At 40.4% G+C, this 72,089-nt stretch overlaps 1 long non-coding RNA gene across 1 annotated transcript; it reads right to left on the bottom strand.

The window, feature by feature from the left end:
* Positions 1-23,624: 23,624 nt before the first annotated feature.
* Positions 23,625-28,534, bottom strand: LOC134518573 (uncharacterized). The gene is made up of 3 exons (XR_010071997.1): positions 28,435-28,534; positions 26,336-26,480; positions 23,625-23,697 (listed from the first exon to the last, which is right to left on the bottom strand). It is a non-coding gene; the product is annotated as an uncharacterized LOC134518573 (long non-coding RNA).
* Between the last annotated feature and the right edge of the window lie 43,555 nt (positions 28,535-72,089).

Genomic DNA, 72,089 nt, shown 5'->3' with positions numbered 1-72,089 from the left:
TTTCCCATCTCTAGGTTGCCAGAAAGATGGCCTATGTGTTTCGGAGTTGCTCACAACAGTCGTGCAGAATAAAAAGAACATTCTTAGCCCTTGCTGTGTAAAGGGTGTACAAACCTCCACAACCCTTCCCGGTGCTCCCGAGTAATGGCAGGAAATAAAGATGATTTTTCTAGGGATGCAGATACTCGCACATCATGTTTAGTGTATATCAGGAGACAGTCTTTTTTTAAAAAAAAAAAAAATAAGTCAAGCAAAAGGTATGACCCATTTCCCCCATTTCCAAATTAAATTTGGAAAAAATGGCACAGAGCGGACACAGAGCTACAAAGTTTTCCCAGACCCATCGATACTACAAAGAAACTGGAAAGGATGACATTCCTCCCCCTTCTCCGATTGCCTATAATCTCTGACCTTCATAGCACAGAGTTTTTGTACAGAATAAAGCTAAATCAAAGGAGTTAAGAAATAAACTCTCTTGGAGACAGCACCGATGCCTTGAGCACTACCCTTCCTGAAACAGATTTTACTCCACTGTAAATCCACAACTTTTCTGCTTGCTTGAAAAGCCAGAGAGCTGGCAGAAACAGCTTGATATTTACTAACATAAACCAGTTTATTAGGAATATAAAGAATTTGTATTGGTTCTGGGCCCCAGTTATTGTACAGTAATATCAGACTGCTAAATCTAATCCATAGTTCACACCCGAGAAGCGTAAGGCAAGATGTCTTGTTCTAGCCAAGCATGAATAAAGCCACTGGGGAAAAATACCCAAGCCAACAGGACGTCAAATCATTTTCCCAATTGCCTATACACACACACACGACACAAAAGGGGAGAAAAAAATTGCCTTGGATTGGCGATATTATTACTTATATTAATTTAAGCTATTGAACAACACATCTAGTGTCAAAAGCATGAAATGCGGTGTTTACTTCTCTCAGGATTTCACAGGAGGTTATACTGGAAAAGTTACTTGCAAAACATGGCAAGTTTTCATTTAGACAACTTCAGTTCAGATAACTACATCAAGAAAGTCCTATGCACAGCGAAATGGACAGCAACACACATTAATAAAAAATCTGGGCAAAATTATTCACGGTACATAAGAAGAACTCAGAGTTTGTAAGCGACAAAGGGAATGGCAAACACCCGTTCAGCACCGCAGGTGCAAAACAACCTTACATTTCCAGGAAAAAAGTAAAATATAATAAAAAATTTAAAAAAAACCCCAACATTATCTTCATTTATGACCCACATTATACCTACCTCTGTGGGTACGTAAAAGAGGACATATTAAATCCAAACCAGACAGCATACCAAGCCCACGCCATAATGCAAACAACACAGTCAGGGTGAAGTGGCCACCTAAAAAGCCATAGCCAAAATGCCTCCCTGGCAGGCCTGGGTTAGCTCAGCAGGTGAAAGCAATACCACTCCCAGGTGGTGGTAGTGGCGGTGATGCCTTCCCAGTGCCTGAATAAACGATGACAGGTAAAAAAAACCTGGTGTAAACAATAAAGAGATGGGGGATCAGAAAAACACTGTGTTTCAGAAATTTTTTGTTAATCGTATTTCACAATAAGGCCAGATATTGTTCACCTGCATCAAAGAATCCAATCCAGGCTAAATCTTGGATTCAGGATTTTTATCTGTTTTAATTAACTGTTTGCATTACTTTCTGTTTACTGGGTATACTACATTGAGAGCTGAATTATTTTTTTTTTAAAGAAAGGAAGCATCAGCTCTTGGAGATGGACAGTTCCTGCAACGATTTCATACTCATGGTCAACACGAAGGTCAGCAAGCTGGGAACCACCAACCAACCCATTCCTTTGCAGCTGTTCACAGTGGTCCCATGCTTGATGGAAGCAAAGGAAGGAGTAGCTGTGTGTTCCTCAAAGGCAGAGATGAGTAATTCCCTTCCCATGGCCTTCAGCTCACCACAGGGAAACAGAGGGCGGTTTGTTTCCTTCAGAAGATATAGAAAACTGGGAGTGAGAAGTCCTTCAGCAATGACCCAGAGAGCACAGGGGGCTTCCAGGCGAACTGCAGAGCCCTCCTAAAACCACCTTCAACTGAAACAACTTTTCATGTGGAACCAGGAAGTTTATATCATGCTAAAAAGTCACAATTTCTTCAGATAGACAGAGCTGTGGAGCACAAGCAGAAGGGCAATTTGGGGATATGATGAGACCTTCTGACCTGGCAGGTCGGTGGGTATGAGTGTGCGCATCAGAGATGGGGTCCAACATGAGTTTGGCCTGTGAGCCATGAAGATAAACGTCCTGAGTCAGATGCCACTAAATAAAAGTGGGACTCCACTGATTTCAGTGGACGTTGGGCTGCAAAATACGGCGCTTTGTGTCCAGACACGGTTTTGGCAGAGTCCGGAAAGGCTTCAGGGTCTGCACCACAGGCACCTCCTCCGGCTCCCCGTACGGAGCTGCAGCATCCGACAAGGCCATCTGTCCTGCAATGCATTTGGGAACAAACTTATACTTCAGGAGGGTATCTGTGAGCATTTTAATTCTGTTAAGATGAAATAATGATAAACAAGGATAATAGTAACAAAAAATTCCCCCTCCCAAAAGAGTCCTAGAAATCCTAATTTACTAGACTAGTAGCTAGTTTTGCTAAATAGAAATACAGTAATTTAATAATCTTAGCATAGCAGTTTTCAGTAAAGAAAATTAACTAATTCATTATCGCTTATAATTTGCTGAGGCATAGCTGCCATATTTGTAAAATCAGCAGGTTCAGAAAAAAGCAAGTTTTTAATGAATGTTCTTTTTTTTCCTTCCTAGATACATAAATGATACAATTACTTAGCTCCCTCTAGTGCCAATTTCTAAAATAAATTTCCCGCTAATGACTGTATTCACCAATGTAATCATAGGAGCAAATTAAAAATTCACTTGGCAATAATTAACTAGTGAACTCTCAAAGGATTTAGTAAATTGCCACGAACTAAAGCAGAATTCAACTAGTGTCACAATTACAAAGAAAGGTCAAATGTAGGCTTTTTGCAATAACAAAAATATGACATGAATGCTCAGACATTGTGTAGTTTGAACAATCGAGGCACACATGCCAGTAAAGAATAGCAGTCGGGGAGCGGTGATAGCAAATGCAGCAGCTCTATCATTCCTCTGACATTTGCAATGCCATTATTAAAGTTGCGTTCATTTTTATTTTTTTTTCATTTGCAGTCTTCATTTCTAAGGCTCAGTAATTTCAAAAGATACTCCAGGCTGAAGTAGGACACAAACCTAAAAATATACTCTTTTTTTTTTTTTAATCTTAAACAGTAAAAAAACTCTCTATTTTTATTCTGTGTTTTAAAAACGGGCACCAAAGAGTATCATATACAGTTGCCGTGTTCTTATATTCGTCCCTTGGCATCTTCTTTAGATGCTGAGCTAGATCAAACTTTGGAATAACCCCATATAAATGCTCTAAAATAATTAATAATAATAGACACTAGCAGTAATAACAACACACAGACATGCAGTACGTCCAGAGGAATGCTTGTGCTCACCCAGATGTTGGAGGAAAGAGGTACCACAGGGGCAGGAAGGGTTCTTGTCTTGTATGACTGGTATGGCTCCTAGGAGTTACACTGTAAATTAAAATAACCACAAACACAGCCACAGGAAACAGCTTATTTCTACAAATATTTGGGCGTTTCTTATAACTGTGGCATGGTTGTTCTACGCTACATTTCCAGATTTCTCTCCTTTGCTATCTCCACCCAACGCACTTCAAGACAAAATAAATGTGTGTGCAGAACATACATTGTAATTTTTACTTCGAGTTTTAATACAGCAGCCATTCTGCAAATACGGGTTTGTAAAGTAGTCCATGCTTAACTTGGAAGAGATGTCGTAGCCTACCAGAAAACACATGTGGATACTACAGTAAAAGTTCTCATTTAATACATAATGAGATAAAACTGAGGACGGAGGTGGGCTGAGCTTTCATCAGCACGAGTTCGCCGTGCCCCGTTGCTCAGAGTCACCAGATTAAACATCAGTCTGGGTCAGGCAGTTGATTTACGGTACAGAATCATCTAAAAAGCAAGTGATTTCCAAGAAAATTCATCTCTTTCTTCTGAGTTACAAAGAATATAAATCCAACAGCTCTTTACAAGGCCTGCGAGTCACCATACGCGGCGTCGCTGCAAGAAAAGGGTTTCCATTATAAATATGGTATTTCTCTTAGTTCCTATTTTTCTTAATCCCTCCTTGGATTTGCTTATTAAACGCCTGCTCCATGTACTACAGCAACGATGGCAGAACTGATAGAGCTGTGATAGCCCACATAAACGATCCAGGGAGCTGAGTTTCCTTGGGAGGCTCTGAAATGCATTAAAGGCACAAAAATGGGCTCCTGGGTGTCCCCACCACCCCTGCCAGCAGCTGTGGGAAGGTCAGCCTCAGCTCAGCAACACTGAGATCCCAGCAAAATGGTCATCTTTGGCGAAAACCATCTAGTTAAAACCTTTCCCACCCAGCACCTCCTACCACACTGTCCTGTACCTTTTTCCAAGCTGTTCCAGCTGCATTTCTCTGCTTTTTGGGGCAGAGTAGCCCATGTGAAAGTAGTTGTGACTGTTTATGAAAGGACAACTAGCTTCTTGCAAACATCAGCCCTGGGGTGTTCTGTAGAAATTGAACTAAGTGTATTTTATTTTTTTTAAAGAACTAAGCTCTTGTAAAGCATGTGAAGGAAAGTCCACCACCTCCCGGAGGTCTGATCCAGACTTCAGTCACCCTTTCCGCAGGAAAGCCAAGCCTTAATTCCAGGCTGAGGTGGCCTAACTTCAACTTCCAAATATTACTGTCTGCAAAGTCAAAAAACGAGCAAAACCTCCAAAGAGCAGCCTGTATCTTTCAATTCCAAAGCAGCTCAGAAGGCGTTCAGGTCACCTCCGAACCGTCACCGACATGAAGGCTGACCTCCTTAAACCTCACATCGTAAGGCTCATTTTCAAACAAAACTGTGCGTATTTGTAGTCATCCTGTGAACTCTTGTCAGCAAGTTCATGTTCCTCCTTGAAGTGCGGAGACTGGAAATAAAAGAGCAGCCCTGAAGCCCTCTCACCCGAGCTCGCTGTCCCCGGGTGATAGTCCCCTTTTGTAATTCGGGGATTGCATTAAGCTTCTGGTGAGGGCTCATGTGAACCAGCTGGCTGGAGAGGTCCCCAGGAGGGCTGAAGGTCCCGGTGTCACCGAGCCAGGGCAATGCCCCAGCTTGCCTGCTCTGCTCTCAGACATGTTTGCTTGTTGTTCTTGGCTTTACTGAAAAAATGTTTGAAACGCTGCGTCCAAGGTATCTTACAAAATAACCGCAGCAGCTCATAGAGTTCCTCACGTGGTTCCTTTAAGACTCTTGAATAGAAGTCACCTGGTAATACGGCAATATATTCAGTTTAAACAGATGGTGTCTCGTAGACAGGAAACTTTCACATTTCATCCATATCCTTCTTTTTTTTTTTTTTTTTCCCTTTTCCCATTCCTTTTAATGAAACGGGTAATAGCAATTGATTTTAATATTCCACTCACACAACCTATCCCACAAAATGTCAGTAGTTCTATCCAACACTGTACAACAGCATCTCCACCTCCTCTGTTATTACCTCTTCAATGCGAGGAGACCTAAATAGGGAGACACCTAAATTACCTATAGTCTACATTGAATTTTTTCCAGCTTGACCATAAGCATCCCATATTGTTTCCTTTCCTTAAAAAAAAAAAAAAAGAGAGGCTTAAATAAATATTACTGTAGTTGAAGAACTTACCTTTATTATCTGTAGAGCAAAAAAAGAATCTGAAACACTCATATAGAGACAGACAATAAAAGTTACAGGTGTGTTATGGTCCCTCAACACTAAAATACATTGCTTACTTTCTGCAAAGGACTAATGAAAATACCCTCATTAATCATGTTATATGCAAAATTACATAAAATGAAGTGAGGAGCACATTTATTAGTTGTGTACTTACACAGCCAATGTATTTTAAAAGCAATGTTATCATTTGGAAATTTTTAAGATGTGTTAAAATAGAATAGAATAGAATAGAATAGAATAGAATAGAATAGAATAGAATAGAATAGAATAGAATAGAATAGAATAGAATAGAATAGAATAGATCAGATCTATATCTAGAACATATCAAAGAATATTGCTTTCCTGTAAAATTTTTGTCTTATCCAAAAAAATCCTTTAAAACTAAAAAAAAAAAAAAAAAATTTCATTTTTATCTACTTTTGCGTTAGAGGTTTTCAATTTTGGTAAACAATATTTTAATTACAATTGAAATTTTCTACTCAGAATGATTAAAACCAAACAATTTTCACTGAGATTTTTCTAACCTGTTCAGGTTTTTTGGCAAATTCTTCTGAATACAACTGCATTTGTCCAACTTTCATCAATAAAAATGGAACCGTTTAACTCTGGGTACTCAGTTTTGAAGGCCGCATGCTTTTATGCAGACTTTGAACATCTTCTTGCATATGGGTGCAACAGGGCTAAATAGTTTTTATAATGAGAGTTACAAAAATATTTTGCTGATAGCTTTTTTTAAAATTATTTAAAACTCATACTATGTCCATTACTTTTGTCTTCCTTCTTTTTTTTTTAAACTTTTTATTAACCTTCTTTTATTTTTTCTTTTTTCATACTCTTCATCCCTGTTCAGCTCTAGCCTACACTTTGTTATTCACTACTCAAAATCATTCAAGATTTTCTTTTATTATTTTAATTTTGTTGTGTATTTACATTTGCTTATGTCTTTAGGGTTTTTATCCATGCCTTCCCATTCACTTCTCAATTATTATTTTTTTCTTTCATATTTTTGCCTTTTGTCATATATGCTGATGCTCAGGTTAAGTTCAATTTGTCTCTTGCCGTCTCCTTGGGGAAGAAAGCCGGGCTGAAGTGAAGGCAGCATTGATGTTAGGAGGAAAGGCGTTAGTCATAATTCAGGCAACATCAGAAGTTTCAGTTGTATGGCAGTGGTTCAAGATTGTTTTTTCCAGCGTGGTTATTGCAGGCACTATCGTAGTACATGAAAAAAAAAAGTCACATATAGGCTCTGTGGCTTCATTAAACCTCTCCACTAGCTTTTGGAATAGATGATCATTGTAGGTCCCTTCCAACTGAAAAAAAATATTCTGTTATATTCTATTTTGAAGACAAAATTTCCAAAATTCTCCCAAGCGACAGCAGTTGAGCGATCAGGTTCGTTTCCCTATAAGCCTATGTTCACCTCCTCATTTTTTCCTAAGCAAACTATATCGGCTTTAAATGACAAATTTATTTCCCACGCATATACTCAGAATGGTCTGAAAATGTTTCATTTATATTTTCTTTGTAATCTAAAATGCAGAACAGCCTGTAGGTGCTACTGACTCTATTCACATATTTCAAGGGCTCCTTTCTCTGGACCATGTTTCCTTTTGCAAAAAAAAAAAACAAAAAAAACAAAAAACAAAACCCAAACAAATCCAGTGGCATTTGGTAATAAAATAGTGATAAAGCCTACACGCCAGTATCACAGTAGTGTTCTCCATGAGCCGAACTGATGAACTGTTGAACATAATTTTATTAAATAGAAAGGTGCATTATAGATAAATTGTACAGCAGTAATTTCTAAAACGCATGATACTTTTTCCAATGCTGCCACAGCACCTGCTGCTAAGTATAAAGATGATTAGCCACAAACTAACCCACTACAGAATGATTATCAGTATATATTTGTGCGATGAAGAACTAATGGGAATTATGCAGATTGCATTTCCTTTCCTGCTGAAGGCAACCAACCTTCACCATCAATAGCAAAATGAAAACAGAACTCAGCTGTGGAAGAACAACGCAGGTTTTATGTTATTTCCAAATATGTATTGTTGATTATTTCAAGACTTTAAGACACATGTTTCTTTTTCACGTGATTATATGACAAGCAGCCCGGTATCATTTTTGAAGGCGTACAAAATTCCCCGTGCATTTTAATGGCTTTAACTACGTAATAACTCGACTGCCGTGTGTAGAAACCGGTAAACACACATCAAAGCGGCTTTTAAGAATTATAACGTAATCAGTAGGTAGTGCAAATCAGTAGCGATTGGCTTCCTTAATCTGATTAGAAGTGCTGCTTTAAATGCCCTGCCCGCAGTCAGGGGGTGAAAGGCGGTTCCCGGTCCCGCTCCTCTTGCTGATGCCCCGTCCCTGTGTCGGGACGGGCTTCCCGGGGGGACCCTCCGCCTGCCACCGTCCCCGCAGACCTAAATTCAAGGCCAGGCAGGGTCTCCCGCCAGAGTCACCGACACAAAGGGGCTCCCGGGGCTGCCCGGTCCCAGGAGTCTCTCTCGTTCATGTAAATAAAGAGCTGTTGATTTAATAGACCTCTGTCTGTACTTTGTGCAACGTGAATCCATCACCTTTGAAAACAACGGTTAGGAGCGCTATAAAATTAGTCGTTGGTAATCTGCGGGCAGAAAGAAAAACAGGACTACTCAGCAGAGTGTTTGGATTTATTTTTTTTAGGGCAGCTTCTTCAGGCACGGGGAAGCGGCCGCAGGATTTAATTTGCTGTGCTTTGATTTCTTGTTTCTTTAAACTTTTGCCAAAGGTGATGGGAATGCCAGATGCACATTTTTTGGTATACTTTAAAATCCAAATAAATACAAATACTGTATGCTTGGGTCTGGCGTTTCCTCCCCCCAGCCCCCGCCGTGGAAAAAGCACTCAGTAGAAACGTAGATATTTCTAGTCTGTCATAAGAGCAGCCACAATGAGGATTCAGTAAATCTTTCTTAAAGAATCACTTACAGAGGGGTTGCAAGATGAAAAAGCATTCTTATGTACATGACGAGATGTGTAATCAGTGGTTTTCTTTTGTACTCTAATAGATGCTTCACAAAATGCGTTTACTCGAGTAGCGGTATTTAATGTTTCAGACTGGAAAAACAAATAGGTATGAGCAAAACCAAACCGAGTGAAATTCTCAGATGATCAGCTTCGTTGCACAGGTCCCTCTATGGTTCACTTGAATCAACTAAACACTCAAAATAACTTCTGTCCTTCTAAAACACTTCGTGCCAGCAGTCTGAAGTTTTACACTCGTTGTATGGGAAAAATGGGATTATTTAAATACGGCCTCAATGAAAACTTACCGGGATACCTTTAAATGGAGTTTTGGAAAGCAGAGTATTTAAAACCGGCAGAGAATAATTTACTGTATTATAGTCAGTGCATCGGTTCGTTATATCCACGTGTAGAATTTAAGTTACTTTAATACACGGAATATTTTTCAGCATACCTTGAAGTATCCAAGAGTTTAGATCACTAGAAATTTCTTTGCACATGCTGAAAATATGGGCTGCTTACTGGAAAGGAAATCAAATGTGTATTTGATTAATTGATGTAGTCACATATTAAAAACTTTTGCTTCTTATCCCATTAAAAGTAACACTAATGAGCAATGGCTGTGACCTTCAAGCGGAAAGCCACATGTGCTTCAACCCCTCAATATTTACCACCCAAATTTAATCTTTATAATGGACACCTTAAAAGGAATCTGATAGAAAATACTAAGAGCTGCTCCAAAACTAAAACACTTAAGGAAGATTTTGATTAATGCCTTGTGATTAATCAATTGATTAATATAGTTTTCAATACAGATGTTAGGACACTGTCTACTTTAATCAACCATCCTGAAAACGGTGAAGACAAATGATCTATTTTTTTGTCGATTGAAAAAAGAAAGCCTATTTTAGCAGTTATGTAAATTATAAGACAAGCCTTCCTTACGATGCCCAGATTTTCCCTTTTATAAAAACCTTACACACTGGAACTGTTAATTAGGTAAGTGTCATCCTTTTGGGCAGGAACTTGGTATAAAGTCACACATTCAGCCAAACGACTGCACTTTTTTAAAGAAATTGTTTTAGAATTGCACTATAATCCATATTTAAAGTCCCTCTCCCTGATATTTTTTTTATTCTGAGACTGTTTCTAATTTGTGATTATGCTTTCTACCATACTAAAACTGAAATCTTTATTCCAGTCAAAAATAATCACCCCGTAATTACTGTGACAAACTGCCCAAGCTGTATCATTGTGGCCATTTCGACTAATGATATTGTATTAGAATGCCTAGCAATAGACTTCAAATGGAAAATATAATTATGTGCATTAGTTTGTCTAAGCATTTATAAGATCACATATCCATCAGTTATCAGGTCTCATAAAAAAAGCCATATATCACTGTCACTGCTAGTTTTGTTATTGGAAATGTGGGCCGTTATGAACTCGGCTTAAGACGTGTGTCTTAAATTTCACTTATTTTGTTGTCCAGTAAATCCGTGTAAGCTGAACTCCTATAAAACGAGCAGAATTTTCAGCTGATGGCACGGGAACAAATTATTTGACAGTCTCACCAAACATAAACTAAATATTTAAGGTACTATTTAAAGCTGGAGGCCTTTATCTTGAAGATACGTTTAACTTTACATGCTGGACGACTCACTGTGCACGAAGTTAAGTGGTTCCATACATCTTCGCTGAACGGAATCTATATGTTCTCCTGTTTTGCAAAGCCAAGGCAACATCCGAGCAACCTCTCTGCATCCCGAGCAAACTGAGCATCCCACCCAGCTTCATCTTGTCAAAATTGCAGTTCTGCAATAGCAGCTGCCATGATTTCTCTCCCGCTCTTTCTCTGCGTGCTTTGCTTCTCTTTGGAAAAACTAACCGCAATATTTTGCGTTTCAAAAGTAAATGCTGCTTTGATTTGTGATCCTCGATATCCAAAAGCTCTGATGGAAGAGCTACCAAAACCCCCAAATGAAATTAGTAAGGTCAAAACAGAAGAAGAAAGGCGTGCCCGTCTGTTGGCTTGCTTTGTCTTTTGACCGAGGCCAGAGGAGAAGCAATCCCTTTGCTATCAGGAGTTATCCCAGTGATAGCAATGGCACCTGAAAATGCCCGGCGATGTTGTAGGTCAAGGAGGAGACATCTCCCAACACCTGATGTCATATTGTCGCACAACAAGGATAAGTTATTACATCACCTGTTACTGCGTAACAGTGATGAGTTACTCCCAGAAAATACAACTAACATTTTTCTTCTGCTTTTTGGGTCATCTGAGATGCATATCTGTGGTTTCAACACCACACTTAAATAATCTCGCTCGCTGTATTTTGGTGCCAGTATAAATTTAAGCCATCCAAACAAGATTGTATATTTGAACTGACAAAGAATAAATTATTTGCATCTGGCATAACTGATGGTTGTGTCAAAGCCCCGGCATATAATTCTTAATCTTATAGATGCCTGTTTACTTGTGCATAAGATAGCTGTGCTGAGCCTCTTCCCAGAACAATTATCAAGTTATCGCTAGGGGCGAGCCTGCAACTTCCAGGGGAAGCTGCGTATAAATGCAGCCATCCCGGAGCAGGCTGAAAGGGATATTTTGAATTAGAGAGTCACTAGTCCTGCTTTTTCCTCCGAGTAAAATGGGAATGGGAGCGTGCCGGGCGGGCACAGAGCTGCAGGTACGTCTTTTGCTTCCATGTGCCCCCCGGCACGAGTACCCCCAAATATCACGTAATCAGAGGAGAAATGTTACTCACGCTCCTCCATGACTGAAAAGGTTGTGTGATAATCTAGCCTCTGTAATACAATATATTTTTTAAATGAAAACTGCCTTTCAATGGGCTAGGATTTCATTTTATGGTTGGTTTTAATTAATATTGATTTTACATGTTTAGAAAGAAAATCCACCAATTCAGACCTGAGAAATGTCTAAGATATGTTGTTTTTCTGGGAGAATTTTCATTGATTTTTATTAATGCTGTAGTTTGCGATGGCTGGGTTCTATCTGCTGTTTTGTGTTTTATATTGGGATGCTAAAATAATCTATTGTATTTGATATTCAAATATGTACCAGAAGATATGTGAACTACAAATTCTTAAAGGAATCTTCCTAGGATCTACCTGGTTTACCCCACTAAAGGGCCAGGGCCCTATTCCGAAAGATCAATAGGCTATGAAATTTCTGCCTCTTTATTAGCAGAATTAATTTTAGAGTGGCAATATGCATCCTAGAAAATTTGTTTCATATTAAGAAGTCCAGATGTTTTTGGTCTCTCTGTCTGACATTCCCACCATCAGAATAAATTGTATTTCCAGACTAATGTAATAGATAAGAGATATGAATAAATCTCATACAGTTCAGTTGATAAAATTAACATGCTGATGATATTTTAATGTTTCCATATAATCAAGGGGGCATGGATCATGCCTCCACCAGTTCCAATGTAATTCTGTTCTTTAATCTTTTCTCAAGAAAAAAAAAAATAGAGCATTAGGGAGGATTATACAGTAAACAGTATGTGCTCCAGTCTTAAAGCAAGTTGTTTGCGATACGGTTGAATGGCTTTGCCCAAAGGTATTGCAGCAAAGCAACTAATATACTGGAGACTTGGGGTCAGAACCAGCATTCCTGCGGTGCAAGTGTGTCACTTACACATTGTAGCTTCTGGTGGAGAAGATCCACTGATCTGGAGAATAGTATTAACATATCAGAACCACTCATCATCCACATGACCTTATACAGAGGACATAAAATCAGACTTGTCTTACGCATAGGAAATCTAACTGACGTTAAACCTAAGGCAGTCAGAATTTGGCCCAAAATGCGTATGTGGGTTTGCTGGAGAAGGGCACTGGTATAAGGCAACTTGAAATAAAATGACATTTGATGACCAAAGACAAACTAAAGACAAAGACATCAAAGGAGATGAAGAGAAAAAAAAAAAAAAAAAGGGCAAGAAAAGGAAAGTCTAAGTATTGAAACTAAAAAGTATCCCTGTTCAGCAGAAATTATTGGTATGTAATGGAATTTATCAAGCAGAAGACTCAAATGTAGTTGAAGGGGTTTAAAGACCCAATTTCCACTAAGTGTTGATGCTGCTTGGGTATCTGACTGGCTCACGCGGCTTTAGACGCCACGCTTTATTCTTTAATGTGAGAAACATCAGAATGCATCCCCTTCAAATATTTGCAAGGGAAACATTAATCAGCTCCAGGACTAAATGGTACACTTTGAGACTGATAATGATTAATCTGCATCACTTTCTCCCCCCCGTGTTTTTTTTAAAGTACAGAAGAAACCATTGTTTTTTCAAGCTACAATGACGTGTGAATACCATTATACTGTGTTGATGGAAAAGGAGCAGGTGATCGTGTACTACAGTGAAGATCAATATAACGAGTGTAATATTCAGAAGGGGACAACCTTAAATTTGCATGTTGAACCATTGTCTTGCCTTCTAAAGGCATTTTTATGCCAAATCCTAATATATCTTTGAATTTTCTCATGAAAAGAACATTGCCATCCTGTTTACCACCACTTTTATGAAGAATCTTAACATTCCTTTCAAACTGACAATTAGCTGGTGACATTTTGAGAACTAAAAATTCACAGGCAAATAATCCGAAGAGACGCAATGAAGGTGAAATGAAGGAAGAACAGCCGCCAACTGTGCACAAACCCTGTGTCGGGCGATGCTGACGGGAGAGAGAAGCAGTCTCAAACAGCCAGAGGTTCCTCTGGAAACTAATCTTAAAGTCTTATCCAGAATCAACACGTTCCCCGGGGAACTTGCAGAACATGAATATGCAACATGCAAAAAAGGAAACACGCACTGAGACTACAAACACAGCAAAGAAAACTCTGTTAGGAGAAAAGGAACCCATCAGAAGTGTAGCTCGGTGAATGAAAGCAAAACTCCCTTCGTGGTAGTTGCATCAGCATCTCTTTAGCCCTTTTCCCAACATAGCCGTATAATTCTCCATGGGAATGTCTCCTTACCAGGCAGTTTCTACATAGTCGGGTGGCAAGGTCAATGGACGGTAGCTCTGGGCCCCTGAGATGCTCTTAGCAGTCCTTAGTCTCTCGAGAGCTGGAACTGTGGTTCTGGTTCCTGCTTTGGTCATGAGGATTTTGCCTTTATTTAGAGGTCAGGAGCAGCTAACACAGCTCATCTGCTTTCTTCTTAGGAAAACGGCTCTGTAGCAGCTTCCCTCTAATACCATCCAGCATTTCTCATGCAAAATCCTCAGTGTGTGGCCCTCTACCATGACACATAGAAGAGGTGAACTTTAGGCAGAAACAGATCTCCTTCAGCCAAAACATTACTGCAGGATAGAAGCCCCGTTTCACCTAACTCCATTTCAACCAAGCAATCAGTTTTGACATGGGATTGATTTATAAAGCTGACAACCGCATTTACCTGGAGGAATCATGGACTGAATTTCACGCAGGTCGGTTCTTTCTGTTGCCACGAGCTCCACCTCTGCCAGGAGACCACCAAAGGATGTTCCTCCTAGAAGACGTGTGGCCTTTCCTATGTAAGGAATACCAAGTGTCACAGACTTTATATGATGAAAAAACTATCAGTCTATTCCCTGTTACAGCAAATCATCTTTGAACAAGAGGCAATATTGTCTTTACCTAAATACACACAAACACATACATAAGAAAAAGAAAGTATCTCACACTGGGAATAACTACCTAGAGGTTTTTCACTATTAATGGCAAAATAACTGGCACCTTGGTTTGAAACCTACCACAGAAAAAAGCAGTGATTAGCGTGTAACAAACAAACAGAAAAATCTTTTCTGTATACATAAGTAATTTTTTTGTAGCAGGGTGCACTAATAAGAATCATTAGTAGATTCCTCTAGGAGGGGAACTTAAATTAAATACTTTGCTATATGAAAAGGAATAAGCTCTGAGTGAAATACCTTTTTCTATTACCTTGAAAAGACCAACACCATATGCTAGAGAAACAAAGGAATAAGAGATATAGAAACATCCTGCTACTTTTTTAATTCACCAGCTTATGAAGATCAACAATCACAATATATTCATATAACCTCTCTGCTGTGAGCACCTGTACACAACTTCCTTTGGCATAGCTAAAAATAGTGATATTATACGAGGAAGTTATTGTAATTGTTAGCATTGCTAAAAACTATTTTAGCAAAACAACAAAAAAGAGACCGTTCCAACTGAAAAATACGGAAACTTCTTATTCCAAAGAAATCCCTGTAGCTCCACGAATGCCCGGGGAGTTTAGCAAAAACCATCTCTGGAGGAAGGGAAAGGCAGATCTGGCAGGGAAATGGTAACGCTGAAGAGACACAGCTCAGTTCTGGCCACTGTGAGACAATCCACGTAGCAATTGTTGAAACCATCTCAAAATATTTCCCCCACCAGGAAAATAACAACGCTGAAAGTGTTTCTGGGCGTGTAGCAGGATGAGAAAGAGGACGGACAGGTTTGGAGCAAGGTTTATATTCTGCAAATTCCTAAAAATGATTTCCATTTTTCTACTGCTGACCAGTGCGCTTGCACTTTCATCCTCTCATCTACCATTTCTTGACCTTGGCGAGATGGGCCAGAATTGCGCCGTCTCCATCCGAGCGCGGGTCTCCTGTGCGCGGCGCTTTGGGACCGTGCCCGCAAGCGCTACCAAAGGCGCACGCCTAAGGTGCTGCAGAAACAGAAAGCTCAACCTTTTGCCTCCTAAGTCATCTCTTTCAAAGTGATCTAAGAACGCTACCCTCTTTGAGCAGCGCAGCACATTTTCGACTCTACAGAACCACTCTGAGCTGTCAGCAAATTTCCAACAGATTGATGACTTTGAAGACCTCCAGTGTAGAGGGTAATGTTAAGGATCTGCAGTTACTCAGCTAAAGTTGAGATGAGGGATGCCTTCTTTCCAGTCTTGGTTATTGAATTTGAAAACCCTCATAGGTTTTGCTGTCAGAGTTGTTGCTTAAAACAGACTATTATAGGAATGAGTTAAAAAGGAATGATTGGAAAAAGTTTAAAGGAAAACGAAGATGTATCTTTATCTTTTTCAGGTTAACGCAGTGACAAAAAAAATAGAGTTTCACAGTAAAGTAAAAAAGTAATCATAGCGTTAGATTCTTGTCCTTAGTATCACTTTTTTTTACAGCCAAAAACTCCTTATGTAGAAGTAAGCTCAGGGCCAACACATTTTATTGTGTAACAGTTTACCATAAGCAGAAGCTCACCGTGACCTGAAATGCAATTTACACATTGTATTTCCCTGATTTTATTCTATTTCACAATGAGTAGCCTTCAACACCAGACAAAACCAATAAAGATAGAAAGCAGACTGTAAAAAAATGCCAAGTCAAAGAAACGTTAGAAACCAGAGCCATAAGAATATTTAAAGATTTTCTAACTTGTTACATTTGAAAGGTAAAGAACTATAGCTCTATCACTGTAATTCTTCCTCATTTGCTGCATAAAACCATTTATATTACTGGACTAAGATATTATACTAACCATCTGCCTTCCCAATCCCTCAGATTCCTTCACTTACCCACCTACAACTCCAGGAACTAATCGCCCTGTAAATCTGGCCTTCATTGCTCAAGGTATCTTGTAATCAGCACTCTGTACAACGTCTGCTAGAGTTTAATGAGTATAAAATGGCAAAAATGTGAATTGGAACATATACGAAATACTGGAATAGTTACCAAATGTAATGCTTATGTGGTGAAGCTGACTGTACATCTGGAAGTTTGGGAGAAATGTAATTCCAAGAAATAATGTAGTACTGAGTACGTATCTCTCTAGAGAGCGATTACATTGCACTAGAAAACTACATATTTGTTAAACATAAATAACAACTACATTTGTTATTAAGCATCAAGAAGGAAGCCAAAATAGCCTAGTATAGCTGGAATGGAAAGCTTCACACTAAAAGGAGTAGTTTGAAAACTGCTTCTCCTATTGAAATTTTATCTGTCACCTAAAATTAAGGGTTGTCCTATCATTCCAACATCGCTGACTGGGAGGTCCACAGGAAAAGCAGGACTTCGTGAATCATCTTGAGAATTAAGCACTTAAATTTCTCCTCCAGGGGCATTTACCTTTGCAAAAGAAAGCTGCCTTTCTTTTCTTCCAACCTTTTGGAGATATTTTATTTCTTCACCCCTAATCAAGCTTCCAGTACCTTTTTATGAAATCAACAGCAGGATTTTGGATAGTTCCAGAAGGGGCATTAATTATCTGCAAAATATTCTGCAAAATATCTGCAAAAAATTATCTGCAAAATGGGCTCATAAATTCAGGAAGCGATATATTGCTCTTTCCCTCTCCAGTCCTACCTGGAGGACGATCCACCCTTGCCTACAGACGGTGGTCAGGCCGATGGCTGATGTGGGCAATGCCCACCACATACCCAAGACATTTTTTGTAGAGTTTGAACTTCTTCAGTGAAACACTGGTGCACAACTTTACTTATAAAACAAGGCAAAGCTGCTCACAAGGCTTTTTTCCACTGGTCTTCATATGACAACGCAATATTTAATGAATCAATCAATGTAAAGTCTCTAGGCAGGAGGGTTCTAAACTTACTGTCGTAAGAAGGCATTTAATTTTGATTTACTGAAGTAGTTATTGTCTACTAATAGGATAACATTATGAAAGCTGAGTACGTGTATGTCAGTTATACGTTAATTAGTTAGTATAGTAAGAGATACTAAATAGCACTAGAAGCTGCCTACACATCCCTTGAAAAAGTTTAATTGCAAGGAAATAAGTTCAGGAGCACATTCTCCTTTATGGGTAACCATTCATCTGAAAAACAAATTGTCCTGATAAGGTCCTTAGACAAAAAATTATTTCTGGAATTCACACAAATAGTAGATATATGATAAAACTGTACACAGAACAAATGTCAAGTGATGTTTTTGTGTTTTTTTTGTCAGGTATGTACAGGAGAGTTGGAAATTAGCTCTTTTAAGAAATAGCTAATTTAGCTATTAGCTGTGATTTACGAACAGTTTGGTTGTAAAGCTGGATATCCCATGAGAAAGCAGGATCACATCAGGAATTTCTAATTCCCAATAACTCGTAGTGGCCTCTATATATTTTCACTTGCTGTTTAAACGTTTCTCTAAAATATTCATTGGATGCAGGACAGATGGAAACCTCAACATTATCAGTATTTAATGTGCCTTCTGCTCTAGCCGGCCACCCCGCACTGATCCTGCGGCAGGGAAGCAGCCTGAGACTCATGGGTTTATTCCCAGGGGTAAGTCCACTTGCTCGCTGTCACCACATGCGCTTGCCTGGCTTTGCCCGCCCCTCTGGTTTATGTTCCCTCTCCAGCATGGGCTAAAATTAACTTTCTTAATTTGGTAATAGTTTTGCAAATGGCCCTTGGAAAACTGACTTATGCATAAACATTATTTCTTAGAAGGTAATCACATATTTGCACTGAGGCATCATGTTTAAAGTATCTGCTGTAGCTGAATGTTAATCCCAAGGACTAATTTCAATGATTTTCCTGGTGATACACTAGTGCAACCAGCTAACGACTCTGTGAAAGGGCAGCCGTCCTGCCCGGTCAGCGTCAGTCCTCTTTCGACATCTCCTCACCGGCTAGCCCATCATTCAGTGAGACAGTCAGCACCTCCCAATGCACGCACGTCCTGGAGAACGTAAAAACATGCAATAGTCTGTGTCGTATGGTGACAAATACAGTTCAAAGTACCATTATCACTTGTTCTCATGGTGATAATTAATCCCATCATCATTATCATAATGAGAAACCACGTTCAGAAAATGCTGATTGAAAAACTCCAATATAAAAAATACAAGTCATTCACTGCCCTATCAACCTGATTCTTACATTTGCTGTTGATTAGCACACAGTCTTCCAAATAATTTTTATACCCCAATCCAAACTTTTCTAGTGTTCTTATGTTTCACTTCATGATTTTTTAAAATGTTCCATTCAAGCATGAAGAGCTAAGATTGCACTTTTGTTCATTAATTTATGATGGATCTTTAATCAGAATCTTTTCCTGATATCTCTCCTCTCCCAGAGTTGTGGCGACAAAGAAAGAGAGAGAAAGAAATTGAGAGAGATATAAATAAGAAAGGAGGAGAGGGAGAGGAGAAGGTAAACAAACGCATTAAAAGTACAGAAAATAATAGAAAAGCATAGGAAAAAAAAAGAAAAAATGAGCTTCACACTATGAATTGCCATAACTATAAAGAGGATGTGGTTTTTGGAAGTGAATCGGTGCAATGCCATGGACTGGCCCCTTGTTTCCAGCTCTGCCCCTTCCCACCAGGCAGGAGTTCAGAGCCACAGCTGCCAAGCATCCCTTGAAAATGTCTGCAAAGGCAATTAAAAACACTTCAGCCCTTTACTGCACTTTTGAAATGCAATGCAGACTCCCATTTCAACTTTTCCTACATCTTTCTATATTAACAGTCTGAACCTAATAAATAATCCATGCCTATCACACATAGACTACTCTTCAGCAGGGCTGATAAGGCAAATCTGAACTACATTAGATAAGCATTACATTTTTATAGGCCTCACATTTTTCTCCAGTTTTAGGCTCATAATTAGCCTGTGTAAACATAAAATGAGGTGTCTGGAATCACAGGATATTACGCGCCACTGGGAATATGACCCTGTTTATATTTGTCCATATGTACACACAAAAATCAATATAATACTATACAGTGCTCCTTTAAAAAATCTTGTACATGAAGAATGTTTCCAAAATATGTGCAGCATCTAGAATATACCTATATTCTATACCAATATACCTATACAGAATGACCTGATACTGGTTGAAATTAAAGGGTTGCACACTAAACAGAGGCAGATCAGTCGATCAGAGTTGCTTCTTCTAGCATTTTATCTGTTCTGAATATATGAATTTACTCACAGCTTGGCTGTATACATATGCACAATCATTACATGACAAATTAAAAAGGGGCACATAATAAGCTTAAGTCATCATAAATCATATAATAAACATGTGAATGAGAAAATTTAATAAACGATATGTTTCCACAACAACTTCATCCCCTTCCATTAAATCCATATCCCCCTAGGACTTGTTCTAATAGTCTCAATTCCTAAGTACACATCATCCATTAAAAGAAAAGAAAAAAAAAAAAATAAAGCACAACTCACCCTGCCAGGATATGTTTCTTCTTTTCACTTTTTGGTCTGGCATTTTCTCTTCTGTGGCCAGAATTCAGCCTCCAACCCGTGGCTATTGTGGACGGAAAATGGTTCCCTGCTCCAGGAAAACTTTCTTCTTTGTAAAAATGTTTCTAATCTGCACCAGCAAGAAACCAAGCGAACGGATGAATGGGATAGTCACAAGGAAAGATCTCCTTGTAGACTGGTATGATGCCTTCCTGAGGCCAACAGCTTGGACTCCTGTAACCTATATGAATGCCTTATGCACTGAATTTTTGTCCAGCGAAACAGGTTGAGAGTTTCCTTTGGCATGAGCAGAAACCCCAGCATAAGCCCAACAAGCTTCTCCTATAATAACTGACACATACATCGCAGAAAGAAGTTTCTTTCTCTGCCAACGGTTTTGTTGCAGCAAGCTCTACCTTTACTAGAAAGAAACCTTTTCCTAGCTTACAGTTTTCTTGTGCATGTTTCCCAGTAAATTTTCCTTCAGAAAGAAAATTAATGTTTCTTTAATATAGAGAACACACTGGGATTTAGACCATCTTCTCCACAGCACTCCAATGTGACTTTGGACAAATCGCTTTTAATCCCACGTTGCCTAGGTGTCAGAACTGATCTTATTTAACAGTTTTGATAATTAATTTGACAGAGAATACTAGTATACCAATTACTTTTTTTTTCATGACATGAATTTGGAAGGCATTGCCAACCCAAAGGAATATCAGACTATAGGTAAATTAAATGATCTGGGAACTGCAACGACAGAAGTAAGATAACATTTAGTAACACAAAACTGCAAGTTCAGGAATTTCGGGGTGAATAGTCAGTATTTTTGCTTACAGCTTGAACTTATCACTTGGAAATGGAAGAGGAAGGCAAAGATTTCACAATATGCTGACTATAAAGCCACCAATACGATGCACCCATCAACAGCCAATGGTATGTACATCTTAGGACAGGGAAAGAGTAATGTCAGTAGAAACAGGAAAATATTCATGCTGTTGTACGAGCCCATCCTACACCATCTTGGGATGACCTAGGGCTTCAGATTGTTCACAGACAGGAGGAAAATTCAGCAAAATACGGAAAAGGGATATTCAGGCAAAAGTCCAACTTCTCTTAAGTGATGAGAATGATAAAAAGTCATTTATTTAGCCCAGTAAAGTGAACAAAGGCTGGGGTTAAAATTATTTTAAATCACTAGATGACAATGTTGGCGCTAATATGAACAGGCATTCACTGGCTACAGATAAATTCTGACTATTAGACGAATATGTCTAAATGTCCTCTTCAGACAGGGGAGAGGTTCTCCCATAGCAGGCAAACAAATGACCTGACTTTAAATTAGAGTTTGGTCACTTTATGAACCCAGTTTCATCATATGCTTGCTTGGGAAAGCTGAGGACTGAATTTGATAGCCCATGCTGTCACTTCAAAGATGTTGAGTATTTCCAGTTTATTCGACGACTCTGGGGCCGAAAGCCTGACATCCTTAGAGTCACCTGAAAATCCTAGGCAGAAACAAACGAGGTGACTGCAGGAGTTAAGTGTATCGGTTTTATTAGCACTTGTTTGAATTGGATCTGTCACCCAGGAGAGACATCTACATTCCATATGTACCCTCATAAAGTGCCACTATAGCACTTCACATCTCCATCAACATAGATACATCACATCTATTACATACGTGCACCTATATACAACATAGGTATGCACGTGCTCACTATACAAGAATGGACTTTGAAATGATGTATGTTTGAGATTCAGAAAGTTAACACATTAAACCATAAACGTGTGCAAAAGAAGTTGTTTCTCTATTTCCACTAGTTCTAAACACAAGTTGCAGCGTCCCTCCATTTTGCTACTCAGCCAGAGAAACCAGGATGCTGAACTAATATTTCTTATACTAAAACCTTCCATCTTTTGCAGCTAACTCATCTGATTTCCGTGATCATAAAGAACTGTATAATATTAAATTATAACAACAGCAATCAAAGGCATGGGGAGCGAGAGGATTCTCGATTGCAGCCCATGCATCACTCAATATCACCACAGAAGAAGAGATTGAAAAGCGCATCAATTCACATAACTTCCTCCCCGTGCCCATTGTCTGTTTCAGTTCCTAATGATGCTGAAGTGTCTCCATGATTAAAATTTAAAGGTTTCCCAGTAACCAAGTAATTTGCCCAAAACTCCTTATCTAGCACTCACCATGAAGACTCTGATTTTAATATACCATTAATCAAGCTCCAGCCAAGTTTACTACTGATACTTTCAATTACAGAGGAACTAACTTCATTCTTCTCAGTGTGTCAGTGAGAGACCACTTCCTTGATTAGCCATAGACCCTAAAAACAGATGGATAACAGGGCCGGGTTCGATGCACTTTGCTGAAGGAACTATTTGTTGCGAATTGCAAATCAGTAAACAGAATTGGATCTCTCTGCTGCGGGATATACTCCAGCCAAATTTTTAGCCGTACGTACCCTATTATAATAAAAAAACATTAACTGATTTCCAGTTTTACAGTGTAATAATAATATGCGATTTGATTAAATGCAAATTAATGCAATGGTGAATCTGACGGGCAAGTTCTAAATATCAGCATATTTCACAACACAAACATTTACACAAATGCGCATGATGCGTGCTTAATTTAAGCATATGAATAGATCCACAATCTTCAATAGGACATCTCAGGCTCTAAGTGATGCACGTGCATAAGTGATTGCAGGATCAGTTATCAGAAAATGATCCCCGGTACAATTTATAAGAATTCCAACAGATTGCAAATAGCTATGATTTGTCACACAACATCTGGTCTCTTCTCTCCGCAATCAAATGGACAAATGGAAATAACAATACAGACTGTGAAATCGCAGCTTGTAAAAAACAATTAGAGGGAAAGGGACCCATACCTTACCCTGCCAGAGTGATGGAATTTGCACAGGACTGTCTGGCTCAACTAACAAAGTCAGCATTTGTTTGAGCTTGAGTGCGATTTCCACAAAACAAGGATTTAATTCTGAAGTTACTCCTCCAGCTCCAGCCAAAACTTCAGGAAAGCCTCCGGCAAACCAGGATTGGAGGTCCCGTTTGTGCCCCAGTGAGCCCCCAGAGCTTTACCTGTTCTGCAGGACCGACCTGCTGCGTGGCAGCAGCAACAGCGCACCCTCATCGTGTCGAGACGGTGAGGAGGAGAAGTGGCTACACAGAATTGTGGGGTTTTACTTAAATATATCAGTCAGATCATTCCAATGCATTTGGTTCTGAATGCAACAGGGCATTAGGTAACGATTTTAATTGTTTTCTTTAACCAGGGAACGTTACAGCACTTCCAGTTACATTGCAAAATTGCAAGAACCATCTCAACAGTGAAATCAAAGGGACTGGTAAAAATTAACTTGTCTGCGATGCCATGGTCATATCATAAAAGCCACCTGAGAGCAACATTTCGGAATTTCCATCACAAAGCTCAGATTTATGCAATACAATTTAAACCAAAAGGATACATAAAATTTCTGAGAAAAAAAACGAGTACATACAACAACAACAGAGATCGATTTTCATTCACAGCATTATTCAAAGTCTCCGGATGGTGCTGTTTCCTTGATTACGTGGCTTATCTGACTGAAAAAAAACAGTTTGATATTTAAGAAAAGGGCAACGATACAATGCTTTGAAACATCTGAGTTTAGTGTCATTCAAACCTAGCCTTCACGTATCAGTTGGCATTCTCAACCTTAGTTAAATAAAAGTTTTAGTTCATATGCAAGTTGCACCTGAAGACAAACCCCAGTATCTCTGTAGGCCAAGGCTGCAGTGTACACGTGGAAGCCTTTTTTACTAAGAGGAGAGACATGTGGGTGAGACAACAGCCCTCCTTTAGAACGATGTCCAAAGAAACTAAAGATTTTGGTGGTTTTTCAGAGGATGAGCAAATCCGCTCCTTTGGAGTGCCTGACCTCACCACGGACCTCCTCTCAACAGAAACCCATCGTGGCTTTGCAAGAAGTGAAGACAAGACAACATTTGGGCAAGAATCTTAACTTTTCTGGTATTCAACCAAAACAAAGTTCCCAAATTTCTACTGCTTACTCTTCTTTTAGATTTTTTTTTACCTCCAACAATAACCAACAGTGTAAAGTGGAACAGATAAGGCACACACACACACAAAAAAAATTCACTATGATTTTTCCTCAAGTTGTGCTTTATCCCAAACATAGTCATACCTTTTTGTAAGATTTACAATGTTAACCAATTCTTTTCTGTCAACTAGCAATTTTTTGGCAGATCCCTTTTGCATGATTCATGAAGGACCAGTAAAAGGCTAATTGTTCAAATTAATTTGCGTAAATGACTAAGCAAGAGATAACAAAATTACATCTGCACTTGTTTGGCAAAGATTCAATAGCAGCGGCCCTGTACTGCCAGCTGCTTCCAGACAACACTCTTGCAGAAATTAAAAGCTACAAATATTAATTAATACACTTTTTTGGTACGTTAATTTGCACTGAAAGGTTCCGGAGTACAAAACTGCTGAGAAGATGAACCATGATAATTAGAATTAATGGGATGGATGCATGTTTTTTGCAGCTGAAGTTTTAAAAACCCATGAATGGAACTGGGAACTTGGAACTGACATTCTCATAAATCTCTATGATAATGCCGCTATTAGTATTAGAAGGATTAAGTACTGTGGCTCCAGCGTTATCCATCACATGACACGTTGTATCCCATCTGTCACTGCAGCAGCTAAGACATGATAGCTGTCCTTGAGGAAGCCGTATGAAAAGCTTTGGGAATTCAAGGAATTGTGGTGCTGAGTGTCGGGCTACAAAATGAATAGCTCAAACCTCTGACTCTCACACAGAAATAATGGCCGGTGCTCTGTACTTGTCAGCTTAGTGCTTTAACAAATACTCCGACTGTGGTATCTGTATTTAAGTTAAGTTAAGCAGTCTGAATTATAGATAAATCAGGCAGGGAAAAAGAACAGTCAAATGTCACAGATTTTTATCTTTAACTCATTTCTGTCTTTGTAGGTTGGATGTCTCTGGAACTGCTTTTACTGATGTTCACCCCATTAATTTTGCATATTTTAGGGCAGCGAGCACCACTGGAGCACTACTCAGTGCGTTGAAATAACAATGAATTTCTACATGAAGTCACTAATGAGGCCATTTACCTACTTCACAAGTTTATCTGCACGTTATCATGACGCAGATCCCCTTCTACACGGAAATGCTGGCGTGAGAAAAACGAAATTTTAGATGCGTTCTATCTTGAAACTTTGCCTGTCAAATTAACTTTAAATTTTGTCTCACAGCTTTCCAGACTTTTGAAAAATCATTGCATTTCTACATGATACAAACACTGGACGGGGACACAGATGCGGCGAGTCTATGCTACCTATTTTACAAATTGATTTTTCATTGCTGAGAAAAGTCTTAGAAAAGGAACTTCCAAGATGTCAAAGGTAAGAAATTCTTAAATAGCACTGTTATTTCTATTTTTCATGATACCTGTGTACACGTGTAATGTAATTGGTGTGAAAGGCTGAAGCAAAAGGCAGGTCTAAGAAGGACCAGGTGGCGGAGGCAGTGGAGACTGTCTCGGGAAGGGGCAGCTTCCTCACCCTGTTCACGCAAAAAGCCCCACCAGGGTGTTCAAAGCTGGCTGAAGCAGGCAAACCCCCCCCAAAAAACAAGCCTGCACTAAGAAATATATGTGCTAGAGAGTAGGCTGCCAGGGTCCACCCAGACCGTATTCCCCCTGCATTGTTTGGTAGAAAAAAAACCCAAAATTTATGCTTTCACAATTTCTCAGACTCCCAGAATTTACCTCCTGAGGCTGACCATGAAACCCTCTGTCCTTTACAGGACAATCACAGCTGAATTCAAGCCATTCCGCTAGAGATTTTGCAGAATAACATTTTATTTTTTTTTCTAGTGAAGTTTGTAAAAAAAATGCCCGCAGAGGTAGATGATCAGCAACGTAATTTTCTCCCCAATTTCTAGCATACCATTTTCACAGGCTACCCATGTTATTATTCCTTTACTCTGAACTATTGGATCATTTTCCTCTTCTACGATAAGTCTGCTTCTACTCAGTTTTTATTCATCTGCATGAGCTTAAAAAATAAATAAAAAAAATAAATGTTATGTCCTATCTCTGATGACATCATTGAGCAAAATAAAAAATTATTCTTGACCCTGATCCTCAGCATCTGGGTTGTTAATATTGTGCAGTCAGACTGCTCACCATCTCACAGCCCACAAAGTCGACGCAAATCTTTCCATCTCCGGGCACGGGATCAAACGGAGAGCACGGCAGCGAGGGCTGGTCCTGAGCGCTCCTTTCTTGCTCCCCAAACACAAGTTTTTAGTGCCCCATCCCGCAGAAAAGCCTGAAAATCTCAAGGTATATGCGTCTTTTAGAGCTTAGCTGTGTAATAATAATAAAAATATATTATAATTTATTAATTATTGTGAATTATAGAGTATGTAAATACTTTTTTCCTCACCGATGCTGTTTGATTTACAGTCCAAAGTATTCACCCGTGTGGGTAGCAACCACCGAACCTCAGAAATTAATATCTTTCTGCACTCTGAAGAGGGAAGTGTTTACCCCTACACAGAGATGTGAGACAAAAGGTCTCTGTCGGCACACAGCTGCCACATGGAGTCAACTATTCAAAGGGGTTTCGAGTCAAGTAATATCAGTGATTAAAGAGAAAACCGAATAAGCTCGTGAACCGCAACACAACAGATAACAGAAGAAAACAGGAGCGTGGCTAAAACAGAGCACAACACAAAATCACTTCCTAACCAGATAAATTGTTAAATATAAAAGAAAACGCGTGGAAAAAAAAAAAAATCGACAATATTTTGCATTTCTGTAGCATCTTCCACCCAGAAAGTCCAAAGCACTTTATTGATGCTTCTGTGGGTTACGATCTCTAAAATCCCAGACTGGAAAAAAAAAGCGCAAAGGGGATAAACAACTTGACCAGAGCAGAGGAAAACCCGGCTACAAAGGGAGGCAGTGTCCCGGGGGGGCTCCCATGCTGCCCGGGATGCTGGTCTCAGCACCGGTCCAGAACCCTCACCCACCGGGTGAGGAACGATCTGGGCACAGGGGTTTTTTCTTCACATTACAGCATGTGCAATCGGAGAGACCGCCCAAGATCACCCTGGGCAATAAGTAGTTTGGTGCCCAGGGGATTTGTCTGAAATATAATTATCACCTCTATGCTGCCTCGGTACAGCCAAGAGTAATTGTGGTGACCATTTGATACCCGTTCTTCTAACGTGGGTTTTGCTCCCTTTCTCTCTGGCTTTAATCAACATACTGGACCTGATGAAACTTCACAAAATAGGCATTTGTCTTTGGCCAAAGTTTTGGCTTTTTTCATGATGCTGTTTCGTCTGACTTGCATCTGCGTCATAAAATAAATTCCTGGCAATTTCTGACGCTAAAGTTCATACCGAGAGCAACTTGAAGATCAGGAGCTTAATTATTAATTAAATGAACTTCCTTTAGGCTGTAGTAATAGACCAGCATTACTAAAAAGAGTACTTAGATTTGCATTTATGGGCCTTTACTGAAAGCATTCTCTTCCCTTGAGACAGTCCTTTCCTTTTCCGTCTCATCAGTCTTACGTCCCAGTACAGGGCATCAAAATTGTCACTATCAGTCTTAGTCTGCTTGATGCAGAAACTGGAAGTTTGTTGAAATGTCAGAGATGGTACCAATCTGTACATTTGCTACAGCAAAACAGAAAGGCAATGTGGATCTTGTGATTCTGTGATCTTACATATGAGACTCTCCGCGACTCAGATAGTCCCCATTTTCTTCCAATAGCATCCTCTACTCTGAACTTCTCAGGAAGACTTAAGGAATACTAGACATTTCCAGAGATCTAACGGCAGACGGTAGGCAGCTGTCACCCAAAACTAGGGGAATTTGTGCCACAGGGCAGGTAGGAAATAGGTTACGGTGGTCACTGAAAACAGTATCCCAAACTATGCTCGTTCACATCCAGGGCCCACAAATGCTACTGGGATTCTGTGCAGGTGGATGAACCAATTTTGTGGAAGAGGTTGATGGCTGATTGGTCTCTTCTTGTCTTGACTTCCAGAACACAAGCACTAAGAATAGGCCATTTTTTTAAAATGCAAAAGCAGATGTAAAAAATATCCCTATTGAGGTCACTGTGGGTCTAGAATTTTTACTTTATACAGTTTAACGTCAGGAAAAATATTCTAACACACAAATTGAAAACTCCAGACCACCCATGGCTATCTGTCATAAAAAGGTTTACCCAGCGTTAGGGTTGTCTCCCCAGCATCGGCACTTACCAGACAGCGACTGCGTAACTCCTCAGTAATGCCTTGATTTTGGATCTCGGTACTTCCAGCTCGTAACTCTTGCAGACTGGCAAGAAAAAAACATCTATTTCTGAAACCCTCAAGGTGGTCTTCTGTGGGATACTCTGCAACACCTTTCTGCATGGGCTGGTTGCCGAGGAGAGGAGAGGAGAGGAATAAGGCACGTCAAAATTAGAATATCCTTGGCATCAATCTCATTTCATAGCAGTCTCTTGACAACTTTCAGCTCCTGGTGGCAAAGGGATGGTGCTAACTCAAGATTGAATTCAGATACTGAGAATTCAGATAAGGACAATAGGAAGCACCTTGGAAGAGCCCATTGATACTCTTCCGATGGAAGGCCTTAGTTGTGCTTTACCCTCAAATGAACAGGTTGGCCTCCATGAGAGCACTAATGGAGCACGTACAGGTTGGTTTGAGGACAAGTGCCCCACCGACATGGCAGGGAACCCTCCCAAGGCTTGTTTTCTTTACTCACATTCTTTTATTTTCCCCTTTGGAAGTCCAATGAACTAAAATATACTAACCTGCAAACACACACCATAGCCATGTTTCCCCCCATTCCTGTCATGCAGTAATGCCTGTTTTCTGCTGGTTTACCAAGGTTTTATGGGGAATCTCGGTGACTCTATAACATGCCCTGTTTGTTATCACTGTTCCTGAGCCACAGACTATAAATAGGAGCTGGTGGTACCTGCAGCTTATAGCACACTGTTACACAAAGCATTTGCAAATATTCATATAAAGTCTGGTTTGGCATCCAAGCGAAGGCTTAAGGATGGAATTTTCAGAGTGATAAGGGATAGTATGTCTTTCACCACTTTTTAGTGCAAACATTTCTGTATCTAATACATTATTCCTGATTTCCTCACCAATTATTCAAAAACCAACCCTACAACATCACCTAGCAATAAACGAGAGTTCAGGGTTAACACAGTTAACCAGCGCTACACCCATCAGTACTTGCATCCCTTCCATAACCACCATTTGCATGGGCATTTCTTTTTGTTTTATTTTCTTTTCCGCATTTCCCCCTGAACGTCCCTGCTGCGCTTTGCCTATTTTGGTTGCTACTGTCATGAAAACAGGAGCAAAAAAGTACCAGGCCAGCAGCTGTAGGAAACGAAGTCCTCTGTTTCTACGCAGAACAGATGTAACGTGTATATCAGAAGGGCTGCCTTGATCCGAGCAGCTTACACCGTATCAGCCCTGTTCTGCAGGACCATGCCAGAGGGTGGCGAGGAAGAAATGATTTATATTTGTGCATCAGACATCCTAATTCCCTCATGCACAGTTTCAATAGAAAGAGACACCAAGAGCTTTAGAAATGTGTGGCTAATTATACATCTCATCAAACGCTCAACACTTCTACTCACGACGAGCACAAAGCACTTGTCTACTCCGCCACCTATCCCCTTCCTGGGTTGTCCTTTTTAATGGTCTCTTATGTAAAGAGAGTTGGCCGCTTAAATATTTGAAGTCTGCCAGTTTAAAAGATTTAAAGTATTTTTAAAATGCAGAATAGATTTATTTTTTTTTTTAGTGCTCTTATCATTCAAGAAAACCTTCGCTGATACTTTTTTTTTTAATTAAAAAAATCCCTTTGGGCTATGAATGCCAAGTTTTAGCCCAGAGGGAATTTTTATTGCAGATATAAACCCCTGGAAATCAGAGTATGTATACATATACTACAGAGCCTGATAAACCCTTGACTGTGACACTGCTACTGAGGGCTGCTATAATATCTGATGACAAAACTGACAGATTACTTCTGATGAGAATGTGGAACCCTTTTTGTTTTTAACTTGACCCTGAAGACATGTCATAACATTTGTAATATCTGCAATAAAGTGTCAACTATACTGCTGTAAGACTGCTGGAGCTTGGAGTTAAGCATTCAGTTTAGTGCTCCTACAGCTTTCAATTTAAAATAAAAAAAGACTCTTAATTTCCTTTTGGACAGTCCAAACCTAGTATAACTGCACTAATTTGTCTTGGCAAATACGAAGCGGTAGTGGGGAACACGACTACTGGAAAAGAAATCTAGAGCAATAGACAAAACAGAATAAAATAAACCTATCAATCGTCTCTACATAAATTCAAGATTTACAGTTCAGTAGAAATAATCTTAAGAAGGGATTGCAATAACGCGAGTGTCAACGACCACCTCAGTAGCAGGGCTAACTTGATTTCAGTTGGCGGCGAACTGAAATTTTACTCTAACCTCCAAGCTACGCGAGGTTCATGAAGTATTTTAAGACTCTTTCAAGAGGGATAAAAACGTCAATAATGTCTCCCATTCCCTGTAGTCAGATGCGCTGCTTTGGAGCCCAGTCATTCAATTAGGGAAATGGATCCTTCTGGGCCGGTCTCCCCGGCCCCGTATCTCCCACGCATCGCTGTGTCCTGCTGTTGAACCGCATTAGTCATGACGACCATAAAAAGCCTAATCTTGCCATTGATATAACGTCTACTCTTCGACTCGCAGATGGTATTTCTAAAGATGCTCCGCGCAGACTGGAACAGAGAAGCCCCACTTCTCTGATAAACTTGTCCCAAAATTAATAGCTTGATATAAAAGTAAGCACCAGGCACAAGTCCGTGAAAGACAATATTTTGCTGCCACTAACAAGGGCCGATTTCTTTGTCTAAGTGTACAATATAGTAAAACTAAGCTTTATTTCCCAAGAGATGAAATACTTCATTTATTTGTGTAACTTCCTCAGACTTTATATTCTTGTGCGTTTCAGGACTTCAGTAGTTGCCTTCTTGTAATATTTCAGCTTTTAAGCTGTTTTCTTGCCTCACTGAACTCACATAAGATACATCTGAAAGCTTTAGTACAAATTTACTTCGAATAAAGTCTTCAATTCATTTTCATGGCACCAAAAAGACAGCTTTAATAACTGCAATGACAAATAAACTGGAAATCATTCCAGGCCTTTTCACTTAACTGACAAGTAGAACGCTCTCATAATGAGCCGCAGGTTTTACGTTTTCTCTTTGACCATAATAGCTTCATTTAAGAGCGTCAGACCCTGACACTTCATCATTTATCTACATTATTTCTCATCTTCTTTCAAATAAATTATGGAATACTAGACTGAGCACATAAAAACAAAGTGACTTGTTATCTGTAAACAGCAAGATAAATTGTCCAGAAGTTCCTCATTTAGTTCCTTTTAAATTTAAGGGCAAGTTATTGGTTGTACCTTTTTTTTTCTATCCCAATTTTTTGCATTTTTTTACAGCCATCTTATTCTGTTGCCAGTGGCCTTTGTGCAGCCATCCAAAGCCTGATGATAGTGCAGAAGGCAGAAAATAATTCCATTATCCCAAGGTTGGACAGGGTAGTACAGAAAAGAAAAAATATTGAAAAAATCAAATAAACAACTTACATGGATATTTCTCTCCATCTGTAAAATTCCTCGTCCATAATACATCTTGTCATACTAGCAAATGTGACACATCCAAAGTAATGAACAGTGGATCTGTAACTGTCCTCGCCTTTAGAAAGATAGCTCCGATATTTACCATCAGCAAAGCCCCCCTTCCCTGCTGAAACACATTAATTCTTGTCTTAGAGCAGCGTCGAACGCTTGGAGTTCACATTTATTTTATTTTAAAATCGTACTGTCTGAAACACAATTAGCAACACTGCATTTACATTTTAATTATTAGTGACAGATGAAATTAAGAGAGGTTCAGTTTAATAATATCGCGCGTTTCCACCACACCTCGCCCTGTGACAGATCACTGAGCACATCTACCCGACGTCCCGGGGTGCGGAGACCCCCCGGCCCCCGAGCCAAGTCCTGAACCAAAATCTGCAAAGCCACACCAGTGGCCTTAAACAGCCACCAGCACATTTACTCCTGCCGAGAGAGGGATTCTCTGGGAGACTGGTTGGACTATTCCTGACCGGTTAGACACAGCATGTCCATAGTAGGATTTCGATGGCTAAATCCAATACCCTACATTTCGACTACAGAATTTAAGCCCTATATTATATCTCAAGACAAAATGAAAAACAGAAAAGCCAAAACTAGGTAGGAAGCCTTTTCAGAATTGTCCTTCTTTTTACTTTGAAGGATTTCTTTCAAAAGTACAACAGAACTATGATGAGACTTTGCCAATGGATTCCCTGTGTATTCCTCAGCCCAAGAGAGACTCTGTCTCTCACCACCACCGCTGAGAAAACAAAGAGCTGAAATGAGCCTCAAAAACTCAAATCACTGGGAAGGACACTTCAGCCAAGCAACCGGCTTGGTTTGAACTTTGAGTTTTGGTGGCAATTTTAGACGGAGTCTTCTTTGACCAGGGCGCTGCACCACCATCCAGGTTGAGACACGGGGACGTTTCCTGGTGCAGAGGAAACAGTCCCAAGCTTTGCATGGTGCTCAGGTTTGGTAGCAAACCAGAGAGTGGAAACACAAGTTTTATTAACAGGCTGGTGAGCAATTTGTGCATGAGTTGCTTCGCAACCATAGCGCACAAAGGCACCTACACATCACTGCCGCTCTCACCTTGGACCCACGGAAGCCCAGCGTTCCTCATGCCCAACTCCATAGACATAACCAGCTTTGCAGAAGAAAACGGTATGGGCAGAGAAGGACTTCTCATAGGATTCCTCAGCACGTTTAAATCCAGACCTTGACCAGTTTGATTTTCCAGGTAATTTGTCTTTCAAGCTCTTCCCTCCCCTCTCTTCTCCGAGCTCCGAGTGCTGGCACTGTGGGCACACAGCCATCTTGCAATTCAATCACGTTATCTGTGCAGTGCAGGCAACAATCAAATAAAGACAAAAATAAGAGTTTAAGCTGAGGTTCCCATCAGTTGCAATTCCATATACATAACATTTTAATTATATCTCATCTCCAGTGTAATAGTTAGAGATGCCATTTGATACAGCTTTTTTTTTTTATTTGAAAAATTAAATCTAACTAAATTAGCAAAAATAAAGTAGTAAAAGTTAATTGGGAATTATCTACTCCAAAATAACTTACTGGTAAATGCTTTGTGTGGTTATAAAAGGCTGATAAATATAATTGTATTTATGTAATGAGTATCATGTTTAATTTACTGTACGTGGTTGTTACACACCATTTTATGCAGGCCTCCTAAGTGAGCTTCATATTATTGCTTGTATCGCTTTTAAAAAAAAATCACAATCAGATGCAGCATATAGGGAATGTCCAACAGATTTTTGAACAAGGTAGCGATTAGCAATTTGTCCAGAGAAATACGCAGGATGATCTGCATCTGCGCGACCTAAAAATAAGAGCATTTAGTAACACTCTCTGCCCTGATGGTTCATGCCTAAGTGGCTTGACACAACGCGCCGCAGTCTGGCATACGTAGTCCATGGTTTAAGAACTGTGATGTTGATCTCCAGCTCGCCGTCAGATGGGCAATTACAGCTGAGTGCATGACAATGGAGTAATGCTTGCTCCTGGCAGGGCCGCGCTCTGGAAAAGGGTGAAATTTCATTTTTTTGCACTTAATCTTCACTTAACACAATTTTGGTCAGATGTTTTCACATTCCAGAAAGCACAAGTCAACCCAGCTGCTGACTTTGTGGGTTTCTCGGTTTGCTCTGGTTTAGGAATGGAGTTGAGACTATGCCCCTTTTCTGTTACTAAAAATTATACGCAAAAAATGCCTTGGCATAACTCCTCCTTTAAAACCGAGAAGCACCATGTCCAACACTGGGGATCTGTACATACTCCATACACGTTGGTACAATTTACAGTGAAGAAAATACCCCAAAGGAAGGTACGATTTCTCTTTTATGAAGTTTTTCTTTTTCAGGGTTAATTTGGAGTATGTGTCACCGGATGCAATACAAACCAGCCGCACGACCCCAAGCAATCGGTGGGAAAAGAGCACTCTGAACTGAGAAAAACACACATAGTACTGTGGTTTGTCTGAACAGAAAATTCACACGCAAGTAATCCTACCTCAGATATCTATGTTCCGCGCCCTCTGAAGTTCGTGGTCTTTGCTCTACAGCTTTGTTCAAAGTCATGATCCTTAAATTACTGTCAGGGGACTGAATCAGACACGTGTGTTAATCTGCCCAGTCATAGAGTTTGCCAAATAAATTCAAATTTATATATATATAAAAAATAATATAAAAATATTTATCAATTCTACGTCATGATGCCTCCCTCTGCTTTGAGGAGTAACTACGTTCATTTGTCCTATAAACTTAATGCTCCGACGTCATTTTGGTGTTGGCCTCTAATATTGGAAATTATCTTCTATTTAACCCATTAACTGCTGGAAACCCACTGCATATGCAGGATATTGTTTCTTACCTCATAAAAGTGTTTAAAAGGGAAAGGCAGCTTGCTTAATCTAAGTCACCACTCATTAAATAAGTGAAGAGTTTGGTTTAAATTTGGGCCTTCATGTTTGCAGGTTCTGGAAGGAGCAGCAGACATTTTCAACTCATCCGTCTTGCAGACACAACAAGGCTTTTCTCTGCAGGGGAAAAAAAAATAAAAATTAGATCCTCATCAAAAAACTATGTTCCCATCCAAATCCTTCTAGGTTGAGAAAGACCAGTACAGAAACACAAACCTTTCAGTAGATTTACCAGTGCTCCTCATCATGACGGAGGGAAAACCATAAAATTCATTCTTTTTCACATTACTGAGACTGAAAAAAGACAAGGTTATACAAAATGCTAGTAGGTCTGAAAAAATAAATCTGAAATCCAGGCCCTGATCACTATTGAGAAAAATCAGTCTCAATCTCAATACCCTTATGAGTATCCTTCAAGTAGACAAACAGAGAGGCCAATGTGTGCTGGGTTTTACCACAATTTCAAGATCATTCCATGATTTTTCTCATCTCTAGCTAAAGATCTTTGAATGTAGGCTGTTGGCAATACCGTGAAGCTACGGAAATCCCTAGTTCCCATTATTGGTGTGCAACATATTAGCAGATTTAAGTTTCTTCATTCTGCTAGCACCTATGCACACAATTAAGGACCTGTTCGCATACTGTCCTGCCCTCCAGCCACCAAGTGCCACAGCTCCTCTCAGTCACCAGCGACACTGCAGAAACTCTGGACAAATTTTTGGCAACATCCTTGCTCCCAATTGAAAAAAAAAACTCTCAAAAATTCATAATATTATAAAAATAATAAATGTCGGACTTTCGGATTTCCTTTTAAACCACTGCAGTCCACAAGGCAGCCAGAAATCTGAGATCCTCGTGTAACTACAGCGCTGGGGTCTGAAGACCAGCTCTCAAAATGAATATTGAAAATTCCAAAGAACGTGTGGATTTTGAAGCTCTGGCCATGCTATATTGCTTTTAGGCAATGTGTCCAACCAAAAAAACTCTTCTTTGGAGCAAAGTGATTGGCAGCAAGTTGGCAGGAATGACTTGTTGACTTTGGAATACCAGAAAATCACCATATACTTTTAATTAAAGAAAAGACATGTTTCTCTCCAACTCCCCCATACCTATTCCAGCTTGGCCTGGTTTCTGTTATTTCTGTTGTGGATACATAGCTGCAAGATTTATTGTATCAGATTAAAAGTAAAGGCTATTAATGTCAGATTCCATAGGGATTTTTTGTTAAGGCTTAGTTTATTTATAAATTATCATCCTGAGGCTTGTAAAAAGGGCTTTCCCCCCCTTCTCTTATTCTAGTGACACTGTAATTTATATTGCTGGTATTTCCATAGGAGAAGTCAGTTAACAATTACAATTTGTCTCATTATAACAGGAGCTATACTGGGGCGGTGCTTCTACGCACAAGCTATTAACAGATTATACACTATTAGAGTGCCAAAAATTAATATATCCTGCACCAAAACCTAAAAAAAAAAAAAAAAAGCTCAAAACAGTTAAGTCATTTAGCTTCTACAGATCATGAAAGTGATCATGCAGTTTGTATGACGTTTCTCTACCCACACCAGGACAAGGGGCAAAAGCCCAGACTTTTGACAAGCACAAACTTCCAAAAGGGTGTTATTGTGGGGAGCAAACACATTGCCCTGGCTTAGCTGTTGTCCTACCAAGAAATCAAAAAAAGGTTGCTAAATGCCTTTTACTGTAGCGAGGGAAAGAGGTACTTGATTATTGGCTATGACACTCGTTTTAAGACACTAGTCCTGTTTTGGTAAACCTTCTGAACGCGTAATTGTGCGCAAGGTACTATAGCTCGCTCAGCATCCACATGGCTTCATTTTCTTCTGCCAAGTTTCTGCTTGAGGTTTGGACAGATATTTAGCAGCGACTAGAAACCTGGCGCTTGTCACTGCCAACCACAGCCCAGCAGAGGGGTTATGTTGAGATTTCTAACAGCTCTAGACAAAAGATAGATAAAGCGCTCTTGAGCTAATCTTCCTCTGCTCTCATTGAGGTGACTTACTCAGACGCCTTCAGTCTTTCGTACGTTTTTGCCTTCAATCGTAAGATTCTTTAAGCAGAAAGATACAAAGTCATGTACTCCAGTACAGATCATATCATGGATCATAATATATATACACCAATACTAAACCCCACAAGATGTTCCTTATAATATCACTTGCCCCAAATATTACTTTTCCTATAGCTCAGGTTGAGAAAATAACGTGCTTACGTTCACTTGACTTTCCGCATCAGCACACTTGAGATATTTCGTGGCAGAAAATTACTGTTTGATACAAACATAAAAGATAATAATTAACCAAGAGGCAAAATTCAACGGACAGAAAGCACTTAGGAAAACAGAGAGGACGGGTCTTGCCCCAGACAGTATGTCCTCTCTTCCAGTTCAGTGCACCAGCACAACCTCGTAACAGCTTCGAGGGTACCAGCAAAGGCCAGTGAACGCAGCATAATCATCAGGTGCATCATAATTACAGAAACAGCTGTTCCAGATGTTTTTGATGCGTTGTGCATCACCATTTTTCACAACAGCCTGCAAAAGTTTACATTTCTTATCTACAGTAAATTGATTATTATTTCAAGTAAAATTATTTCTCATTAAAGGTACTAGATGACAGCTGTAAAGACTGAGAGCCTTCATTTATTACCAGCCAAATAATATTATAATTGCATCAGCAGCGCAGGTTTTTCTCAATGCTGTACCAACACACCTACCCACGATATTCTGGAAGACCCCAGCGTGGGAAATTTTAACGCAGATGGTCAGACCACTCCGAGGAGCCCCGAAACGGGGACATCAATACACAGCTCCAGCCAAAATAGCTAAAGTATTGGTGTGGGTTTGGTCATATATTAACTAACTTGAAAGACACAGAAATGAATATACCGATTACGCAAGTTCTAAAGTAAAACCAATGGTTTAAGAGACAATTATATCCTTATAAGGTCTTTAGAATTATTTGGAAACACAGCATTTGCAATAAAACACAGCAAACACGAAAAAAATACTGATCTTTTTCTTTTTGACACAGTCGTAGGTGCCTCACACATTGGAATAAGGCAGTGAAAAATAAACCAATTAAGTCATGATGAGGTTGAGAAGGTATGCATGCATTAGTCTCTTTTTTCCTTTTAAAGCTGTCACATTTCTCCTGCTTCTTGTGTTTTTAAACCATAAAGGATCCCTGTGTTTCCCCGAGACAAAGGATGGGCTCTAAAACTCTGTCTTCTGAAGTGATGAGTTAAAGAACACTGCAGGAGTACTTGCCAAATCATACCACCATTATTAATTCAGGCATGATGAAAGTGTTCATTTTAGCTATAATCATGTAATTCATCAAAATACTACTAGAGCATATCATTCTGAACTATTACACTGATATAGCACCTTATTGCACCTTCACTGAAAGCAGGAAATGTATTTTTTGATGCTTATCTACTGAAAAGCAATTCAGTTTGGGATTTTGGAAGCACTATCTTATGTTACAATAAAAAGGAAATTTCAAACATATTTTCTTGTACTTGTATGATGTTGTTATTATGTATTTGGGTGATTATCCTCCAACGATGAAGTTTAAAAATGGTAGGGCGCTGAAACGGTGTATTTATCCAGTGCTGAGGGAAGGAAAGATTGGGTTATGAATATACAAAACTATATGAACTTTAAATGTAGATTTTGGTCTCTCTGCCCACTTTTAAAATAGCTTTAGAGGCCAAAATCCGTCTGCCCCAAGAACCTTTCAAAAAAGCGTTCTTTGGAGTTCTTTCAATGACAATACTTGTAAAAAAACCTGAATCCCGCGATAAATCTCAGGATGTTAAAAGGAATCGGAGCAGCCTGGGCTCTGCCTGAACCAAAGATCCCCATCTCGTCGTCTCGCGCCGTGATTGCCCTCTCGCTCTGCCTATCTGTCTCTTGCTCGGCGCACACTTTTGTGAGCAAGCTGAAATTACAGGGAGGGGAAAAAAGAAAAAAAAGAAAAAAGAAAAAAAGATAGAAAGAAATGTGAAATTAAATAAAGCCCCGCTAAGTACAGACCTCGTGGATTCTTTTCACGAATTAGCCGAGGCTCCTTTGGCACAGAGCTGGCTGGTGCCGCAGCTGTGCGGACTGATGAGTGACGCACCTAGATAATTTCCAAAGAACAAAAAGTCGTTAATTGTCCACATCAGGAAAGCTTCATTATTACAGACAGAAAAGCAAAAAGTTAGCCATTCTCACTCTCAGGCAAAATCAAAGAAAACAAGATTCATGCATGCTAAACGCATAAAGGGCTACATTTAGAAGAGCTGGCAGCGAGCTCCGGTGCCCCTTTTTCTCTCTCTCCCTCAGCCCTGGCGTGGGCATCCTCCTATGTGAATAAAAAGCAGAATTTGGGGATCGGAGGTGGGTAACTGAGCATGCAGTAGATATACATGCACCTGAGATTGCCCTGCGAAGGCAAGCCCTGATGGGTCCCTTTTCCCCTGCACAAATTAGGTGTCAACCTCTCAAAGGTTGGTCAATCCGGTCAACCGCTCAAAGGTTGGTCAATCAGGATTTATAAAAGTATCTTTTCATCTACAGCAAAATATCCTCCTTGGCAAAGGAATAAAACGTCCAGGAAGGCCATAAGCTGAAGGCATATTCTTCCACTACACGACAACGAGGTGAAGGACCAGGGCTTGGATGACAGCGGAGGAGGAGAGAGAAATCATTTCTGAATTGCCCCTGTCTGTTCCACTAATACAATAAAGCTCCAGTGCTCCATCCTCCTTCATCCCCACCACTCCACGCTGGCACAACAGATACATCAAAATAGACTCAACGCTTTCAGTTGAAAGTGAAAATAGAAAACTCAGAGAAAAGAGGCTGTTACTGTAAAGACTGAGGGATGTAATCAAGTTATACACGTGGAGAATTCAGCAATATATTAGAAATTTACCTTTTAGAGGCAGCTGGCAAACCGAGAAATGGTTGAAAACACTGTTCTAGTGGAAAACTCAATGTTTAAAGAGAAATTTCAAGAAGCCCAGAAACAGACTGAATGAAATGTAAAGGAATCGAAATTTAAAAACTTAATCCACAAAATAGAGTGAATTAAAGGTCTCTAAAAAGCTGAGCTGCTTAAGAAGAGATGTATCATTTAAAAACTATATATATTGTTATCTGATGCTATGGCATAATGCACCATGGTTCTAAAGCAAAAATAAAGAAAAAGAATAATACAACTGGATACTTGATGGACAGCATATATTTGTTATAAATAAAGTCCTCCTTCGGGGACTTTGAAGGTTTACAAATTTTTCTGGATATTAGATAATGCCATAAAGCTATAGTAGGCTTTTATTCTTGATACATCAAAACCCAAACCCTTCTTCTTCAGGAAAAAAGGAGGTCTCAGGTTAGTTGTAGGGGGCAGAGATTTGTACAAACTCTCCAAAGAAGATGATGCAATACAAATTTGGTCACTAAGTCAGGACAAAGTAATCAGCTCCTTCTGATAATATATATATTATTTTATATATATACTTCTCCTATGAAGACAAGCTGAGAAAGCTGGGGGGGTTCAGCCTGGAGAAGAGAAGGCTCCGGGGAGATCTTCCAGCCCCTTCCAGGCCCTCAAGGGGCTCCAGGAAAGCTGGGGAGGGACTCTGGAGCAGGGAGGGGACCCATGGGACAACAGGGAAGGGTTTTACACTGCAAGAGGGGAGATTGAGATGAGATGTGAGGCAGAAATTGTTTGCTGTGAGGGCGGTGAGCCCCTGGCCCAGGTTGCCCAGAGAAGCTGTGGCTGCCCCATCCCTGGAGGGGTTCAAGGCCAGGTTGGACGGGGCTTGGAGCGACCTGGGCTGGTGGGAGCTGTCCCTGCCCAGGGCAGGGAGTTGGAACGAGATGATCCTTAAGGTCCCTTCCAACCTAAACCATTCCATGATTCTATGATATACTTGACACTAAGTCAAAACTGACAGAGATGCTGGCCAGCAAGTGAAGTCACAGCTCTGCAGACAGCAGGTGCAACACTTGAGCTCTAATGGTGCTCCCAATTCTGGAAATCAGAACCAAACTTACCCATATAACTCCTATTCTCCTTGTTTGCTTCTTTTTCAGTCTTTAACTCTGTTTTCAGAGTAAATAGACTTCAATGCAAGGTGAGTACAACCATACAGTGTACAGGTCTCCTCCACACAACCCTGAAAATAATTCAGTTTATTAAGGATGTTTACGAAGTGGCCCGGTTTTACATGTGTATATATTAAAGCCGAACAAACAGTAAATTATTGTTGGAAGCAATGTTTTATGCTGAATACTAAAGTAAGCTAATAACATTTACTGTTCTATTCAGTAATTATTTGAGAGTAATTAGAAGCTAATAGCTACCAGTTTATAGCTATTAAGTCTCTTTAGCACTACAACTTGGCTTTTATATGATCCTTTTGTTTGTTTTCACTATAATTGTCTCTGCAGCCTGCTTTCGTGCAACCCCTTCTTCTCCACTTCTTAAAGTGCCCAAAAAACAGGGAAATTAGTAAACCAACCACAAAATAAAATTATGTCCCCTTCAAGGAAGCTCTTTCTCTTCTCCAGTTGCAAAAGTGATTAGATTTAATCACGTGAGTAATTATATTAACAGATTTACTGGGACGATCAAGAGTATAAGGTGCATCCACACATACCTGGCTCCTCCAGCACAGAAAGCACTTTCATTCCGGAAGAAATTATGAGAAACAGCAGATGACATATTTTACGTATCATGGAAAGAGAGAAGACCACAGTTTCTTTTGTCCCATTTGCCAGTAAGAAATGGATGCTGTTCCACTGCTGGAGCAATCCCGCGCCAGAAGGATGAAACGATTTCACAGCATGTGGGTACAAAATGAGTTTTTTCACATGATTCCCTTTAAGCAAGTTTCTAAATGCTACACTGGGTCCAAGATTTTCCGTATCTTAAGGAGTTGTTGTCCATCTGCTGGTGTAACACATCCAAGCTAGGTGCATGCTTGCTTTACAACCCATACTGATCTGCCTCGTGCCCAGGTACACAGATACAGCCATTTGGTACCCAATTTGCCAGCAAAAGATTAATTTCATAATAAATAAACCAAACGCATCAAGCATTTAAGTTCCTATGGAACAAGGAACTAAGTTCCTATGGAGCAAAGAACTAAGTAAGACCTAAGTTCAAATACATCATCAAGTAGACCAGGGTCATAAGCCGAAGTGTCCTACAATGTACATCTCCTACAAGCTGAAGCAAGCCATAAGATGTGAGTATTTGGTGCCAGCTACCTTGCAGACATTTTTGGGTAAGAAAGTTTCATTCCGTTCAAGGATAAAGAAAACTTTCCTGACAAAAGCGTACAGTAGCAAAAGCTGAAACAACTATGTTTCCTGAAAGCAAACTTTGATATGCCAATATTCATCTACTACCTTCTGGTTTATGGAACTAAGCCTGTGGATGGGACGGAGCAAAGCCCTGCTGTGCTCTCCGAGCTTCTCAACACCCATATCTAGAGGAAGAGCTGTAGGAAACAGCTGCATCTTCAATCATCAGAAAGTGCTCTGGAAGAAAGCACCAGCGGTCAGAAATATTGGAATAAGGTGTGACAAGAGTGATCCCAAAGCATCGCTTCCCTGGGGAGGGACAGCAGCCTCCGGACCCCTCCTCATCTTGCCAATGCTCAACGCCATGGACAAGGGTGACAGGAATAACCATGCCATTTAACTTCTCCTGAACTTTTCCACTGGACTACGTTTTGCTATCATATAAGTTTGCTTGGTTTTTTTTTAAATCATCATCTAAGTTCCTAAGTAATATTTCTGAAAGAAGAGAATGTTAGATATAACAAAATAATGATGAAAATCTCATTTACTTAATAAAATTCCTTTGATTTTAAATCAAAACTGATCTCCATCCATTTGAACTTTAACTACCTAATTTTGTCTCGCATTTCAGATAACACATAGTAAATGTAATTTGTCATCATAAACGTATTATTATTTAATCATATGAAAGTTTTGGTTTATCTTGAGAAAATATTTATAGTAGTTTTAATACACGGGGTCCATTCTTGACAGAAATGATGAAACAGATTTATCACCCTTGACAAATTATATTGCAAAATGTCCTCTCCTGACTGCTTACAACAGAAATATTAACAACACACACAACTGGAAGACCACCTGTGATTCTCATTTCTTGAAGCTAATACCATGGCACCCTCGAATCCCTTTTCATGGAGACTGTACAGTACTCCGAATGTGAGCTACTTGTAAGAGTAATTCTATGAATGACTGAAACCTGTAGCCCTTTAAATCAAACTAAGTAGTGTTTTATTAAAGTGCCCAGCAAATCAATCTAAATCCAAGGATAATAAAGTCCTAATCAGGTGGTAGAAAAAATAATAGGTTGTCATGCATGAGGAAAAATAGGCAATCATGGAATGTTTTCTTTAATTAGGTTGTGTAAAGTGGAAGGACTGAGTAGGAACTGGCAAGACATTCATCATGAGCAAGGTGGGAAATTATTTAGATTACTGAGGAAGGAAAATTGAGTGAGAAATACTAAGATTTGACCGGTCAGAAAATTAAAACTGTTTTGCTATTCGTGTCACTTACTTTGGGCAACTTATTGGCAGGTATGGCTTTTCAAAGTAGTACGAAGCCAGGTATTTCTGTAGTTTAAAGACCCCATACAACTTTAACTTTTAATGGCATTAGCCTATGCAGATCCTGCCCGTGCCTCCCAGAGGGACAGAGTAGAAATTCATCTCCATACAGTTTTAGCTGGAAAAATCATGTGAATTCAATTGCTACTTTAAAATTAAGCGGTTACTTTTACTACCCCAGCTCATTAGCACCTGGCCAGGTATTGAAGGTGCTTTACAAATTACGAACAGCACAAAATAGATTATTTAGACAGTCAACGGATTTTTCCAAAGTTAAGGAAACTATCTTAGTGCATCGGGTAACGATGATGATAAGTAGTAATAGTAAATTATTTCTGAGCCATCCAATGATGAATTCAGCTCTGTTATGTACAAAAATATCGATAGTACTAAGATGAGCTTATAAATGTTGTCAAAAATAAATAAAGAATATCCTAGAGCTTTTTAGATACACCCTAATTAAGGAAATTAATATGCAGTTTAATTTGGTCAGCATTTTTCATACGTATCCTAAAGCCTTGGGCAACACAGTATACAGAGAGGACTCCTGAGCTCTGATTGTCTCTGTCTTCTCTCTCATCTCATTGAGATGTTAAAATGGCATATCAATGATTATTTTGGAATTCCTCAATGATTAATGTTATCAATACAGGTTTTTTTTCCGTTATTGGCTAATGAGGAAGAGAGATCTTGACTCTTAGCAGTCCATTCTCTCAACATTATGCTCAACAGTGGCTTCCATACCATAAATGCAGAGAAAGTTCCTAAACCTCTTTAACATAACCATGAAAGTTGCCTCCTCATAAAACCAGTAGCATAAATCATTTTAAACTTAAGCTGACTTTAAAACCATCTTCTTCTAGGCGGAGTTTCAGTTTTGTGAAAATTGCATCAGTATCTAGGAGGAAATCAGGGACAGTCACGTAGTCATCAAACCCCAACCATTCCTACGCGGATGCTGATAAAATGGTGAACTCCAGTTCAATAAAATGTTTTAGCAGAAACCTTTAACTGGGTCTACTTTGGTAGATAGTCTGTGCAGGAGGGGACACAACACAGTTATTGCCGGATTTGTACACAAAGTTTCTTTGGACAAAGTCTTCAGAAAAACAATTAAGGTTGAGTTTAAAAGCTGAGAGAACGCTCCAAATTAATGTTCTCTGGTTTTTAACAGAAGTCCTGCTCACGCCTTTGAAAAACAGCGCTGTTTTCCCTTCTGTGTCATTTTAAAAAGTAAATAAAAATGCTTCATAGAAGAATTCTCACATCAAAAAAGTTTCACGATAATTTTCTCCTTATTAACTGGCCTGACCCTCGGGAATGGCATTCAAGGTTTCCTTCTGAGGCTGCTTGGCTGAGCAAGGATGTGAGGGGCCGCCTGATTTAGCGGTTCAGAGCGCCAAGCAGGAGAGTTGCCACCTCCAGCCCACCGCTCCCGAAGAACAAACCTACAAATCACTTGTCACCAACTTTGATCTACCTTGTTTCAGGTGGTTTCCTCTCTGTCTATTATTTCTGCTAAGAGACCCGTGAAAATTAAATACAGACCCCATCAATGCTCGAGTGACCTAGTGCTCCATCATACCAGCAGTGTAATAGCAATAAATCATTTCAACTTTAATCTATTGTTATTGATGAATGTACAATTATTTGTCATCTAATATGCTGAAAATGATGACCAAAGAAATAGATCAACTTTTTTTCTTCTTCCAAGTACGGCATTGATGGATTGTATCCCTAAGCTGTTATTACACTTATAATGTACTCTTCTGCTATGACAGCACAGCTAGTTTTTTAATCATTCCATAGTAATCAACTTAAGACAACATAGCAAGACTCATAACTCATGTTCTTTTCATTTTTGGCAGTGATGGGAAATGAAAATGTTTTTATTCTTTTGAAATAATTCTTACCTGACTAGGCTGAAGATTGCTTTAAAATTGTAAATAAATGGTTGTTTATTGAGCTGGAACTGAAAAGTGACACATTAAAATGCCCGTTTCTGAAGAAAAAATAATAATTTAGGCCTGAGTGGAGCTCGAGTTGGTTAAAAAAAATACTTTGTTTTTCTTTTAACTGGTTCAGTGCTAACTCAAATCTGTACTTGCTGGTTAAGTTATACAAGCAACGCTCCTATTGCCATAATTAAGAGCAGAGTAAGTCTGTACAGACAGACTGGCTTGGTAAAGAAATCTCAGGGTGTGTTTTCAAAAACTCCTTTTGACAATCTGTGGAGTTGAGAGCCACTTTCCACTTTCAGCAGCAACCCAGAAGTAAGGTATGTCCTAGAAACCACGATCAACTTAAGTTTGGTAGATTAACTGGAACTTGTAAAAATCTCTTGGAAGAGGAAAAAGAAAATGTAAGTCATTTCTCAAAGCATGATAGGGATCGGAAGACTGGACGCTGCTTTCTAGGAGCTAACACGCTTCAGAAACCTGTATGCAGTATTAAGCAGAGGAAATATTTCAAGAAACTATATTTTGATCATATGTCTAGAAAAACGTGGCATTGCAACACTACCAAAAACACACTCACAAAACCACCGTTTTTTCAAATGCTGACTCTGATCTGATAGTTTTTCTATGAAAAAAATCACAGGATTTGCCCCATTAAATGTGATGTGGCTTTTAGTGCACATTCTCTATATTTTAGAACGCCTATGCTAAAAAGACCATAGATAACTTTTTGTCTTACAGCATATGCAGGACGAACGAGAGGTCTTTGAAGTATTTTATTGCCCAGCAGCCTGTGCAAGGCAGCTTTCTCCAACCCATGTCATCTCACCTTCATCTTCATATATTTCTATCTATTTTTCTGCTCATTTCTCAACTGTTTCGCAGTGTCATACCCTTTTGCTGGGCAAAACCTGACCTCCTGCCTTGCTTCTGCTGCAGCTCCGAGTCTCATCTCACCCTGGTCAGGCGCGGGTGGCCGCTGGGCTGGGAGTCCCCTGTCCCTCCTCCGGCTCGCAGTGACACCCTCTGCCCTCCCCATACAGCAACACGTCTGCTGGTTTTATTTTGCCTCTGAGAATTCTTAATTGCGACCCTATCATCTTATTTCTCTCTTGTTTGTAAATAATACACTCGGTCACTTGCTCTCCTGTCTTTCATCTCTCTGTCTTCCCATCACTCTGATGGCTTTGGTTTCTGGGAAGTAATTTTCATTTTTGAACAATGTTGCAGACCAAAGTCCAATATTAAGCTGGGAAAAAATTTTTCAAAGTGTGGTTACCATAACTGAATCCGAGATTTCACTGGACTTTTGTGACAGTTTAATACAAATAACACATCTAGATTTTCTTTCAAGCTACTAAGCCATTCCTCCCTGATCTCAAGTCTCGGTAGGGAATCCACACGAGTTTAATTCTCCAAAGCAAGAATTTGACAATGAAATTTGACTTTTTTTTTTAAAAAAATCCCTTTACTCTTATGGTTTTTTCCCTGTGGCCACCTAGGAACAAACAAAACAACATTCGAATTTTCCTGGTAACCATCATTACAACTATTTCCTCATTCACTAAGGTGTTTTTTTTCATTGCCATTAACACACCTTCAGTAAATGAAACTGTAAAAACAGATGGGGATAAATGCTGAAAAAGGACACTGTGTTATTCAAGAAGTAGCATAATACACTTTCAAGAAGATGATTTGCAAAAATTCCTAAGAAAACTGAGAAAACTTACTTAAGAAAACTTACTTTTCTGCACCAGGGACCCAACCTGGTTCAAAAGTGACATCGAATCTGTGAAAACCACTCGCTGCTGGCACACGCTGGAGACTCTCATCTCCAACCCAACTCCAAAGCTGCAAATCTCAGCAGCCATGATGAATGCATTCCCTGCAGCCCATGTATCTAGAGATTAATTTAACTTTTTGTTGACCCTATAACAACAAACTATTTATGGCCTCCTCTGTATCAAGGTGTCTGCCAGCCTCCTCCCATTTACAAGTAAAGGACCAGATTTTAAGCGATCTGGGTTCATGGACCCTCCCCTCAAGTGATTCAATTGATCTTGAACGCCTCAGGAGAACGCTTTCACATAAAATGAACCCTCGTTGCTGGCAGACATAAGCAACGTTGGCCAAAACAAGCAGAGAAAGCGATGGTGAGCTTCACTCTCTGCTCTGAGCTGGGTGGGAATCCACCTCTCGGTTCAGACTCATGCAGCCCACCGACACCCGGGCAGTTTTCCTCAAATACAGAAAAACTCTCTTCCAAGACAGGCAGCCCTGGTGCAATGTAGGCCATGTGTTCAGGAAACGTTTGGGGGGGGGGGAAAAAGGCAAAAAAGAAAGGTTTATAGGGTTTGGGTTTTTCTGTTTAATTGGGTTGACAGCAAAATTTCACGTGAGGAATTTTCAGGGAAGTTTGAGTCATTGTTAACATCCCCCTGCGAGAGAGGCAAGAAGTACCTACAGCCCCTCCATTCCCTGAGTAAATCGTAAAGGAAACGCTGCCAGGAAAAATCCTCCAAAGAAACTGCTCTCAAACACAAGTGCTCCTTTACAGCCTTCTAAAACTCTTTATCTTTCTAAACATCCAACTCAGACACCAGAGCTGGTCAACACGCAGCCTACTCCAAGGGGAAAAAAAAAAAAAAGTGAAAATGCCACGGTAAGCAATGAGAAATGTAGATTACCAATGTTAACAAGCCTCCACAAATCACCGATGTCTTAGGTTGCAAAGGTCGGCTCCGGCACGGTTACCGATATATCCCACTTGGTGATGGCTGCGCTCTTGTAAGGCTGAAATGGGCTCTATATGTCATACGGATTGGGTTTGGACTGCTGCCGATGGAGCACCGGAGAAGCAAAGCAATCACTCTACAGACGCACAAATACCAGGTATCTCGTTACACAGGAAAGTCAGGAGCTGAGTGTTTGTCTTCCGTCCTAAAAGAGCCATAAGCACCATAAAATTCCCCAGAAGATCCTCTCCTTTAAATCTTTACGGTTTAAAAAGTTGTTATAAACAATATGATTTTGTTCTGATCATTGTATATGACAAAACTACAATAGGCAATGTAATTTTTAAACATGTGAAAAGTGATTTAGAACAAACATGGAAACGTTCCCCTCAATGCACGGCCTCCCTTAGAAAGCTCGTGCACACCCACTCGGAAGCGCCCGTTAATCGCTCCCAAAGACAGCCAAGCTGGGCTGGGCAGGGCAGGGCTGGCAGGGTTTTTTTCTGGTTCTGCGAAAGGTCAAGACCTTTTAAAATTATTTTACGGGAAAGTACCGCAAGGCTTCCCATGCACGCACGGAGAGAGGCGAGCAGTAAGCCAGAGCCCTTGCGTGACCTCAGTACTGCGCGGAGGCGCGCGGGTACCAGCGCTCCCCGTAACGTAACAGGATACGATACCAGATAAATTCATACCTGTTTAATAGCTGTTCACAAATCCTTTGTCTAGTCTAATTTCAACAGTCCCGTGATATAAAACACATCTTTCTAGAGTGCAGAACATCGTCTTTTCCTCTAGAACCTTTGTTGTCTGCTTTTTTCTTGCACTTCTCACTCCCCACTTGTTGCTAATGCCTGTGGCGGTTTTCATTCCATCACCTCTACTGGTCATAGCAAAACATTCCTTCGTCAATACAGCATTGATGCAGCAGAGAGACAGGCTCAGTAACTCTTTACCAACAAGAATAACTGATTCTGGAAGATAAACTATTACATTTTCACCAAAAGCGCACAATATTCAACTCCAGAAACCTGCTTTTCCTTGTCAGGACACCATTAATCAGGCCTTTTTCTTGAGAAATGACTAACAAATAATTAACATGGAATGTTAACGCTTAAAACAACAATAAAAAGACCCAACAAATAATCACCAAAGTGCTGCCTATTTAGCCACCAGACAGACTAAGCTGTACTTGCTTTTCCCCAGAATTTGTTTAGGGAATTATGGATGTTGCTAAGTTGCTTGGTGCTCCGTGCCTTTAGCCATCATTATCAGTTATCTTCAGGGGTAATCATTTTTCTTAAAATCATGACCCGTTTGATATCTTAAAAACAGCAACATTAATTTTCATTTGTCACATAGTAGGGTATAAATTGACTAAATGTTAATAGCATTCTTCTTGAGTAATCAGTTCTACATGATTAACCTAAAAATTGCCAAAATATTGTTTACTGTTCATTTGTATCTGAAGAAAAAGAGAGCCACAATCCATGAGTTAGAGCAAGATTAATTTCGTTTCTGATCTGTATTAAAACTTGCCACAATGATTCATAATCATTTTACTCAATATTTATCCTGACAAAACTATTTAATTTGGAGAGATCTTCATAGTGTAGTAACGCTGCCCAAAAGCATCACCGCTTCCTCATGCTTACAATCGGTTTCGGTATACACAATAGAGAGGTAGGTATATTTATTTAGTTAGGGGTTTGGTTTGGTATTTTTAAAATGTACTCTAACTTTTTTCTCTTTTTTTTTTTTTTTTTGGATACAGGAGAATATAGTTAATGGTCTTTACTACCATCTAGTGGATCTAATTACTTACAGCAAGCCACAATAATATCAAAGAATAGAGACAAAAAAATATTTAGCCTGTCATATATATGGAATTTACCCATCTTACGGAAAATACGGCATTAGTTATCACGTTGTGTTTATTTCCATATATCGCAGCCTGTAATAGAACAATACGTTAAAAATGGGAAAGAGGAGTGGTTTTGCCATGCTGGGTTAAGCGAGGAGGATTTGCCCTCTGCTTTTGCTGCAGGATCCTGATGTGACTTTGAGCCAGCGCTTTTACGTTCTGCCCCCTTACCCGCACACTGCAGAACACACCTCCACCGTTCACAAGCATCAGGCTATACGGCATTCACCGTCGCGGGGGTCACGTGCGCTATAGGAGGACAGTGAAAGTGTAAATAACAAAAGTAGAACAAGCTTGACCAACTTCATTAAATTTTAAAAAATCAAGAATTGTTTGGCAGGTACGGAAGGCTAGTTTTCTGTCTCCCCAACCAGCAGAACGGAGCTGAAGCGACTCCCGTGGCCCCCGCGACGCCACAAGATATAGAGGGATATTTTGCCCAGGCACTTCTCAGACATCTTCCCCCCGAGTCACCTGCACGCCCCTCTCACAACACCAGCCATTGCCTTCTGCGACACACCTGACAGGTCAAAAACTGCATCAAAGCCTGCAAAAACAAATTAATTTAAGATTTTCTTCCAGCCTTCTTCAACCTGGGTTTTACCGGGGACGTTTGTTCTCCCCTAAGCCTCTCGGGTAAGGCTGAGACTAGTGATACTTTTCTAAAAACGCTTCTTGTTCCAAAACGCTTTCTTCTTCTGAGCAAGATTTATCAGTGCTCCAAACAAAATTTATTCTCTTGGTGTCAGGAGGTGGATCTGTACTCTCACCACTGCCACGCTTCTCCACAGGCTGCCCACCACTCCTACTGTTTGTTTCCCTGAAACCTTACTCAGATGCTTCCCTTCTTAGGGGCATGTGATTTTATAAAAAAGGTTCCAAAATAACATCGAGTGGTGTTACCGTCAGTTACTGATGTGGTGGTTTTCTCTCAAGTACATAAACGTTTCATCCATTTAACTAATCCCTTATTTTGAATTCTGCATCGCCATAGAATCATAGAATGGTTTGGGTTGGAAGGGACCTTAAGGATCATCTCGTTCCAACCCCCTGCCCTGGGCAGGGACACCTCCCACCAGCCCAGGTTGCTCCAAGCCCCGTCCAACCTGGCCTTGAACCCCTCCAGGGATGGGGCAGCCACAGCTTCTCTGGGCAACCTGGGCCAGGGGCTCACCGCCCTCACAGCAAACAATTTCTGCCTCACATCTCATCTCAGGCTCCCCTCTTGCAGTGTAAAACCCTTCCCCCTCGTCCCATGGCTCCCCTCCCTGCTCCAGAGTCCCTCCCCAGCTTTCCTGGAGCCCCTTGAGGGCCTGGCAGGGGCTGGAAGGTCTCCCCGGAGCCTTCTCTTCTCCAGGCTGAACCCCCCCAGCTCTCTCAGCCATATTCCTTCCTCAGCCCTGGCCAGGTTACAGGCTCACCGAGCCTCTGCTCACCCACCTGGTAAGAAATAATATATTAATCGCTGTGCATGCGATGTGGTCAACGATCGACATCCGCAACTGCTGCATATTGCCATATACATGACCGCACGGGTGTCACTGGATGGATACATAGCTTCTTCAGTGTCCCCACGGGATTTTTAGCATTGCTCCATGTCACTAAAGTTTGCTTGTCTCCTCCTTCCTTGCAAACGGCACGTTTTTAAGCAGCGCGCAGAGGTGTCACCCTGTCCTGCAGCCACCTGTGGCTTTCCCTACCTTCCCCCAGGCTGGGAAACTCTGACCACCCGGTTTACGAAGCACTCCGATGCACAAATAAAATTTAATGCAACTTGCCAAGATACTGGAGATTTCTTCCCAAACTTAGGTTTATCTCACTGCTTTATAATATTTGAAGGCAACATCACAGACATGATGCCCAGGTTTCTTTAACCAAAATATCTCCGTAAAGGAGCTACCCTGTACCGGCAAACCTTACCCTTCCCGAGCACACGATGCTGGATCACCAGCAGTCTCCTTCCCAGCTACTCAGGGTTTTACTCTAACCTCTGGCCTTTAAAAAAAAAAAAAAAATCAAATAAAAGGAAAAAAATATTTAAAAGGAAGGGAAAAAAGCCCCAAGCAGCTTCTCTCATTGATACCCAGTAGCAGGACTGTGTCCTTCCTGGAGGCACCTCTGATTTTGCACCTGATTAAATAGTAACTCAGGGTTAGAGCCATGCTCTTGGTGACTCAGTGATCTGGTTGACTGGCTGACAATCTCCACAGGGTAGAGTGCAATTTACTTGTGTGCCCCAATTAGCACTGCTAATTGGGGCACAAAATCTGCGTTAATTTTTTTTCCCCCCCCCCCCCCCCCCCCCCAAAGTCAACCACCACCCAGGCACTGACACAGGAGGGGGACTGATCTGCCCTGCTCTTCCAACGCCTGAACAGAGAGCGGAAAAAGTACTATTAAAAGGTATCTAGAGGAAGGCAGAAGTTTGGGGGTGTTTTCTTCAACTGCTTCACGTGGTGCCTGGGTTCGAAATTCTGCATTTCACCGCACACGGGCAGAGCCGGGCAGCTGCTCGAGGGGGAATTTCTCAGGGCCTGGCAGGCCCCGGGTGATGCTCAGCTCTCCCGGATCCGCTCTACAAACTCTGTGCGTCTGTAACGCTGCCCTGCATAGGCTGGAGAATCCCAAGAAAACATTTTACCTCTGTTTTCAATCAGAACGCTAAACTGATGAAAACAGAACAGCAACGCAGGATTTTAGCATAATCTGAAAGATTTCTGATAATATCAAGTTGTATAAGTTTTTCTTAGAACAATACAGAAGGGCAAAGAAACACTTTTTATTAAAATCTGCAGGGAATTACTTAGGCTTATATGCAATTATTTCAGCTGTGTGCCAGATACCACAGGTACTAAGTAAATGCGAGTAACTCTCTTAACGTCATTATTCTGGTATTTGCATACAGAAATGGCACTTCAGATGCTTAACTGCCATTAGGGTGCATTAATATTTGTTTTGCAGCCACAGTTGTAAGTTAACTGTTTGTGTAAATACAGGCATGAAATAACTCGTACACTTTTGCACCCACAAAAATTAGCTCTTTTGAGATCAAGCTATACTTACTGGATCATTTCTGTGGCTGATGCTCCAAACAGAATCCCGGATTTGAATATAAATATTTATCAATTCAAAGAGGATGTGTAAAATAAACAGCCTAGAAAATGAGATGCTTTTTGCTTTTTTATTATGCCATTTGATAACACTGTAAAAGAATTACTGTACGCTTCTCCAGCTAAAAAACTCTCCATTTCAGAAGCGCAAGCTGATTTTATTTTGATCTATTGTAATAATAAAAGAACAATTATCTCTTTCCTAGAAGCTTCAAGCCTAAATCACCTCATGTGCTTAATTCAGGATGCTGTGAAAAACCACAGTATTAAGCAAGGGCCATCTCACATTGCTCCAGTCGAGCACCAAAGGGTATAAAACCAACAAGACATTTAAAACCTGGACTTATTTGTGACTGTTATTTGAGGGCCATAAGGGTGACTGAAATAGTACAAGGGAAAAGTACTTTATCTATGATAAAATCCTGCACCAGCGTCTCCATCCCACGCGAGCCGAGAGACGGAAGAAGGGCTGAGAGCTGGGTTGGGGTTTCGGGAGGCGAGCGCTGCCTGGTAAAAGGCCAATCTATCTGAGCTAAACAACAACAACAACAAAGTATGTTTTACAGGGGAAAAGCTGATAAGTCGTCCAAAAAAAAAAAAAGCGTGCTCTCATATTCCCCAGTACCTGGGGCTGACACAAATGCCCAGTGTGCTGATGCTAAAGAAGTCAGATAATTTTAAAAACCACCATTACTTCACTATCCACGGGCTTTTACCTTCAAAAGAAAAAGAAATAAAAATCTGCTTTTATGGCTCTATCATAAATGACGAGCAAAAAAAAAAAAGTTTCCTCCTACTTTATCAGGACTTTACTTGATTAGAGCATGTATATAAACCATTAAACTTATCCTTAACTTGACAACTAATTAAGCTCATGTGCTAAGGTGCCACGGAAGCAAATGGGGAGCCAAAAAGCAGACGGCCAAACAGGCTTTAACACCCCGCGGTCCCGCTTGCCAGGTGGCATCTCTGTAGCGCTGCTCCACGGCATGAGGTCCTGCCTGTAGATAACCTGCAGGAAGCATTTTCTCCGCTCCATAAATTATCCCTCCTATAAAAAAGATTAAGCCAGGTTGCATGTGCATGCCCCCGGCACTTCGGCTAAGCCAAAGTGTGTCTTTGCAGTGGATTTAGAAATAAGAGAGCCGACTACACATCCTCTCTCTGGGCCAAAACCACTGTCTTTATCAGGAGCTAAGCAGGACCAGGGATCTGGCCCATTTTAATTACCCATACAGATATAGCCAAATGTATTTGAAGCTGCTAAACAACAGTTTCAAAACAAATACAGGCAAAATCAAAAGCAAAGATAAATAGAAGCTTTTCCATTTGTATAAGTGCTTTGGTCACAGCAAATACCTATAGCTTACTCTGAATCACTTACCCCACAAGTGGAGACTTGTGACACCGACGTCAGCATCCTTCATCACCCGCACATTTAACACCAGAATTGCATAACAAAGTTTTTATTCGGCCTAGGTGAATTATTCCCAAATCCTTGTCCTTAAACTAATTTCCATTGTTCGGCCACACATGCGTGTTACTGCTGGAGCCCTTGTCTCGGGCTTTGCAGAAGGGATAAAAGGGAACCTCAGCTCCAAAGCTTCTCTCAGGACTCACTTCCCAACCATCCCGGGGAGCACCCTGGGGTCAGTGTGGTCCAGAGACACGGGCAACTAGCAAAGCAGCTAGACAGCAGACATTTCTCTCCCAAGACACTAAAACCTGTCTAATTTTACCTCCCAAAAGTTAAAGCAGACTTTCTGCCAGTGTTCCCATGCCTGCCTTCCCGTCTTCCTCCCTCCTTACCTGTAGGGTTTTCTTCTAAAGCCAAAGACCTTTACAAACACCCAAATCTTTCAGCCTGGAGAAGAGAAGGCTCTGGGGAGACCTTCCAGCGCCTCAAGGGGCTCCAGGAAAGCTGGGGAGGGACTCTGGAGCAGGGAGGGGAGCCATGGGACAACAGGGAAGGGTTTTACACTGCAAGAGGGGAGATTGAGATGAGATGTGAGGCAGAAATTGTTTGCTGTGAGGGCGGTGAGCCCCTGGCCCAGGTTGCCCAGAGAAGCTGTGGCTACCCCATCCCTGGAGGGGTTCAAGACCAGGTTGGACGGGGCTTGGAGCAACCTGGGCTGGTGGAAGGTGTCCCTGCCCAGGGCAGGGGGTAGCACTGGGTGGTCTTGAAGGTCCCTTCCAACCTAAACCATTCCATGATTCAATGATTCTTAACTTTGTGCCCTGGGCTCATCTCACAGTGAGGTACAAGCCCAGATTTCCAATGCCCCACGGGAGTTAAGCTGCAGCTCCCACGTGTTTTCACTCTCTCCTTCAGGCTCCTCTAAAATCCCTGCGTTTTCATTGCCAGTTTCGTGCTTCTCCACTTCCCTGCAGGTCCCTTCCTTTCTTGTTCTCCTGGAAAGGTCTGGCAGAAACATCTCTCCAACAGGTTTTGAAACCACATCTCTTCCCCTGTTTGTGTTACTCTCTTCCTTTTGTGTTTTTTGCTTTTTCAGAGCCATTACCTCGGCCCATGCATTCCCCCGAGATCCGCTTTGTCCCTCGGGGCTCGCAAGTCAGCCGCTTTGCACCACGCAGTCAATTTATCTGCATGCTCCTCATTTCAAAACAGAGGCCACATTAAATTTGATGAGACTACACAAATGCTTCCATTTCAGCACACACCTCGTTAGACTGAGACCGAATGTACCGGCCTTACGGGAAATTCAAGGAACAAAAAGCCCACGCAGTCACACTCCATGTCTCCAGCTGGGGTGGGGGAGAGGGAAGTATATACACATACATATTTTGAAATAAATGCATATTAAGAACAGTACTTTCAATAAAACAAATTCTCAACTGTTCTTTCTCTTTCTTCCACGGTAAGATGAATAAAGCTCAAAAGGGAAGGAGTGTGATAAAATGCAAAACCCAAAGAGGAAGGAACAGACGAGACGGGAATTGTGTGCAGCTGGGAAGGAAAAACTTTGCAACAGTAATTAATATGGAAATAATCTTCGCCCCCTCTGAAGGAAGCGTGACATATGTTAAGGTCATTCCAACTCAGAAAATCTTTTCTAAGCTGAATGCGTAGAGGAGGATGATTTAAATTAATAGGTACAAATACCCTCGGCTACCCAGGCTGCTCAACAGTGACCGCAATTTCAAGCGCAGGCCAAAGGAGAAGAGAGCAGATTGCCCAAAGTACGGGCTGACCCAACAGCAGCCTCTCGAGAAGGACAACAGAAACGCTGCTCCTTCAAAGTCCCATCCGTCAACACAAAGGTGGAGATGGGGAACTGTGACAGCAGTAATTCCTTCTCAGGTATTACTCTCCTTAAGTATATTTAGGAAGAGCGCAGAGGAGTCGTAGTAATTAAACAGTACGTTAATAGCAGGCTGGCAATAGCAACTCTCCTCGTTGACTTCCAGCCACCATCACCGAGGGCACAGACAAACCCACTTGACTCGCACAAGTCTGTCTTGTCCTCCTGGTGACTCCAGCACAACCCCGTTTTCTTCCTGGCAATGACAAACTCTGTCTGCCTCCGCCAGCGGGCTGAAAACGGGATTTCCTATGCAAGTCACACCTGCAAAAATATATTCAACATGACAGAGCTAATCAATGACAATTCTGCGGAGACAGTTGAACAGCACTTCCGTGGAGATCGGCCCCGGTTTGTAAAAACTCAGGGCCGCAAATAATTCATCGCCCCTTTATTAAATAATTAGATATTAAGAGAGAACCACTGATTAGACTGTACTGATATCATAGTGTATATTTTCTCCCTCGACTTTGTCACCGAGGTCACCATACAACCCAAAGCCGAGGAGAGTAGAGGGAGACAGTGTATGGGCAAAGCTATATAGAGAAGCCTTTCATTAACCCTGCTGATCCCCCATAATTTCATATGTCAGCAGCTAATCAAGGACTCACTGACATCATCAAGGGATAGGGAGAAAAGATCTCCCGAGGGACCGATCACTTCTCACAGGAGAAAGTCTATACTTATAACTGGGAGGTTACATGTATTTTGCAAATAAATAAAGAGTTCTTGCATTATTTTTAATTAGTGTTGAAATACATGTTTCTACTGTTGGTGACAATGATTTATTTTCAGCATGATGGAGACCGCGGTTAAAGGAGTCAGTCCTTGAGAGTCCACTCGTTTCAGACTGTCCAGCTGTTGTACTCGGTCACTTAAGAAACATAAGCAAAATCATCTTCTTACTGACTCTTAGCCCCCAGTTTTACTAACGTCATTGGTTTCCCAGCCAGAAGAGGAAATACAAGGGACACTGCGTTCTTTGTACAGAGTTGGATTTTAATCATTTTGTATTTACTTAATACTTTTATCCCAAAAGATTTTGTAAGTCTAATCAACGCAGCACTTAATTCATCTACAGCCGACGTAAAGCCTCCTCTTAAGCGGGATATAGCTGCCTCTTTAACAGCGCATCATGGTACCAAAAGGCCAGCGCAGATGGTGGGGGTCCCCCACATCAGCATGGGCTCTGCAGAGCTAAGGATGCTGGCCAGGGGCTGGGGGATTGTATGCCTCAATTTCAAGAAGATATCGTGGGATCTGCAGGGATTAGGGATGGTCAAACGTAGCCCAGGTAATTCAAAATGTTTCCCAGAGCAATCCATTTTCCCACACCCTGCCTGAGCGCCAAGGGACAAGTCCTGCGTTGGTGCTGCTGAATGTCCCTGCCTCTGCTGACCAGCAGTGGTGGCTCCTTTGTCGGCCACTCCAGCCTTGACCCTGCTCTATATGTGATCTTATGAGATCACAGCCTGGACTGCTGCAGTTGCAGCGGTATTTCCAGTACATGGTGTGGATGGAGAATATCATACAAGTTCACTAATACTAACAGAAGGCACTTGCTAACAAGGAAAAAGTAGGCAGCATGGAGAGAGGTCCCTCACACCCCCAAAAACCAAGCCATGAAACCTTGCATCACTTTCCATGGCCACATATTTTATATTTGTAAACAGGCACCCTACCTGTGTAGTCTTTCTATGGTGTAGTGTACTGGTATAAATTTAACAAAAGCGACCCATTTGGAGAGCCAAATGACATTGTCCCTTGCACTGTGCTAAGGACACGCCTCACTCACCTCCTGTGACAACAGTCACTTGCTATAGCATCCTCAAGCCTGGCTCAGTATCTTGTTGCATGGCCATAAGGCAACTACCTCTACCAAAAATAATAATTAAAAAAATGTTTTCCTTGGCCATCATTACCCTATGGACTGATGGATTTGTGCAACTGGACAAAGGAACCTTCAGACAAAGGACAAGGAAAGAGTTGCTTATTGGATAAGGAAGATGCCAAACTCCCTAAATCCCTAATGACTATGTGTGAGCTGAATGCCCAGCACCTATGTGGCTGTATCTGTATCTCTACATTCATCGACCATCCAGCAGGAGACACGTCATGTCCACATTGTTCCACGTATGGGAAAACTTGCCCTGCTCCAATAAGACATTATATGTGTATAACTAATACAATACAACACCATCAACAACCTAAATAAAGGTTTTCTGCAAAACCAGGTTAGCTTGAATGTATAAGGACTTCTTGTCTCCAAAATGGGTATACAAAACATAATTACAGTAGAGCTTCATGACAGCTAAAGTGCAGAAGAACCTCACATTGCAGTCTTTCAAAATGTGGCTGTCAATGGGTCCACGTCCAAGTGGAGGCCAGTGACAAGTGGAGTCTCTCAAGGATCAGCAGTGGGACCAGTCTTGTTTAACATCTTAGTCAGCGACATGGACAGTGGCATAGAGTGCACCCTCAGCAAGTTTGGTGATGACACCAAGCTGTGTGGGGCGGCTGACACGCTGGAAGGAAGGGATGCCATCCAGAGGGACTCTGACAGGCTGGAGAGGTGGGCCCATGCCAACCTCATGAAGTTCAACAAGACCAAGTGCAAGGTCCTCCATCTGGGTCGGGGCAATCCCAAGCACCAATATAGGCTGGGCAGTGACCATCTTGAGAGCAGCCCTGAAGAAAAGGACTTGGGTTTGCTGGTAGACGAGAGGCTCAACACGAGCCATCAGTGTGCACTAGCAGCCCAGAAAGCCAATCATATCCCGGGCTGCATCAGAAGCGTGGCCAGCAGGTCATGGGAGGTGATTCTGGCCCTCTACTCCACTCTCGTGAGGTCCCACCTGGAGTACTGCATCCAGCTCTGGAGCCCCTACTACAAAAGAGATATGGAGGTGGTGGAACGTGTCCAGAGAAGGGCCACGAGGATGATCAGAGGGCTGGAGCACCTCTCCTATGAGGACAGACTGAGAGGGTTGGGGTTGCTCAGTCTGGAGAAAAGAAGGCTCCAAGGAGACCTTACAGTGGCCTACCAGTATCTTGAGGCGGCCTACAAGAAAGCTGGTGAGGGACTTCTTAGGATGTCAGGTAATGGTAGGACTAGAGGGAATGGACTAAAACTAGAGATGGGACGATTCAGACCGGACGTTGGGAAGAAGTTCTTCACCATGAGGGTGGTGAGACACTGGCCCAGGCTGCCCAGAGAGGTGGTGGAAGCCCCATCCCTGGAAGTTTTTACGGCTGGGCTGGACGGGGCTCTGAGCAACCTGATCTAGTGGGAGATGTCTCTGCCCATGGCAGGGGGGTTGGAACTAAACGATCTTTAAGGTCCCTTCCAACCCGAACCATTCTATGATTCTATGATCTGTACAGAATGGGAAACAGGTATTTCTGCCTTAACAGCAAGATTTCCCCTGCACTGAAAGAGAATTGTGAGGAAATACATATGCAACCAAGAGATCATGATATTTTTTTTTAAAAAAAAGCATGTTAAAAAATAGGATTATCTAAACAAATCATTTTGGGTAGAGGGGAATATTACTTAGAATATTCTACTTAGAACAGGAATTTTTTTTCTACTGTAATAGATTCTTCCCTTTGAGTTAGCAGGCTTTACAGATTAGGTCAATATGCAGGTTTTTTTCAGATTTTGGGAGGGTTAAAAGCTAAAAAAATGTATTCAGGAGAGGAAGACAGCGTACTTCATTATACTCAACTCTTGTTTAACAATAATAAACTAAGGACATCCAAAATCACTGAAACAGATAACTCTTAGGGACATGCTCAGGTGATCAAGAAACCAATAACATGACACGTATCTACTTATATCGAACAAAAATCTTCCAGCAGTGGCAGGACTGGAAAACAACACCATTCTAAAATGTTATTGTTTTAGAAGATCTGCAATGTTTTTGCTGGCTGAAATCATATATATATATGTATAAATACATATATAAAAATATATATATAAAAAATATATATTTTTTTTTCCCCAAACTCCATTTCTGATTAGCACCTCTTCTGTTCTTGGCACTGGAAGACTCTGCACCTACAGATCTCACGGATCTCAGCAATCAGTCCTCATCTATAATTTAAGACATTGGAATTACAGAATTACTTCTTGTAATCTTCATTCCGCTTCTTCTGTTTTGTTGCATACAAATATTTTAATTGCTAGGGAACTGTGCCTAATATGCTACGTTCTAGTTCAAATCATGACCATATGCATTATAATACAAAGCAATTAATAGCAGCATATCCAGGAAATTGCCACTTATGATCAGCTGCCTGCCAACACATTATAACCACACCAAAATCAAAGATGAAATAGTATTCGCCTGGTAATGAGAATATTTCCCATTTAGGTTGGTTCAGAGGTTATTCCTTCTTGTTGTTGTGAGGTGGAACATCACTTATTGGGAAACTTTTGCCTCTGCCAGGCAGAGCACCCAAAGGAGACTGAAACTGCAATTGAACCAAGCCCTTGGTGCAATAAATCTTGATGGATAGTTTTTTTTACTCAAGAGCTGAAATAATGACTGGAAAAAACACTATCTAGAGCGGAAAAAAACCCAACAGCATTATACATATGGGATAACATTTTAAGAATAAGACCATGATTACGTGGCTACTTAGATGCATGAGGATTGCAGAAATTTACGTGCTTCAGCTTTCTTGACTTTTAATTCCACCTGTGTTGCAAAATTGGAATTCAGAATAAAACAAAACAAAACCAAAACAAAGTTGCATTGCTTTAAAATTGAATTCTGACTTTTTTTTTTGCAGCATGGTATTTATTTAGAGTGAGACCTAATTCCTACTCATTAGTGCTGGTTTTCTTACATGTAGTTCTCTTAAAAGGTCCACTTATGAATACAAAGCTGAATTTAACCCAGTTTTTACTTAAATTAAATGAGTATATAATTGAGAATAAGGATTTTTAAACCCAGGACTAAATAAACCCATTTGCTCCCTCTGACCTTGGTATTATCTTTAGGCATATCCCTAAATAACCTTAAATGATCACATCCTTAAACAAAACTTACACAAAAAGACCAAAAAAATAGATCAAAATCCAAAGCCAAGACAAAAGTAGTATTTTCCAAGAGTCATCTTTTCAATGGGTCCATAAGAGTAAGTAAATTTGCCATTTGCAGAACAAGGTTCCCCAGTGTTCTGGGGTTACCATGGTGCAGGAAATTCAGTAAATCTATATATAAACTGGCAGTTCTTAGCATACGCAGAAGGCACATCTGATACTCTCATCATGGTCCACAGCCTCGTTATACAGTTTGTTCTACTGGGGATACAACACAATTTCACACCTAAAAATATATACTTTAAGGTACTAAAAGTTAAATAGCTGTTCTCCATTCCTACCTACCCTGAAGTTACAAAAAAGCTCCTTTTTTTTTTTTGCTGATATTGCTATCTTAGTCCTGGGAAGAGGATTCAGTCAACCTTCCAATTTTAATTTCCTTGAAGAAACCCCGGAAAGATATGTAAATTGTTTCTTTCAAGATACTGAGCGCTTTGTTTTGCTGCAAAATACCTCACTAGAAGCGAAGTCTAGGCTTCAATAACTTCTGAATGTCAGCACATCTCTGATTCCTAAAATGTATGTTTTAGTCAGTGATATTGTGAGCGAGGAGCCTGTTCCAACTCCGCGATAATGCCGGCATTAATTTTCACTTATAATTGTTTCCTCCTTAAAGAGCCCCACAGAGAGAGACTCGCATCCCTTCATTACACATAACTTATCATGGCATTAAATTTGCCTAAATTGTACTCTAGTGCTGCCATACTGCTGACCCCTAAGTCTGTAAACAAATACATTTGTTCTCCATGTATTTATGTTTTGTCTTCTAAATTGTGAGAAAATGAGCCTAGAATCTTCATATTGTAATTGTATCATCAAAGCCTGTTGAGAATACGATAAAGTAACCAGAAGTGAAATTATCAATAAGAGTCATTTATTTTGCATTTTTATTTTAAAGAATACTTATGAGAATTGTGATAAATTAGCAGTGACAAACTACTTCTTGCAGGCTGATTTTGTGTGGAGAGTTTAATTAAACATTGCAGCTGTTTATCTCTATGGTGATTAAATTTTCATATGTAAATTACATGTATTAAGATCAAGATACTTATGTAAATGTCACTTGCCTTAATGTTTTGTGTTACTGTTATTAACATCTAACCATCAGCTTGTAATCTTCTTGTATTGCATTACGCTGGCATGCACTACATGACTAAAATAAGTAGATTTATATCTTAATAACAAACAAGTTTTTAAAAAGAACATCTTACTATGTAATTGAGATGTAGATAAAAAATAAAAAATAAACTGTCGAGCGTGAACTGCTGTAAATCTGAGAACCTCATTGGTTCGAGCCGCATCCGTTGAATGCCTCCCATCTGTCAGCAAACAACGACTTGAATAGAAGTTAAGGGGGCAGAGATGGTTTTAGACACAAGGGCCAAGCACAGACCCCAGAGCCAAGTGTGCTACTTACACTGCCGGGAGAGAACAGCATAATTTCATTGCATGTACCTGGAGACCAAAACAAATTTTACCTGGACGTCGGGGATCTACACATCCACTTAGAATAACTCTCCCATCTACCTTAGAGCACCTGCGGGTATAATGTTTTCTTTTGGGTCGTCACTGCCAAATGAAAACCAGAATACTATTATAGTTCTGATACAAACACTCTAAACAACAACAAAAGACATTTATATTTCAAGAAAAAATAAACGCTCGAGATCAACCCACATCTATTTCCAACAACCAAACCAAACCCTTAACAGATCACAAATATATCTTTACCACAGCACTTTAGAAGTCTGGATCTTATAGAGAGTCAACAGAAGAAAATTGCTGGAATTTGCCATTTACTATATTTCCCACATATTTTTTCTACTTTTGCTGTATCTTATAAGTATTATTCTTATTCATTTTGATGATAGAGATTAGCAACAACTTGGATTGAAGAAATAGGAAGATCCACCATCTGATCTTCATTATTAGAGAGAGGGAAGTTCTTAATATAAAACCATACAACTCCAATGCAAGAAAGACTTTTCATTATGCCGGTCATGCTTGGAGCCTACAGAGAGACAGACACTCATTGATAGCGGGAAATCAAATTCATCATTTGCAAAAACAAATTAAGAGACCAAATTGCAGCAGGCAATACACAGAAACTGAGATAAAAGCGGTTAGGATTAATTTCTTTTGAGGAATCTATAGGTTATACACGATCTCAGAGTTTGCACTTGCTTGTGTGACGGGCAGGAAGAAAAGAAAAGATCACTGGGAGGTGGGGGCTTCATTTTCTTACATTGTCATCCAGGAGGCATGCCACTATCAAACGAGAGTACATTATCTCAATGATCTACTCAAAAGCAATGAAACACTTTGAAGACGCCCCAAATAATTGTATGGATGATCTGATGGGCAAATTGAAGATGAGCATTGTCTAGGGGCTTAGAAGTTGTTCAATAACTCTCTCAGCAACACAATGAGCTTTGAATAAAGAGCAGTCAGCTAGCTTGGCAGCATAAGAGATTAGCAGTTGTTTTAATGGGTACTATCCCGCAGTGCTAATAACTTCATCAGATGACAGTCTGACTTTGTACTCATAGGGTCTCAGGCACACATCTTCCTCAACAGCCGTAATCTGTAAAATTTTCTTTTTATTTTAGAGTCTTCAGTTACATCCCAACCACTCTTTGGTGATTAATTCAATTTACTTACACAATTTTCTATTTCCAAATTAAAAATACGCAACATATCTCCTTTAAATCTAGTCACACGTTTAACTGTTAGAAAAGTGCTCGTTCCTTTTCCCAGCATCATATTTCAGGTCTTAACAGAGGATGTTTGCAAGGTTCAAATTCTCCTAAAGTCTTTGTCAATGGTTTGGGTTTGACTGTTCCCAGACCTCTCAGCTGCACTGCTCTACCTCTAACATTATTCCATGAGATGTTCACTTTTTAAGGTCAAGGGATATAACATTTGGGAGAGCACCTACCTTCTTTTAAAAAAATGTGGTAAATTCAAGAAAGAGAACAGGTCTAGGAAAATTTAGTGCTGCAAGGTGTTTCACTCACTCTACTCATTTACCCTGAGGACCATTGCAAATTCACCCTTACAAATTTCTTTTTCAAATTACAATAACTCAAATTCCAACAAGTTTTGGGGTTGTTTTTGTTTGTTTGGTTTTTTGTTTCAATGAAATAAAGTCTAATTACATAAATATCTGGGTTTGCAACTGTTCCTTCCCATGAAAAAGCTGCTGTGGCAGAAAAGTAAATCTTTCCAACTTTTACAGATAGCCACATCTCCAACTGATTTGAAATAGAGTTCTGCATATCATAACAGTTCGGGGTCAAAAACCTACTGTTTTTAAAACTGCTCCTCAGCAAGGCAATGCTGGTGACAGCAGCTTTTCTCCTGCGCTGAGCACACATCTCCGATGAGCAACTGCAACCCGTGACCCTTCACCACCTGAAAGAGGATAGTGTTTTTGCAGCAGCGGAAAGACCTAATTCCGACGAGCAAAACTGTGGGCACTCTCAGAGCCATCTTCACCGGCAACTCCCTTCTGCAGTGGATTTCTTAGACAATGAAGTTTCATCCAGCTCGTGTGAAGAATTTGTCCTTGCATGCATAAATGGATTAGTTTTCTACTGCTACGATGTTTGCAGCAGCTCAGTCTGGAGCGTCTCTGTTTATCACCATTACAATCACCACAGTATATAAAAAAAATATGGAGCGTGGGACCATAAAAAGACGGAGAAAGGAGGACCAGGATAATTGTAAGGGAGAGAGCTCGTACTTCTCCACGCAAATCTCACTAATCATCGATAATCAGGGAGAAAGAGTGAAATACTGTTTATAGGGGGTTTGTAAATTACTACATTATCATAAAGATTGCCCGAATCTCTCGGCAGCTCTTAAACACGGACAGATCATGATGAAGTTCACCAAGAGCCATTTTTCTCAACAAGAAAACCTTCTTGTGCTATTTAAGTTTAGTTTGCCATAAAACTTCCTATATTCACTGGCTGACTGTCTACTGAAAATAATAACCCTGAATAATGATCATAGCCGGGATAGTTGGCAGCAGATCCACTACAATTACCAAAAGTTAATTAGAATTATTAAAATAACAAACACAAGGCCACCAATATTATACATCTACATTTAATAATGGAATCCAACAGTGCATCTGATTCATGAACTACATTATATTATTTTAAAGCCTTTTCTTTCTTACCAAATTAAATATTGATGGATTATCCTCTCTGAATCAGTTGGTGGACTGAATTCTATTTACACAGGCCCTAAAAATTAAGCTATGGAGCAGAACTATAAAGAGCCTGTTGCCTCCCTGAACACTAAAATAACTTGCATTTCTTTTTCGCTTGTTGTTTCCCTATACACGGTATTAGGTTTGAAAAACGAAATTCCAGATTTAAAAACAACTGGTCAAACAACTTCATCAAACACAGTTTCACCTCCTATTGCCGATTTAATATAAATTTATTTAAGGGCGTGCTTAAATAAATTTCAAGTTGTCAACACCTTTGCACCCACACGAACCCTAACAATTTTAGCACGCTGTGTATATGCACAAGCTCTCACAGCTTTGATTTTCACGAGCACCACAACAGCTCTCTGCTCTCAGAAGTGCTTCTCCGTGCCCCTCCTGCCTCCTTCCTTCACACCACGATTATTTTAATCAGACAACTCGGAGCAGGTTTAACATGTGTTTACTTCACTTCTGCGTGCGCATAGTGTTGTAAAGAACCTCGCTTTATTTTTAGATCCTAAATTGAATTATGCAGCACATGGTACCAGAAGCGAAATTTTAAGCTTTTATATTGGCAAATTTGAAGAGGAGTCGCTGACACATATAATGCTGCTTTAGACAGACAAGCATTGTCAAGGCCATGCTTAGTCATATTGTCTGTTATCTTTTTTAGCGAAATCAAGACCATTTCAGGCCACTCTTCTCCTCAGTCATTCGGCAAAATGCAAACACCAGTTTAACCACCATAATTGAAAGGACACGGAGCTCCCTGACCTGCTCAGAGGGTTTTCTTTCAAGTGACAAGAAAAAGTGCAATTCTTTCCCTAGCCAGCTATCTTAGCCATCAGCCTTCCCAATTCTTTCATCCTGTATATATATAAAGAGAAAATATAATAATAGTCTTAATGTTTTAAAGCAAAATATTCCTAAAGGAAATTAGGAACATAAGCAAGAAACTAAATATTATCCATCAGGATAAAAATAATCACAAGCCAGGTAATGGATTTGCACCTACTCTCCCCTCTGTTAAGTTATCATGCGTTTGAATGATACCAATTATTTAAGAAAAGAGAAACATTAAATAAATGCTTAAAAGTCTTCAGGATGTAAATTGCTTTTCTGTACTTCACATACAAAAGCGAAAGTATGGACGAGGTAGGAGATGCATCTCCACTATAATCACTTAAAAGTAAAGATTTCCACTTCTTATATGAGTGACTTCTCTCCAGATTATTTTCAGATACTTAATTATAAGAACTTGCAAGGTCACGAGCCCAAATTTCCCCTGACGCTGAGGAATGTACTGGAGATTTAAAAAAAAAAAAAGTAAAGATGACTGTTTTGAAAAATCCTTGTCCTAATAACCACAAGTTCAAGTTATAGACAAACTGTCGTGCAGCAACTGTAGTTTAGGAAAAAGCAGTGAGACATAACCCAGTCATGTCCAGATTTTGACTATAAAGTGTAACAATTCTGTAAAGTACCTTTACACTATGAGCAAATCCTAGAGCATAGTAGTTCAAACCTAACCAAATGTATCAAGCACTGCACTTAACAGAGGTACAGAAAAATAAGATGTATATTTTAACTTTGAGTGACAACGTAGGTCAATTAAAAGCAAAACCAGAAGCACCGAAATAAGATTTGTATAATTTTAATTCCAAATATAGTCTAACCAACCTGTGCACGTGGCTGGTGGAACAAAACACGCTAGCCAGCTGAGCACCCAAAAAAGCTTCTACGCAGATTCTGAGAGGAAATACACACGAGTCTGAGCAATAGGTTGCTGTGAGGCCACGTTAGAAACTCTCAACCTTAAAAAAAAAATAAAAATGTAGAGTTCATCAACAACTTACCATAGTGTTATCTGTAAAAGCCCTAATAAAGGTCAGACTCTAAACAGCAACTCTCCAAAATGAAGCACATGAAAAAGTATAAAATTGCAAATAGCAACCTTAAAGCATGGGAATAACATCGGAATAACATGAGGGAGACATCAGGAAGGGATGATGTCCTTGTCCAGCACCAGACAAACACGGCTGCCATGGGCACGGACACCCCACCTGTACAAACGTGCCGTTGCACCTGGGTGCCAACTCCTCACCATGTACGTACGACAGTGCTAACATGAGTCCAGCTCACCAGAGAACAAAATTTGCCCTTTTTCTCACTCCTCTAGTAAGAATATGAAGCCATGGAGACTCCCTCACTCATCTCCTTGACCACCTCGACATTGCTGCTCTTCCAGTCTGCTCCTTTTTGTTTCCCAGAATATCTAGGGATTTTTACTAATTAAATAATTTCACACCGTATTATCTATGGTTAACATGAAACCAAGCTTCACTAATTTGATCTCCATATGTCTAGCACCATTTATTCATGCTGTATCACCATCTCTGAACATAGATTTCAATTGACCTCTTGGTCTCCGCTCTAAAGCTTTCACAACACCCACAGCTAGCAAAAGTCAAAGGAGTTGAACACCACCCAGCAAAGCCAGTATCAGGAGTTGGCTAAATATCTAGCTGAATTGCAGATTGATTAGCAAGATGTGGGTTGGTTTGGGTTTTTTTTTTTTTAATAAATTTACATAAATTTTCAAGGAAGTTTGTCCTTCAAGTGGGGCACTGGAAAAGGAGCAATTTTGGAACTTCTTTCTCCTGCCTTTTCCTCTCTCTCTCCCCCATCCTCTCCATTGCTCTTTCCTGGTTTCAAAACTTGGCCATTGTTGGCGATCACTTGTTTTGGCTTCTATTATTGTGAAAACACCTTTTTTATTTCCGTGCCATTGTGAATTTTTCACTTTTCCCACACTCTATGTGCAGCGCCCCCTTCTCTGTACGCCACAAGGATGCGTATATCCAGCGTGGGCTCCCCCGCACGTAGAGAACAACCCAATTCATTTCGCTTTGGCCTCGAGTGGACACGTGGATACCCTTCCCCTTGTTTTTAAAACCTCCCTTTCTAAATTTTCAAGTGGTGGTGCTAGTTTTGGTATCATCATTCCCTGAGGATGCTAAACTTAATTATATTGGTTTTACTTATCTCTAATTAAAATAGCCATTTTCCATTTCCAAGAGAGCTGTTTTCTCTTGGAAAACAATTAAATGATACTTGAAATTTGTCCAAACCGTGTTTGGGGCATCATGGTTTAAAACAGTTGAGAAGTTTTAGAAGTTGGATCTCATTAAATCCTGCACAGTGAGTTTTCTGAAGACCTAAAATAGCAAGTCGATGAAACCTGAAGGGGTGTGCGTTGTTTTTAACATTGATTTCCACTGCTACGGCTGAGTCAAAAGGAGTTTTGTCACTGACTCAGACGCTTTCATGAAGCCAGGCCTTCATGTACCAGTTACTAAATTGAAATTCCACCCAACAGAAGTGTGAAAATATTTTCAGCATATTTATCAGCACCTCCTCTCGCTCAGAACGAAAACAAAATGACTAGATTAGAGGAGAGTGAAAGACAGAGCATTAGTCCCCTGTGCTGCCGGTGCCCCCAGATTTCTGCCAATACATGTCACTCCCAACCGGAGCAACCTCACGCTATCTTATTTAATCAGCCCATTTCCAAATTCTTGGGGAAAAAAAAAAAACACAAATGAAGTTAAATAACAAATAGCATAAATATTTTAATAGGCCTTCACATTACCAACTGCCAGACCAGCTGTCTAAATTGCAAGAGTTTTGGTGGCTTTTTTTTTTTGCCTTTTTTTTTTATAAACCAAAAACACATACGTCTACGCCGCAAAAGGCATCTGTCTCAGGAGTGATCCCTGGCCCCAGGCGGAGCAGCACAGACGGGTCCGGGGGGATGCTTGTCCGCTGAGGGATGCTGGGTCCGTACCGGCATCGCTTCCCCAGCCTCCCTCCGCCCTCACACCGAGGAGGTGAGAGAACAAAAAGAGTCCTGATCTCAGCACAGCAAGCTCAGCTCCCTTCTCAAATAATTTTCAGCACTACCCAGAAAACAACATGGAATAAATCATTATAAAACTGTGTATTTACCTTCAAACCATAAGGCAGCGGGATCTTACGGGGCCAACAAAAAGTAATTCTGCTTATCTTGTTTTGGAAAGTCTTGTATTGCACAGCCACGCTCCCGAGGAGCGGGCTTGGCTTCATCCAGCTAAGATTTTGGGAATGTAATGGCTTTTGTCACAGATACCCCTTTATTTTGAGGATTTTACAACATGCTATTGGAAAAGACGAGGAAGACGATGCTTGGAACACCATACCCCAAAGGGATCAGATCAGAAGGAGGTGAGTTAAGTATCTACAGCTGCATATCTAATGGTACGTTCATAGAAAGGAAGAAAGATGCTTTGAATCTGTAAGTGAAACGCCTCTGATATTGCATTAAAAAAAATAAAAGTCTTAAACACTCCCAGTCCGGTCTTTTTTAAGGTGAACCTAAGTTTAGATCATTCAGGAAACTGGAGAAGAAACAGCACTTTCCAAAGAGCAGAAAAGACCTATTTAAAAAAATAAAAAAGATACAAGCTCTTGCTATGAAATATGAAAAATAAAACTCCCTTATGACACTGCAACAGTGAGAAGGTAATGACAATTCACTCCTCTCTTTGGGTCTCGTGTAGGCTAACCTCCAAGCAAGTTCAGTTGTTAAAGACAGGCATAATGCCCGCTGAATGCAAGAGAGAGACAAGCTCGCTAGCTGACTATTAAGGAAAAAAAACTGAATTTTTTTTTTTTTTTCCATGACAGAAATTGGAAATCTCAGAGAGGCAATGCAAGAGCAGCGTTGCACACTTGACTAGATCCAACTTTCATACCATGACGGCACACATGCATGCCCGTAGCCACAGTTTTCATTCTGAACTTTCTATTAGATTAAATAATAAATAGACCAAAGATATATACTGAATTCATTTAATTAGCAGTCACTAAGGGACAGTAGTTCATTGTAAAATTTTGTACTATTGTGAAGATATTGATTTTAATTAGGAATACTGATTTTCTTGTAGCACCGTACTAGTAACGTGCTATGTTCTACAACTTTAAGTTCAAAACCTTACGTGGAGCCTCAGGAATAGTTTACATTCAGCTAAAAAGGTTTTGTCAAAACGCTTACCCTCAGCATTCTGCATAACACTACCACTATTTTATTTATGATTTTCCTGCTCTGCTAAACTAACCCCCAGTCTGTGAGTAAAGCACCGCACTAATAACCTTTCTGAGCATTGAGTCCACAGCAGCAAAACCTCCAGCAGCTTAATGCAGTGAGATTGTCCATCTCTAGTAAGATCCTTACAGGCAGGTTTGCGCTTCTTTCTCAAACGCAACTGATGGATGACACGAGTCCAACAGAACAACGCAAGAGTTCAACAATATTTCTCTCTTTTTCAGCCTCTCGAGCAATGGAAAAGGTTCCTGCATGGCTGTGTTAAAACTGTTATTATGGTTAAAAAAAAAGAACAATTTGGGTTTTTCTTTCGAGGGGAAGCAGGAGATGAGGTTTGTGTGATGCCACCACACGAGGGAGCCATCTCCTCAAAAATTCACAGGTTTAGAGGCGTTGAAACCAAAGCAAGACCTGCCCTGCAGGTCCTTGGAGACTGCAAGGGGCACAGCCCCTGGTCCCGGCCCAGCATCACAAACCCCAAATCAACCCAGTCAAGCCTTCAGGAAAGCCACGGAGAGATGAAATCCCCAGCCGGGGAGACAAAACCCCATTTTTTATTTTATTTTTTTTTGTACTATTCTCATTTAACGCAAGTGAACGCAGAGAAAGCTTATAGTAACAATCGTAACAGTGAGATGCATTATTTCTGCCCAAAAAGCAAGCTCAAGACGATAATAACAGTGATCAAATTCACAGGCAGCGTATGGCAAAGAGTAAGACAAATCTGACCCTGGGAATCTGAGATGAAAACTTTTATATTTTGCCCCATAAATTGTGCCGCCGCAGCCAGTGCCCCCTTGGCAAGGCAGCTGGCTGGCAGCTTTCCCTTGGCTTCACCTCCCACCGCTGCCTGGCCTCCAGCATCTCTGCCATCGCTGCGTTTTTACCTTTATTTTTTAACTATTCATACAGAAGTGCTTTAACTGCACGGCCCGAATCTCCCCCCCACCACCCTACTACTGACATAATTCATTACCAAGTAGGTGCTAAAGCTGGCAAGGCAGTTTGTCACTCCAAGTCACACAAAGCTTGTATGCATATAGAAACATTTGAAATATTTAAAT

The sequence above is a fragment of the Chroicocephalus ridibundus genome, chromosome 7 (assembly GCF_963924245.1).
Source record: "Chroicocephalus ridibundus chromosome 7, bChrRid1.1, whole genome shotgun sequence".
Classification (NCBI taxonomy): Eukaryota; Metazoa; Chordata; class Aves; order Charadriiformes; family Laridae; genus Chroicocephalus; species Chroicocephalus ridibundus.
The sequence above is the reverse complement of the archived record's forward strand: the minus strand, read 5'-3'. Positions and strand labels throughout refer to the sequence as shown.